A 72,089-nucleotide genomic window follows, 5' to 3' on the forward strand; every position below is an offset into this window, starting at 1 on the left:
GCATTAGATCCCATAGATGAGATGAATATTTACAATTATTATTAGAGTTATAATTATATTCGAGGGCTGATTGCCATGCTATCGTTTGCTAACGAAGCTTTCCCTCAAGTCTAAATATTTTAAGGCAGTTTGTCGTGTGCGTATCATGGCTACGCACGCTTATATCGCATTCCGTTTCTCTACCACGGGTGCGCTTTAAAACCACGGCGCTGCAGTTTTTGCTTTTCTCTTCTTTCTTCTTCTCCGCCCTTAAACTGGCTCTCTTAACTGTACTACACGCAGAGACAAAGAAACAGCGCGTGCATTAGATCCCATAGATGAGATGAATATTTACAATTATTATTAGAGTTATAATTATATTCGAGGGCTGATTGCCGTGCTATCGTTTGCTAACGAAGCTTTCCCTCAAGTCTAAATATTTTAAGGCAGTTTGTCGTGTGCGTATCATGGCTACGCACGCTTATATCGCATTCCGTTTCTCTACCACGGGTGCGCTTTAAAACCACGGCGCTGCAGTTTTTGCTTTTCTCTTCTTTCTTCTTCTCCGCCCTTAAACTGGCTCTCTTAACTGTACTACACGCAGAGACAAAGAAACAGCGCGCGCATTAGATCCCATAGATGAGATGAATATTTACAATTATTATTAGAGTTATAATTATATTCGAGGGCTGATTGCCGTGCTATCGTTTGCTAACGAAGCTTTCCCTCAAGTCTAAATATTTTAAGGCAGTTTGTCGTGTGCGTATCATGGCTACGCACGCTTATATCGCATTCCGTTTCTCTACCACGGGTGCGCTTTAAAACCACGGCGCTGCAGTTTTTGCTTTTCTCTTCTTTCTTCTTCTCCGCCCTTAAACTGGCTCTCTTAACTGTACTACACGCAGAGACAAAGAAACAGCTCCCGTTGTATAGCCCTCTGGGCCGTTTCCTTTTTTTTTTTTCGAAAGTAGTCCTATTAGGGTTATTATAATTACACGAAGGTATTTCGCCCTCATCAGCAGCAGTCCTTGGTATAGTTATTCTGGCGGCTAGCTTCCCACGCTATGCGTGCCGCCATCGCACCTGGTTAAGCTTTTCCTAGGCGCTAGAGTTATGCTTTGTCCGCGCAACCTTGAGCGATCGGAAAGCGCGTTTCCCCCTCTTGGCCGGCGGAGAAGGGAGGCTTCGTTCCGGCCGCGAAGCTCTCCACATCTCTGTAAGGTGCCTTGTGGATGTCTCGTGCTGAAGATGCCCTCTCGGTGAGCGCATATTTCACCCCTCATTTTTTAAGAGGTTCAATACATACAAGCATTTGTCTAGCAAACCAGATTTTTTTTTCAAGGGAATTTTCCACGTCTCAGTAATTTCTCTCGTCGTATTCGAGTGCTGATTGCCGTGTTATAGTTTGTTAACGAAGCTTTCCCTCAAGTCTAAATATTTTAAGGCAGTTTTCCTAGCCTCTAAAGCCGCTCGAGTTCGCTCTTCTCCTTGAGCGGCCATTTTTCCTAGAAAGTATGCCTTCCAACTACTCCGCCCTTAAACTGGCTCTCTCAACTACTACACGCAGAGACAAAGCAACAGCGCACGCATTAGATCCCATAGATGAGATGAATATTTACAATTAGTATTAGGGTTATAATTATATTCGAGTGCTGATTGCCGTGCTATCGTTTGCTAACGAAGCTTTCCCTCAAGTCTAAATATTTTAAGGCAGTTTGTCGTGTGCGTATCATGGCTACGCACGCTTATATCGCATTCCGTTTTTCTACCACGGGTGCGCTTTAAAACCACGGCGCTGCAGTTTTTGCTTTTCTCTTCTTTCTTCTTCTCCGCCCTTAAACTGGCTCTCTTAACTGTACTACACGCAGAGACAAAGAAACAGCGCGCGCATTAGATCCCATAGATGAGATGAATATTTACAATTATTATTAGAGTTATAATTATATTCGAGGGCTGATTGCCGTGCTATCGTTTGCTAACGAAGCTTTCCCTCAAGTCTAAATATTTTAAGGCAGTTTGTCGTGTGCGTATCATGGCTACGCACGCTTATATCGCATTCCGTTTCTCTACCACGGGTGCGCTTTAAAACCACGGCGCTGCAGTTTTTGCTTTTCTCTTCTTTCTTCTTCTCCGCCCTTAAACTGGCTCTCTTAACTGTACTACACGCAGAGACAAAGAAACAGCGCGCGCATTAGATCCCATTGATGAGATGAATATTTACAATTATTATTAGAGTTATAATTATATTCGAGGGCTGATTGCCGTGCTATCGTTTGCTAACGAAGCTTTCCCTCAAGTCTAAATATTTTAAGGCAGTTTGTCGTGTGCGTATCATGGCTACGCACGCTTATATCGCATTCCGTTTCTCTACCACAGGTGCGCTTTAAAACCACGGCGCTGCAGTTTTTGCTTTTCTCTTCTTTCTTCTTCTCCGCCCTTAAACTGGCTCTCTTAACTGTACTACACGCAGAGACAAAGAAACAGCTCCCGTTGTATAGCCCTCTGGGCCGTTTCCTTTTTTTTTTCGAAAGTAGTCCTATTAGGGTTATTATAATTACACGAAGGTATTTCGCCCTCATCAGCAGCAGTCCTTGGTATAGTTATTCTGGCGGCTAGCTTCCCACGCTATGCGTGCCGCCATCGCACCTGGTTAAGCTTTTCCTAGGCGCTAGAGTTATGCTTTGTCCGCGCAACCTTGAGCGATCGGAAAGCGCGTTTCCCCCTCTTGGCCGGCGGAGAAGGGAGGCTTCGTTCCGGCCGCGAAGCTCTCCACATCTCTGTAAGGTGCCTTGTGGATGTCTCGTGCTGAAGATGCCCTCTCGGTGAGCGCATATTTCACCCCTCATCTTTTAAGAGGTTCAATACATACAAGCATTTGTCTAGCAAACCAGATTTTTTTTTCAAGGGAATTTTCCACGTCTCAGTAATTTCTCTCGTCGTATTCGAGTGCTGATTGCCGTGTTATAGTTTGTTAACGAAGCTTTCCCTCAAGTCTAAATATTTTAAGGCAGTTTTCCTAGCCTCTAAAGCCGCTCGAGTTCGCTCTTCTCCTTGAGCGGCCATTTTTCCTAGAAAGTATGCCTTCCAACTACTCCGCCCTTAAACTGGCTCTTTCAACTACTACACGCAGAGACAAAGCAACAGCGCACGCATTAGATCCCATAGATGAGATGAATATTTACAATTATTATTAGAGTTATAATTATATTCGAGGGCTGATTGCCGTGCTATCGTTTGCTAACGAAGCTTTCCCTCAAGTCTAAATATTTTAAGGCAGTTTGTCGTGTGCGTATCATGGCTACGCACGCTTATATCGCATTCCGTTTCTCTACCACGGGTGCGCTTTAAAACCACGGCGCTGCAGTTTTTGCTTTTCTCTTCTTTCTTCTTCTCCGCCCTTAAACTGGCTCTCTTAACTGTACTACACGCAGAGACAAAGAAACAGCGCGCGCATTAGATCCCATAGATGAGATGAATATTTACAATTATTATTAGAGTTATAGTTATATTCGAGGGCTGATTGCCGTGCTATCGTTTGCTAACGAAGCTTTCCCTCAAGTCTAAATATTTTAAGGCAGTTTGTCGTGTGCGTATCATGGCTACGCACGCTTATATCGCATTCCGTTTCTCTACCACGGGTGCGCTTTAAAACCACGGCGCTGCAGTTTTTGCTTTTCTCTTCTTTCTTCTTCTCCGCCCTTAAACTGGCTCTCTTAACTGTACTACACGCAGAGACAAAGAAACAGCGCGCGCATTAGATCCCATAGATGAGATGAATATTTACAATTATTATTAGAGTTATAATTATATTCGAGGGCTGATTGCCGTGCTATCGTTTGCTAACGAAGCTTTCCCTCAAGTCTAAATATTTTAAGGCAGTTTGTCGTGTGCGTATCATGGCTACGCACGCTTATATCGCATTCCGTTTCTCTACCACGGGTGCGCTTTAAAACCACGGCGCTGCAGTTTTTGCTTTTCTCTTCTTTCTTCTTCTCCGCCCTTAAACTGGCTCTCTTAACTGTACTACACGCAGAGACAAAGAAACAGCTCCCGTTGTATAGCCCTCTGGGCCGTTTCCTTTTTTTTTTCGAAAGTAGTCCTATTAGGGTTATTATAATTACACGAAGGTATTTCGCCCTCATCAGCAGCAGTCCTTGGTATAGTTATTCTGGCGGCTAGCTTCCCACGCTATGCGTGCCGCCATCGCACCTGGTTAAGCTTTTCCTAGGCGCTAGAGTTATGCTTTGTCCGCGCAACCTTGAGCGATCGGAAAGCGCGTTTCCCCCTCTTGGCCGGCGGAGAAAGGAGGCTTCGTTCCGGCCGCGAAGCTCTCCACATCTCTGTAAGGTGCCTTGTGGATGTCTCGTGCTGAAGATGCCCTCTCGGTGAGCGCATATTTCACCCCTCATCTTTTAAGAGGTTCAATACATACAAGCATTTGTCTAGCAAACCAGATTTTTTTTTCAAGGGAATTTTCCACGTCTCAGTAATTTCTCTCGTCGTATTCGAGTGCTGATTGCCGTGTTATAATTTGTTAACGAAGCTTTCCCTCAAGTCTAAATATTTTAAGGCAGTTTTCCTAGCCTCTAAATCCGCTCGAGTTCGCTCTTCTCCTTGAGCGGCCATTTTTCCTAGAAAGTATGCCTTCCAACTACTCCGCCCTTAAACTGGCTCTCTCAACTACTACACGCAGAGACAAAGCAACAGCGCACGCATTAGATCCCATAGATGAGATGAATATTTACAATTAGTATTAGGGTTATAATTATATTCGAGTGCTGATTGCCGTGCTATCGTTTGCTAACGAAGCTTTCCCTCAAGTCTAAATATTTTAAGGCAGTTTGTCGTGTGCGTATCATGGCTACGCACGCTTATATCGCATTCCGTTTCTCTACCACGGGTGCGCTTTAAAACCACGGCGCTGCAGTTTTTGCTTTTCTCTTCTTTCTTCTTCTCCGCCCTTAAACTGGCTCTCTTAACTGTACTACACGCAGAGACAAAGAAACAGCGCGCGCATTAGATCCCATAGATGAGATGAATATTTACAATTATTATTAGAGTTATAATTATATTCGAGGGCTGATTGCCGTGCTATCGTTTGCTAACGAAGCTTTCCCTCAAGTCTAAATATTTTAAGGCAGTTTGTCGTGTGCGTATCATGGCTACGCACGCTTATATCGCATTCCGTTTCTCTACCACGGGTGCGCTTTAAAACCACGGCGCTGCAGTTTTTGCTTTTCTCTTCTTTCTTCTTCTCCGCCCTTAAACTGGCTCTCTTAACTGTACTACACGCAGAGACAAAGAAACAGCTCCCGTTGTATAGCCCTCTGGGCCGTTTCCTTTTTTTTTTTCGAAAGTAGTCCTATTAGGGTTATTATAATTACACGAAGGTATTTCGCCCTCATCAGCAGCAGTCCTTGGTATAGTTATTCTGGCGGCTAGCTTCCCACGCTATGCGTGCCGCCATCGCACCTGGTTAAGCTTTTCCTAGGCGCTAGAGTTATGCTTTGTCCGCGCAATCTTGAGCGATCGGAAAGCGCGTTTCCCCCTCTTGGCCGGCGGAGAAGGGAGGCTTCGTTCCGGCCGGGAAGCTCTCCACATCTCTGTAAGGTGCCTTGTGGATGTCTCGTGCTGAAGATGCCCTCTCGGTGAGCGCATATTTCACCCCTCATCTTTTAAGAGGTTCAATACATACAAGCATTTGTCTAGCAAACCAGATTTTTTTTTCAAGGGAATTTTTTTTCAAGGAAACCGACTACCGCGGACAACATGAGTATCTTTCCACGTAAGTGTGAGGCTCGGAGCAGGAGCTGTGGCGCTTGAAAGTAGCCTGGAACCAACCGACTGAGCTATCTTTCCGGGCAACATCGAAGGGTCACGAGTTCAAATCACCTGTTATGTTCCTTTTTTTTTTCTTCCGCCCCTTTATCTTTCTTTTTTTTTCTTTCTTTTAATGTATTTTCCTTTATTTTATCACTGTACGGGAACCCTCCTAAAAAAAAAAAAAAGAAAGATATATATCTTCAAATATGTATGGCCTCACACTCACATGTGCAGGTCATAAATACCAGGTTCTCTAGCCGAGTGCCATCCATGCGGTATAACCGAGCTCAGATTGGTCCACCTTGACTGACCAAGTAGGGCACCACTGTAGGTTAAATGAGGCGTACAACTCCTGCAGGACCCGCCGTGGTTGTTCAGTGGTTATGGTGTTAGACTGCTGAGCACGAGGTCGCGGGATCGGACCCCGACCACGGCGGCCGCATTTCGATGGGGGCGAAATGCGAAAACACCCGTGTACTTAGAATTAGGTGCACGTTAAAGAACCCCAGGTGGTCGAAATTTTCGGAGTCCTCCACTACGGCGTGCATAATCAGAAAGTGGTTTTGTCACGTAAAACCCCAAAAAATAATTTTTAATTTAACTCCTACGGGGACGGTAGAGTATCCGTCTCCAGTGCAAGAGGACCGTGATTCAAATCCCGGTGCCGCGCTATTCTCCACCGGAAAATGCAAAAAAAAAAAAAAAACCGTGTGTTGAGAAAATTGCACAAACAGGCATGGAGTGCGGCCTGATCCCGGTGACCAGAACCGGTAACGCACTCTCTCACCAGAGCAGGATTGGCCACCCTGGTGCAGTACTTGGCCACAACCTCCTATAAGAATACAACAATCGAACCCCGGCCCTCAGTCCCCAGCAGCCGCGAAGCAACTGACCACGGCGGCGGTCAGATCTGTGACGCTGCAGAGGGTGCTAAGAATACCTGGCTCCGGACAGGCCGCCATTGGAATCTGAACCTGGCAACGTTTAACGTTAGAACGCTATCTAGTGAGGCGAGTCTAGCAGTGTTATTGGAGGAATTAGAGGGTAGTAAATGGGATATAATAGGGCTCAGTGAGGTTAGGAGGACAAAAGAAGCATATACAGTGCTAAAAAGCGGGCATGTACTGTGTTACCGGGGCTTAACGGAGAGACGAGAACTAGGAGTCGGATTCCTGATTAATAAGGAAATAGCTGGTAACATACAGGAATTCTATAGCATTAACGAGAGGGTGGCATGTCTTGTTGTGAAACTTAATAAGAGGTACAAAATGAAGGTTGTACAGGTCTACGCTCCTACATCTAGTCATGATGACCAGGAAGTCGAAAGCTTTTATGAAGACGTAGAATCGGCGATGGGTAAAGTCAAAACAAAATACACTATACTGATGGGCGACTTCAATGCCAGGGTAGGCAAGAAGCAGGCTGGAGACAAGTCAGTGGGGGAATATGGCATAGGCTCTAGGAATAGCAGAGGAGAATTATTAGTAGAATTTGCAGAACAGAATAATATGCGTATAATGAATACCTTTTTCCGCAAGCGGGTTAGCCGAAAGTGGACGTGGAGGAGCCCGAATGGTGAGACTAGAAATGAAATCGACTTCATACTCTGCGCGAACCCTGGCATCATTCAAGATGTAGACGTGCTCGGCAAGGTACGCTGCAGTGACCACAGGATGGTAAGAACTCGAATTAGCCTAGACTTGAGGAGGGAACGAAAGAAACTGGTACACAAGAAGCCAATCAATGAGTTAGCGGTAAGAGGGAAACTAGAGGAATTCCGGATCAAACTACAGAACAGGTATTCGGCTTTAACTCAGGAAGAGGACCTTAGTGTTGAAGCAATGAACGACAATCTCATGGGCATCATTAAGGAGTGCGCAATAGAAGTCGGTGGTAACGCCGTTAGACAGGAAACCAGTAAGCTATCGCAGGAGACGAAAGATCTGATCAAGAAACGCCAATGTATGAAAGCCTCTAATCCTACAGCTAGAATAGAACTGGCAGAACTTTCTAAATTAATCAACAAGCGTAAGACAGCGGACATCAGGAACTATAATATGGATAGAATTGAACAGGCTCTCAGGAACGGAGGAAGCCTAAAAACAGTGAAGAAGAAACTAGGAATAGGCAAGAATCAGATGTGTGCGTTAAGAGACAAAGCCGGCAATATCGTTACTAATATGGACGAGATAGTTCAAGTGGCTGAGGAGTTCTATAGAGATTTATACAGTACCAGTGGCACCCACGACGATAGTGGAAGAGAGAATAGCCTAGAGGAATTCGAAATCCCACAGGTAACGCCAGAAGAAGTAAAGAAAGCCTTAGGAGCTATGCAAAGGGGGAAGGCAGCTGGGGAGGATCAGGTAACAACAGATTTGTTGAAGGATGGTGGTCAGATTGTTCTAGAGAAACTGGCCACCCTGTATACGCAATGCCTCATAACCTCGAGCGTACCGGAATCTTGGAAGAACGCTAACATAATCCTAATCCATAAGAAAGGGGACGCCAAAGACTTGAAAAATTATAGACCGATCAGCTTACTGTCCGTTGCCTACAAAGTATTTACTAAGGTAATCGCAAATAGAATCAGGAACACCTTAGACTTCTGTCAACCAAAGGACCAGGCAGGATTCCGTAAAGTTTACTCAACAATAGACCATATTCACACTATCAATCAAGTGATAGAGAAATGTGCAGAATATAACCAACTCTTATATATAGCTTTCATTGATTACGAGAAAGCGTTTGATTCAGTCGAAACCTCAGCAGTCATGGAGGCATTACGGAATCAGGGTGTAGATGAGCCATATGTAAAAATACTGGAAGATATCTATAGCGGCTCCACAGCCACCGTAGTCCTCCACAAAGAAAGCAACAAAATCCCTATAAAGAAAGGCGTCAGACAGGGAGATACGATATCTCCAATGCTATTCACAGCATGTTTACAGGAGGTATTCAGAGGCCTGGAGTGGGAAGAATTGGGGATAAAAGTTGATGGAGAATACCTTAGCAACTTGCGATTCGCTGATGATATTGCCTTGCTTAGTAACTCAGGAGACCAATTGCAATGCATGCTCACTGACCTGGAGAGGCAAAGCAGAAGGGTGGGTCTGAAAATTAATCTGCAGAAAACTAAAGTAATGTTTAACAGTCTCGGAAGGGAACAGCAGTTTACAATAGGTAGTGAGGCACTGGAAGTGGTAAGGGAACCGATGGTCACTAAGAGCTACGGACTGGATTCCAAGAGAAGGGAAGCGTAGCAGGGGGCGGCAGAAAGTTAGGTGGGCAGATGACATTAAGACGTTTGCAGGGACAACATGGCCACAATTAGTACATGACCGGGGTAGTTGGAGAAGTATGGGAGAGGCCTTTGCCCTGCAGTGGGCGTAACTAGGCTGATGATGATGATGATGAAAGCAGCGTTCGCAAGAGTCAACAGGTCCCTTGCCCAACCAGATGTAAGGAACAGACTTGTGTCATCGGCGTATATGATGAATCGGGCAGTGGTGTCAATATTCATTATGTCGTTTACGTAAATATTAAATAACAAAGGTCCAAGAATGCTTCCTTGAGGTACACCAGAATGAATGGGTAAGTTATCGGAAATACAGTCGTTTATTGAAATCCTCTGACACCTGAACTGCAGATAGCTTTTGATTAAGCCAAGGAAGGGGCCCTGTAACCGTAAATTTCAAGTTTGGTTAGCAGAGTGGTGTGGTTAATTGTGTCAAAGGCTTTTGAAAAATCGATGAAAACGCCTAGTGTTAGTAAATTTTGCTCAAATGCTTTTAGTATTACTTCCTTTTGTGTTAGTAGAGCTAACTCTGTCGAGCGACCCTTTCGGAAACCGAACTGACAGTCAGTAGTAATATTGTGTTTTTCGCAGAAAGCGGTCATTCTCAGTGTTATTAATTTTTCTAGGCATTTTGAAAATACAGGCAAAATGGATATTGGTCTGTAGTTAGACAGGTTGTTTTTATCACCGGCTTTGAAGAGCACTGTAACCTTTGCGAGCTGCATGCGCTTGGGAAATATACCGTTTACAAAGCACAGATTATACACATGGTCAAGAACTGGTCATATCAGATCTAAAACGTGTTTTACGGGGCGTATTTGCAGGTCATCAATATCGCAGCTTTTACTATTTCGCAGAGCGGAAAACGTGAGATAAGTTTCTTCGGCGCTAGTTGGAAGTAAAAAAGCACTATCACAATTTCTGGAATTGAGGTACTCTGCGGAGCGTGGATCGTGCAAACTATTTACAAGGGACACAAGATAATTATTAAAAGCGTTTGCTAAATGCACGCCTGATGAACGTTCCCCGTTAATTATCAATTCTCGTACGCCCTCTGTATGCTGACGTACAATGTTAAGCACTCTGCTAAGGTTTCTCCACGTCATATCCGTTCGCTTTATAGCTTGAGGATTAAACAACCTATGAAGGTAATCTTTCTTGGCTTGTCTAAGAGTAGCAGTTAACTTATTTCTAAATTTCTTAAATTCGGATAGATGGCATGTGTCTCTTGTGTCCAAAAAACGTTTGAATAGATCATCTTTTTGTTTGATTAGTTCCAGAAGTGCATTGGTTATCCAAGGTTTTCTAGCTTTTTTAGGCTTCAGTGTTTCAGGATGAAAAGATTCCGAGTAAGCCTTTTTGAAAAGACGCAGAAATGACTCGTACGCGGCATCTACGTCAGACTGATTATACACCTCGAGCCAATTTATTTTTGATATTTTTCTGCGGAACTCCTCAAGTGTAGACGGATTAATATCTTGAATAGTCTATGGGGGACACTGCTTCGGCTATTTAGCCGAGACATACAATTCCAAGAGAAGAATACTGGCAAATGATCGCTAATATGAGCGCTGATTACTCCGGAGTTAATAGTTAGAGGTTCAATGTTTGTAATAAAAACATCAAGCAAACTTTCACAGTCGTTGCTAATGCGAGTTGGAGCAGTAATTGTGTTAAAACATGCATTAGTTTCTAATAGTCGAGTGAAATCAGTGCGTAGCTGTGTTTCGTTTAACATGTTAATATTTAAATCACCGCCCAGGACGAGTTCATAACTGTTTTCATTTATCCAGGATAAGAGGTTTCCATATATGTAAAAAATTTTGCCACGTTCCCGCCTGGAGGGCGATATAAAACAGAAAATATGCTTTTGTTATGAATGACGGTCAAAATTTCAAAGTATAGACACCTCCAAACTTTATTGGCAAAGGACTCGGGAGACTTCTAATCAAGTTTGGGCGAGAAAGATACGGGTAGGTCGCAGTAGATTGCGAATGCAAATGTTACGGGCAGTGTTTCTAAAGGTAGTTCACTTCGAATGGCCCCCTTACACGTTGATAGCGAGGTGAGAGCTTTTACGTCAAATGAGAATGATAAAATAAGTAACAAAATTCTCTCGCAAAAATATAAACTTGCTAACTAGCAAATCAAATAAAATGTAACGCAATTGGATCTTCAGGTCACAGTTAAACAGCTTATATACGGTGTTCTGGAACCAGAGAAAGCCCACACCATCGGTGCCTTAACTGCTTCGCCCAAGTCAGACACCTGATCGATTTTGCGCGATGTGGGAGCAGGCTTTGTGATTGTTCTTTAGTGCATGACTGCGACGCTTTGCTCAACGGCTCAGTCAACTTATTTCGATGATGAATATTGTTTCTTGGCGCAAGGGCCAGAAATGGCCAAAGAGCGTCATGACATTTGGTGAAAATATATTGAAATTTGTCCTTTGTGTAATTTAAATATATTGCGCGTGTGCATGCACTTATTTCGAGTAGTTGGTGGGATGGATGGATGGGTAGAAAAATCGGTAATATGGAAGTTGATTGCACGGGGTCCTGTGTTAAGGAAAAGGGTGAATGGGAAAACGGGGCAAAATTATATCCACCCAATGATTCGTGCTTCAAGGGTGAAATCTCACAAGGACTGCAGGACAAGAGTAGCATTGGCTGCGAGACGGCAACCTGCCAGCCAACAACCTTCGAGACCGCAAGCTGCGACCACACTGCCGACAGTACCGTCATTTATCACCACCGTCACAGCTCGTCCGCAACCCGTCATTGACTTAACAGAGATTTTTGGCATGCCCGGCATTCCGACGAATGTGGTTGGTTTGGCTGGATTGCCGTACGGGGTTGGCGTATAAGCGTGAGTGGCCCGAGGGGTGCAGCCACCTGGTGGCGCACCGCTCAACCGCACAGACACAGTGCTAATAATAAAGTACCGAAGTATAACCTACTTCGCTGCTGGTGCAAACCTCATAACCATGAACACGATTGTGCCACGGCATAAATTTTACACCAGAAGCGAAGAAGAATATACTTGGCTGTCTGGTTGTCTTGTAGAGCTTAGCGCCACCAGGTGGCGCCACCAATCCCGCCGCTCACATTTATGCCATCGTTTATCCGGTGAACCACCTGCGCTTTCCGGAATACAGGACACACCAAAAGTCTCTAGTGCAAGTGAGCCAGCCACGCCCCACTACGTCCAGGTCCACTCCCCCCCCCCCCCCCCCCTCAAAGCGCTTTGACAGTCACGACGGTGCCATGGTAGAGGTGGTCAAGCGCGTTGACACCCTTGCTGCAGTCGCTGATGCCCAGTACGGAATTCAAAGGCACCTCGACGCCCAAAATGCACGCATTGCCCATCTTGCTAATGGACACACCTACACGTGCATTTGACCCAGCGCGGTGGCTTAGCGGTTGTGGGGTTGCGCTCCTAAGCACGGCTTTAGGCCAATGCTCCGAAAGAACATCCGCGTTGAAGGCCTTACTCGCGCTATTAAGGTTCTTGCTGTCTACGGGGCTTCACGACAGACTCTAAGAATGCCGCCCCCTACCGCTCTGTAGGGTACGCGCTTTGTTCGTGCTTGTCTCCCTTTCTTTCTATGTCCCCCTTCCACTCTGTTTCTCTTTTTATCCCTCTTAACCCTTCCCCCTGCGCAGGATAGCCAACCGGAACTACCTCTGGTTAACCTCCCTGCCTTTCTCTGCATTATTTTCTCTCTCTCTCTCCTAAGCACGAGGTCGCGGGATGAAATCCCGGGCGCGGCGGCCGCATTTCGATGGCGGCAAAACGCACGAACACCCGTGTTTCGTCCGTTGGGGGCACGTTAAAGATCCCCTGGTGGTCAAAATTCATCCGGAGTCCCCCACTACGGCGTGCCTCATAATGAAATCCTGGGTTTCGCACTTAAGGCCAAATAATACAATTTTAAACCTTCATATAACAAGGCCGACTTGCAGTCAATCCGCACGGCCTTCCGCACGCCTTCCGGATGTGGGCGGACGTGCGGAAAATTCCGCATGTAGCACACAAGTGTTCAAATTTTATTTGACACTGGGTCGGCACGGGGAGGGTGGTGGGTGGCACGAGGGAACCAGAATTTGCGCATATGTTTTCCTGTTTGGAGCGTATGACGGTCATTGTGACGCAGGTACTTTGTACTTTTGCAGTGGGTCTCTGAGGGAGAACCTCATAACACTCATTTAATGACAAAGCCGTCTCTTGGCTCCTAACTGACACATTGAAAATGCCTCAAAGATTTCTTTGGCCATCTGATTGTTGTACCTTTTCAACACACGTGTGTCGTCAAGGAGTGGTGAACAGCCTAACTTGGCTCAATGAACAGCCAGATTACTGCCAGTCTTAATCTTGACACAGTGCGCATGCTCACGCAAACGTTCATTAATACAACGTCCTGTTTGCCCTATGTAAGTGCAGCCGCAAGAGGTGGGAATGGCATACACTACATTGGTACTGCAATCTACAGGCTTGGCGACATGTTGCTTATTGCACAGTCCAGGTGTTCTACGGCTTTCGTTGACTTTCTTACAAATCCTTCCCAACTTGTTAGGCGTAGTAAACTCCTTCTTCTTTCACTCTCTTTATGGTCGTTGCGAATTGTATATATTTGCGCAGGCTCCAATAAAGGTGTTGTTGGCAGTCAGCGCTCGTCCTGTGTGTCCTCCCTTGCCAGTGTTTTTTGGCGCTGTTTTAACTATGAATGATCCGTACCAACTAGTTCGCGCCCAAACCCTTCTGATACATCGAAGAGGTTGGGCCAGCCAGGTCAACCAGCACAACGCGGTCTCGTGGGATGTTTCTGGCGCATCGTGTTTCCTGAACAAGCAAGAAGTGCGAGATTGTGTGCTATGTTAGGAAGCATTGAATGTACGGCAGTATGGTTTGTTCAGGGGCTAAGGCAAATCCACGCCAATTCCACGCAAGAAAGAAATAAAAGGAAAAGTAGCCAATCACAATAATTACGCAGGTCAAACAAACCAATTGGTGAAACACGGAGCTATGAAGGACACCAACACTGCAGAAACACGAGGCCCAAAAAGAAGAAAAAAGGCAAAGCGCGTTGTGAAACGTGGCGGAGTTCCAGGAAGCAACGCATGAAGAAGGTTGGCAACTGGACCTAGACTTGAAGATGAGCCGTCGCGTTCCGGAACCGGGTCTCCACTTCTCCCGACAAGGGCAAGTGATCGAGGGCCGGCCAATGCGTTGACAACTTTCTTCGCCAGGCCATGAAGTTCTACCCCGGCGCTTATTATCGACTCGTCGCTCAACCGCTGTTCTGCCTTGGTGAGCTCTTCGCCGCTTACCTCATCGCCTCGCCACGCCGGTGACACTGTTCTCGGTTCAACTGAACCGCACTCTCCGATACTCTTTGTTTCGTACCATTTTCTGTACTAACCCTCCGTTAATGTCAGTTATATACGTGTCCTGATGTTAACTGCTTTAGTACGTGTCTGTTAACAACTTCTGGTTTCTTGTGTGCATAAAATGTCTTCAGTGTCAGCGCGAATGCGCCAGGCTCCGGCAACCCAATTGCGCTTGCGACGCCACCTGTCGGCTGGCTCCTATAGGGCCACCCTTAATAGTGCAACATATCAATTTTCCTTATTTTGCCCTGCGTTATCGATCGGCTTGGACATGACTCGCACGCCACCACGCTGCCGTTATCATTCAGAATCTCACTCTGGGTGCGTCGCGCGATGAAAACAATGTAACATGAATTCGAACATTACCATATACGGGTCATGCATTGTCTGCACGAAGTAAAATCGAAGAGTTCGGTGCTGACGGCGTGCGCTGAAATGGGAAAACCAGAATGACAATGCGGCACTCCCAAAACTACAGCAAAAAGGGCCGCGAAATCATAGATCTGTATACACTCTTCCCATCCCTACTATGCAGTCGTAACAGTCGAACAAAGGAACGGCTTGAGCTGCCGGGGTCGAATGCTTCTGGCTGCTAAATGGCAATATCCGTGCTATGCACGCCTAAGATAGCATGAGGAATTCGATCTCGCCGTGCAAATGTCTAGTTGGCATTGGCTTTGGCAGCCGGGTCCACAGGAAAGCTGACTCAGCCCTTCCACCGGTCAACGACAGTAAGCGGGAGAACAACTTCGGGGACAGTGTCGGCGACAGAGATGTGTCCATTCCGACGAATATGCTTCCGTTCCGACAGAGCTCTGGAAGCTAGAGGCCGTTGGCGAGGAACTGCAGCGTTCAATTCGTTCTTCTCCTTGGAATGGGCACTGGCACGTTTGCACCGGAGTCTCCTCCACCTGATAACGTAGCCGCCAATAGGCCTGCTTAGAAAGCAGACAGTGAAGTTGCAAAATATTTTGCGTCATCTCTTCGAACGCGTATCGCACTTCCGGCAGTTGCCGACACCGGAAGAGCAACGCCAAACCGACGACAAGGGTAAGTCATAGCCTCCGAAGCAACCAATGCACGCGCGCGCGGACAGTATCGCAAGTCAACAGCCAAGCCACAGAAACAGAGCCCAAAGCGAACTACCTCTTCGCCGGTTCCGCTCTTAGCCGACGACGGGTTCGCTTTGAGAATGATTGACAGTCACGTGACGTGTTAAAAATTTGCGGTGCCGCCCCGCTGTCTCTGACAGCCGTTGACGAAAGCCCAATTCTGACCTTTCGCTTTGCGAACCATTATATGATTTCGCGCCAGTTCGCTTCGGTACCAATTGTTATAACAGATCTAAATTCTTTCCCTGCCATTCACCCTGGTTACGAGCGCGCTCTGCGTCTTCCATGCTTCGCGGACAAGCAGCGGACAAGCAAAGAATGGCAAATGCAGACTGGGGAAAATAACTAAAACAATAAAGGAAATCCTTGAGCAAGAAGGAAGCAGGCTAACGCGGCCAGTGTGTAGAGCGCGATCACAAAACGGCGTTCTCGCCGTGGGCAACGCTTTCCTTTTGCTCGAAGTGGTACAAGCGCCGAGTCGGCAAAGCAGCTGATTTGCGCACTGTGGCGGACAAGCTCCCGCTTCATCCATTTTAATGCCCGTTAGTAGATAAATGTGGCAAAACAGACCAACCAACAGACAGACAACTGGAAAGTCAGCGTTAGCGAAGGCGAAGGATGTGTTCTCTCCCCTGTACACAACACATACACGGACGCAAAAAAAAAAGAAAACAGTAACATAGACACAAACGGACGGATAAAACTGAAACGTTGTTTTCCACGTGAAAGGACACTCGCTCAGGCATTTCGATGTCTTCCTTTTTTTTTTTATGTACGTATACGTGCATCCTGCTTCTTTAATTTTGCTGTGCTGTTATAAGGCGAATTTCACTGCTGTTCTCGGTCGACAGTCGTCTCCCGAAATATCCGGCCGTTTTCCGTCGCAGAAACTGTGAAACACCGTCGCGCTTTTGCGACAAACACTGCGCAAACACGCGTAACTCGCGATGTTGAAGAAAAATGGCAAAAGCTACAGATTTTTCACAGGTTCTTGATTTTGGTTTTCCGTATTCTCATAAGTGCCTACGCGCGAAAGAAGCAAATAACAAGCCCGAGTGGCGCACGGAGTTGCTTGTCGTATATAATTTACGCCTCTTGGCAACTTACACCTGAAGTTCCCTCAAAGTGAAGTGACGCGTAGAAACTTTACAGATGTGGAAAAGAAATGTTTGTGGCGTTTTAACACGGCGATATATCGAACGCATTTCTACCGTTAGATCAATACAGAACTGCCCACAGACATGCTAGTAGTCGCTGATTTCTCTTATTTGGAGATCAAGATTACCATATGTCGGCGTTCCTTCTTTCTTTCTTTCTTTCTTTCTTTCTTTATTCCTTTCTTTCTTTCTTTCTTTCTTTCTTTCTTTCTTCTTTATTGCAGCTCACATGAAGAAGTCTTACCAAGTGAATTCGAATTAACAAGAATGAGTCAACTTTTGAGTAAGCAGAAGCACTGCATATTAGGTGACTTTAAAGGCCGCGTGAGCAAAGTCGAAATATAAAACGTCAATGAAAGGAAGGAGCTCTTTCGAAATAAGGTAAGGGATTTCTTTAACGTTTTTTGAAAGCGATATAAGCGCCAACCGAATTATTATGCGACTGCGTTCAAAGATCCTTAGATCACTGAGCTCTCGGTCCGGGAAGTGCTTTTACGGCGCAGCTTTATATCTCGTGCCAGGTATGGGTCCTTATTCGTGGCCAGTCACCAGGGAAGATCAGAGCGTGAACGCGGTCCTCAGAGCTTTGTGCAAGTTGTCGTCGCAAAGCCGACTCTCGCATAAAGCATGACAGCGATATTTCAGGGAACTCTTCCCTGCAAGGTTTGTTAGGCTGAACTCACTGGCATGGCCTAGCGGCAACGTGGTACTGCTCCTGAAGGAAAAATTGTGCTTTGAATTGCTGGGCTCAAAATTGGGTAGTAGGATGTCAAATACCACTGCACTGTTATTTTCGTGCACGCTGAAGAACACAACCCGCAGCCCACACGCAAGGAGTTTGTGACAACCATGCTGGGTGGAAAGAGCGTGGCGTAGTTGGCATTGATTGTAAAGAAAGAAATAATTTATTCGCAAATAACACTATGCCACGCATATTACACGATAATTACGGAGCTGTGTCGCCAGTATATCGACAAAGTTTCAGGGGTTGGGGCGACAGGATTCATCGAAAGAGAGAGAGAGAGAGAAAAAAAAAACAGTTACGATTACGATACTCCCTAATGCGAGATTGAAGCGCAACTGTGTGGGTGTTTTTATTCCCGATATATTGAGGCATCGCCCCGATCACTGCACCGACTGGCAGAGCCACGACGCGAGGCGCTATACAATTGCCGCTTGCCCGCAACTGCAGCTTATGCAACCGTAATCTTTACCGGGAAATGCTTGCAGCGAACGCTATGCTCGAAGGCAAGCTTTCTCTATCTTTTTTTTTTCTTTCCACCGCACGGCCGCTGCTGCTGCGGATGGATGGATGTTATGAGCGTCCGCTTTGGAACGGGACGGTGGGCTGCGCCGCCAAGCTCTTGTTATTTCATTGCCTAATGTCCTACCCATGTTTAAAAAGAAAAAAAAAACAGAAAACAATCCAGGATGAATGCCCATAACCAAAGTTTCTGAACCCCTATTGTGAATGGATGGATGGATGCTATGAGTGTCCCCTTTGCAACGGGGTGGTGGGTTTTACCACCAAGCTCTTGTTATTAGATTGCCTAATGTCCTACCTATGCTAAAAAGAAAAAAAAGGAAACGAAAAGAAAAACCCACCATGAATTCCCATAACCAAACTTTCTGAACCCCTATTGTGAACTTTGCTTTTGCACGCCTCCGTTGTTTGTCGTTTCCCTACTTTTCTTCCACCAATCTTCCATTCACCGCTTACTAATCACTACAGCGGACATGTTTACTTTCCCCCTGCTCTCACTGAACCCAAGCGCTTCAAGGAGGCCAGAGATGTCTAAACCGACCGCTGGGCAGATATCTTCACATTCCAATAAAACATGCTCCAGCGTTTCCCTAGGTTCACCGCTAAAAGCAGATGCTTTTTCTTCCTTCTTATATCTCTCTTTATAGGTGCGTGTTATAAGGCATCCTGATCTCTCTTCGAAAAGTTTTGAGCCTCCCTTTGAGTTATCATAAATTGTTTCTTTCCTGATTTCGTTTTTGCCTCTTAAGTAGCTACTCATAGCAGGTTTCTTTTCCTTTGTCGCCACCCATGAGATTATCTCAGCCTCTCTGACTATTCGCTTGACCTTCTTTGTTGCCATGTTGCTCACCATACAGGTCGCATACTTGCTGGTAAGTTTCCTAGTTCTTTTCCTCCACTTTGAGTCAACGTTTTGCTGTTCAAATACTTGAAAACTGTCCCAGGCCATTTACTTTCTTCCATATTGCTCAGTTTCGCTTAATAATCAATTTTACCGTGAGCTTACCTAACTTGAAAACTAGTCCAGCCCATATCACCCTGTATAGCTTCATTTGTAGTCTTCCCGTGAGCGCCCAATACGAGGCATCCCACTCACCTTTGGTTAATGTGTTCTGGTTGTACCCCTGATTTCGAGCAAACCGCATTTCCGAATGTAAGTCCTTGAACCATTACACCTTTCCACGTACCCCGGAGCCCCTCGTACCTATTTTATCCCCATAGTGCTCTGTGTTTCATTATGGCTACATTTCTATTCCCCTTTGCTGGTATTGTTTTTCCCTGTGTTTGCATATATCTGTCGCCTTGATTTATCCATATACCAAAGTATTTATATTCATTTACCTTAGGTCCTGGCCCTGAATTAACGCTGTCTGTTTCCTGTTTTCACTGAATACCATAATACCACATTTCTTAACGCTAAATTTCAGACTTAGATTATCGCCTTCCTGTCCACAGAATTAGCCAGACGTTGCGTATCACTTTGCTTGTTAGCTAGCAACACGATGTCATCCGCATGAAACAAACATAGAAACTGCTGCTCTACTTCTGTATCCGCCTGTTTGTATGAGAAATTGAACTCGGTATTACTTCTTTCCAGCACCCTCTCCATCTTCACCATGTACATCATAAACAGTAGTGGGGATAAAGGGCACCCCTGGCTCAGTCTCTTGTTCATATCAACTTTCTGCTCGCTCCTCATCCCTTCCCATTCAACTCAAACGGCATTTTTTAAGTAAATCTCTATCAAAAGCTGTATACAAACGTCGCCCAACCCTTGTCCTTCCAGAATATCCCACAAAATTTTGCAGGCTATGGTTTCATACGCTCGTCTAATAATAGACTGAGTAAGGACAAATAAGTTATCATCCAGACGCCTACTGTCGGATTTGGAGGACGATCTCACCGCTGCCACCAGTTGAAGGGGTAGTAGGTCGTAGGGAGGAACTTGGGAGGAACTAGGCGTACAGGGTTTATTTACAGTATTTACATTTTAAACAAGAGATACATTCGACAGTCTAGCGTGGCTCCCAAATGGAGCACGCAAGACGAGGCATACAGCATATGAGCACGAAGCTCCAAGCACACCCAGCACACTGCTGGTCGAGCACGATGACGAGCACGCAGCTCACGAGCACAGTGACGAGCACCCTGACGAGCACCCCCTAGCAGCCGACAAATAGCCGCTTATAAACACTCCGTGCTCCCTAGATCCCTACGTGAGAGAAACGGCAGTTCACCGCCAATTCGTAGCGTCCCACGTCATCGATGTTGACCCGCATTTTTGGAGGAGGGCTCACGCACACACGTACGCACTTTGGATTCGCAGAACCCGAGTTGAGCGCCTCCTCGTAGCCAGGTGGTCACGCCTGACCCCAGCTGGCGCCTCTAAATTCCAGAGCTGCCTTTCGCCTGTAGTCGCCACGAGTGTCAGCAGACTGCGACGAATCCTGGGGCCCGAGGAAAACGTACGAAAACGTACCACCGTGGATCGATCGAAGCACCTGCAGCGGGCTGAGATAGTTTTGCAGAGCAGTACCCCTGCAGGCCGGTCCTAACACTACACATACTGAATCCATTCTAAAGTTTTCCCGAAATGTCATTATTCTCTGCCCGTGCTTGGAGCTTTCACCTACTTTATTTGTATGCGCAGACGTGAGCGCCATCTGGTGGCGCTTCAAGGTGACTTCTTCCGTTTCCTCCTCATGCTTCTGCTGCACCCTCCTCTTACGCTTTCCTTCTCGGGCTCCCTTTGCTCTCGCCGTATTGCAGCCGCTGCCGCTATGCTCCGTGTTCACTCTTTCATCTTTCGCTGGGCTTGTTCGCTCGGTTACAACGCCGAGGCACACCGACGCTCAACGCAGGAACGAGCGCCTAAGAGCTGCGCTCTAACAACAAAAAAAAAGGTTGATTGAATAAATAAAAATGTCGGCCAGACGCTTCATCTTCTTGCTACCGGGGGACGTAAGTGGGAGCAGTCCCCAGTCGAGGGTCTTTCTCGCCTGATAATCCCCTATTTAGCTCGCCAGACCAGTCGGCGCTAGTTCTATAATGACGAGCTGGCCATCGCGGCTTCCCACTGCTGAGGTGTCGGTTTGAGCATGGGGGATAAGGGGGAGGGTAGTTATGCGGGGGAATTCCCAGGTTTATTGATGCAGTGACGCGTATGCGTTGCATTGGGGGCATTTATAAAGGTATTGTCGGAGGTAGACAGCGTGGTAGAGGCTAAGGTGGCGGAATGTGTTGGTTTGCAGTTGTCTCCAGGCAGCTGATTTTTCGCGGGCGAGGGAAATGCATATTGCAGCGTAAGCGCACCGTGATATTCGGTAATATTGAAATATGGCGTGGCACTGGAGAGGTGTGCGATGCATCCCGGTTATCAAAGAAGTCTGGTTAAGCAGTGCTCGGTTAATTTGCTCGCGAGCTGCGAGCTACAGAGTTGCCACGCTGGCTTCCTGGTAGACCCTCGTCTCCGGGCGCCTATACGATGGTGGTGGATGGGAGAGGATATGTAGTTAGGTGTAGAATATTCGTGGCCTGGAGAGAAATGCGACCCGTGGCGAAGTTGTGGCAGGCTGCTTGGGAGTCGCGGATTATAGGGGCAATTTCTTGATATGGGGAGGAGGACGGGGGCTAAATGATGGCAAGTGCGATGGCTGGCTCTTCGGCTTCTGTGATCGTCGTGCGACGGGTGGTGGCCGATGTGAGTTCTTCATCGTCGTGGTTGACCTCTAAAGCGACATAAGCTCGCTGATTTCCGTAGGGTGATGCATCCATGCAGCTGGTAGAAGGCTGTTTACGGTATTGTTTGTGTAGCGCCTTCACACTCACTGCCCGGCGGATTTGATGGTGCTCCGGGTGCATATTTTGTGGTATGGGAGCTACGGTTACATCTTGGCACAAGTGAAAAGGAAAGAAGTGCGGGGAGGAATTGGCAAGAATCAGATGTATGTGTTAAGAGACAAAGCCGGCAATATCACTACTAATATGGATGAGATAGTTCAAGTGGCTGAGGAGTTCTATAGAGATTTATACAGTACCAGTGGCACCCACGACGATAATGGAAGAGAGAATAGTCTAGAGGAATTCGAAATCCCACAGGTAACACCGGAAGAAGTAAAGAAAGCCTTGGGACCTATGCAAAGGGGGAAGGCAGCTGGGGAGGATCAGGTAACAGCAGATTTGTTGAAGGATGGTGGGCAGATTGTTCTAGAGGAACTGGCCACCCTGTATACGCAATGCCTCATGACTTCGAGCGTACCGGAATCTTGGAAAAACGCTAACATAATCCTAATCCATAAGAAAGGGGACGCCAAAGACTTGAAAAATTATAGACCGATCAGTTTACTGTCCGTTGCCTACAAAGTATTTACTAAGGTAATTGCAAATAGAATCAGGAACACCTTAGACTTCTGTCAACCAAAGGACCAGGCAGGATTCCGTAAAGGCTACTCAACAATAGACCATATTCACACTATCAATCAGGTGATAGAAAAATGTGCGGAATATAACCAACCTTTATATATAGCTTTCATTGATTACGAGAAAGCGTTTGATTCAGTGGAAACCTCAGCAGTCATGGAGGCATTGCGGAATCAGGGTGTAGACGAGCCGTATGTAAAAATACTGAAAGATATCTATAGCGGCTCCACAGCCACCGTAGTTCTCCATAAAGAATGCAACAAAATCCTAATAAAGAAAGGCGTCAGGCAGGGAGATACGATCTCTCCGATGCTATTCACAGCGTGTTTACAGGAAGTATTCAGAGACCTGGATTGGGAAGAATTGGGGATAAGAGTTAATGGAGAATACCTTAGTAACTTGCGATTCGCTGATGATATTGCCTTGCTTAGTAACTCAGGGGACCAATTGCAATGCATGCTCACTGAACTGGAGAGGCAATGCAGAAGGGTGGGTCTAAAAATTAATCTGCTGAAAACCAAAGTAATGTTTAACAGTCTCGGAAGAGAACAGCAACTTACGATAGGTAGCGAGGCACTGGAAGTGGTAAGGGAATACATCTACTTAGGGCAGGTAGTGACCACGGATCCGGATCATGAGACTGAAATAATCAGAAGAATAAGAATGGGCTGGGGTGTGTTTGGCAGGCATTCTCAGATTGCAGGCATTCTCAGTTTGGCAGGCATTCTCAGGCCCAAGTGTTTATCACTGGGTTAGTCCCGACGGTTCATTCAACGACGGCTTGGTAGGCTGCCGGATCCTCGGTACGCAGTTACTGCTTGCGCTCGGCTGCACGAGCCTGTTCTTGTGCCCGGGCTGCAGCTCGTTCCCGGTTCTGCTCGCGGCGTTGGTGATCGAAAGCTGCTTGCTCCTAAGGACTACGATGAGGCCTGGCCTACCAATTTCGGAGCCGGAGAGAAACTGCTGCGCGCGAGCTCGACTGCGACAGAGAGCAGCGACGTAACTACTGGCGCAGCTAATCCAACACAACCTAGATTGCGCAAGGCCTTTTCGCTCCGATCCATGATGTCATGTTACCTGGCCAGACTGCCATATAATCTAATGGGGATGCTCACGAGTAGGCAACAGTGATTTTGACGTCACCGCTTTCATCACGCCAGCCTTGCCAATGGAAATTTTGGGCCAGGTAGCGTGACGTCATGGATCAGAGCAAACAGGCCTTGTGCTATCGAGGTGATGTTGACTAATCGCGCGCCTCTCTTTCTTTCTCTCTTTGTTTTTCGCGCATGCGCATGGGATTGCGCCGGAAGAGTTTTCCGCGTACAGGTGACCGACAGATGCACGGATGAACTGACAAATTGGCTAGGCATATGCAGCTTCGCTGGAAAAATAAATTTTTTGAGTGAGCCTCTGTGAGCTTGTATTATTTTACTGACATATAGACAGTTTCGAAGGAAAAGCAATCGCTAAAACTGTAGCGAACGCGGCAATCTTGAAAGTTAATCCACGCGACGTGCACCATACTTGGAACGACTACATCAACAAAACAAAAAGAAAAGAAAAAGAGAACACCCAGCGTGGGACCGCGCCGCGCGGCTCCCACGTTATCGGCATCACTACGCTCACACCTACGTTGCACTAGCCCATTACATAACACACACATTCGGTCTTTACGTACGTACGCGCCTTTAGCGTCAGCCAAGAGCCTTTGCAGCACCGCGGCGAGCACGAAGCATTGGGTGCTAGGCTAACGAATCTTGTTTTCGACTTCACCTGTTTTAGGAGGGTCTGGCAATCCTTTCTCTATGCTCTGGCCACGGAGCCGACGACGTCGCGAGAAGCGAGTGCGGTCGACGCTCAGTACCGTGTTTGGTCGATTCAGTTAGCGTTCCTTCCAGCGTGCGGTCGACCTTTTCTTTTTTTTTTTTTTTTTTTTTGCTGTAAGGCGCGCGTGCTGCTTAAACTGAGCGCCCTCGATGTTGCTTTGTGCGGATATAGCGCTGGCGTTCACAGCGGCTCGGAGCGAATGGCGAATGACGATGTCACGGCTGCGCACTGACCGTGTTGCGTTCAGATCTACGCTTGTGCGCAATGCGTATCATAGTTGTATCATTCCTGTCGCACCTGTGAAGCAACCGCGAACCTTTGAAACATTGAGTGTCCTCCAGAACGCTGAAGTGAGCCGGACTGTCAGCAGTGCTAGTGTATCGTAGTTAGGTTAGGAATCGTGTTACGTTATGTTTTTATACTGAATTCATGCGCATACTATTTCCCTTAGGATGAAATCTTGGCGAGCATGTCTTATAGCGTCAGGGAAAGCTTATGCAATCGAGGGAACAGCTAGTATTCTAGTAGTGCTACTTTCATTACTTTACACATCTTTTAAGTTAAGTTTTATTTTTTCCACTACGGTACTTTCAGCTGTGTATTTGATTAGTCGCTGATTGCTCTTATTTGGACATCAACATTACCATATGTCGGCTTTCTCTCTCTCTCTCTCTTTCTCTCTCTCACTCTCTTTCTTTTTCTCTCTCTTTCTCTCTCTTCCTCTTTCTTGCTTTCTTTCTTTCTCTTTCTTTCTCTCTCTTCCTTTCTCTCTCTTTCTCTCTTACTTTCTTCCTTTCTTTCTTTCTTGCTTTCTTCCTTTATTGAAGCTCGCGCGAAGGAGCCTAACCAAGTGAATTGGAATTCAGAAGAATGCGTCAATCAGTGCGTCAGGTATGCTGCATGCTCATTATATGCTCATTTTGCATAACTGATTTCTCAACATTGTAATGTTGGTGATTCACTGTATGTTAAATGCTATGTCATTTATTCTTCCGAGATTTGTCCTCTGTCAGACCTCTGCATATGCTTTCTACCAGAGTGATAATATGCTATTTTTTATTTTTCTGTACATTTAGAATTTTTTTTGATGTTCGCAGAATTTTGGCGCTATATTAGAGCACACAATTTATTAAATTATGGGTTTTTTCGTGCCAGAACCACAGCTATGGTTATGAGGCACGCCGTAGTGAGGGACTCCGGAAATTTGGACCACTTGGTGTTCTTTAACGCGCACCTAAATCTAACTTGAAAAAGAAACAGCGCTACAAAGACGCGGACTAAAAGAAGAACATGTAAGACTGACAGGCGCTAACTTCCAACTAAATGTTTATTTGAAGAACAGGGTTTATATAGATAGACACACGAATAGTACCACCGTGACACCATGACACACATATTCGTGCGTCTATTTATATAAACCCTGTTTCTTCAAATAAACATTTAGTTGGAAGTTAGCGCCTGTCCGTCTTACATGTTCTTCTTTTAGTCCGCGTCTTTGTAGCGCTTTTTCTTCAAGTACGTTAAACTAACTCACCCACCATCAAGCTTCTTCTACCTAAATCTAAGTACACGGATGGTTTCGCATTTCACCCCCATCGAAATGCGACCGCCGTGACCGGGATTCGATCCCGTGACCTCGTGCTCAGCAGCCCAACACCATAGCCGCTAAGAAACCACGGTGGGTTGAGTATACCATTTATGGAGAACCTTACTTTTCGGTTGTGACCGTCCAGATGTTTCCTTTAGCAATATCTAAATCAGCGCGCTTATACGTCACAGAAGTCTATATTATACACTTTCCCCGTACTCGGGGGGAAGACGACGAAGTGTCTTCTTGGCAGAACACTTGTTTCTGTGCTCTGTGAATTTTTGGTGAAATCTTCGCCTTTCGTCGTGCCTCGCCTCCCCGTCTTGCGGCCATGGACGCGGAGCATGCCAGAGGCCCGCCTGGCCAGAAGTCATCACGGCCGGCAACCGCAAGGAAGCGAGTTGGCTCCCCCAGTGACACCGAGGACACCGAGCTGTACTCTCTGTCGGAGAGAGAGAGAGAGAAAACTATTTGGTCCATTAAGGGTTTAGCGTTCGGTCTTCGTCTTCATCGCTGCAGACGCTTGACCTTCTTAGCAGGGTTGGGCCCCTAGTTCAGGGCTCCACTGAGCCGCGCTGCATCGCTTGCGTGCTGCACCATTGCGGCGGCGAGCTCGCAGCTGGTGAGCCGGCTCTCCCACTGCTCCGCACTCGGGGTTTTGTGTTGGTGGAATGTGTAGTTACGTTTACACTCCCAGGTTATATGGTAAAGCGTGGGGGTTGCCCCGCACCACGGGCAAGTGTTCCTAAATTGTGTAGGATACATCTTGCTTAGTATATGTAAGTTAGACAAGGTTCCCGTTTGCAGCCTCCGCCAACCAGCTGCTTCTTGCTGTGTTAAGGCTTTGTGTGGCAGGGAGTATCTAATTCTATTGCCTCTGTGGTAATTCAGTAACTCTGAATAGCCGATATCCACGGTGAAGTGCTGTCCCAGGGCGTGTGGCCGCTCGACTCGGTACGTGATCTTGCGAGCCAAGCTGTCTGCCCTTTCATTTCCTTCTATCCCCGTGTGTGCCGGAATCCAGATTAGTTTGTGGGTTGCGGTGTGTCTGAGATGTTCTGCCTTGCGGAGGATAGCTAAGGCAGCCCTGCAGATTCTACCCTTTGTGTAGTTCCAGCATGTCTCTTTTGAATCCGTTAAAATGACCATTGATTTGTCTTTTCGATAGCCCTCAGCCGCTGCCAGCGCAACAACGACTTCCTCCGCTTCCACTATCCTGTCGCTACGTGTAGTTGCGCAGGTGATTAGCTTGCCTGTGTTGTCAACCCCTGCCGAAGCTGCCTTAATGTAATTTGTGTGTCTATTCCATGGATACAGTGTTGCATCCGTGAAAACCGTGTTTTCTAGCTTGGCTAAATGCCTTTCCACATAGTCTGCCCGCGCCTGCCTTCTGGCCGCGTGGAGATTTGGATCCATGTTTTTCGGAATGGTATTGACCTGCAGGGTCTTACGGATCTCGTCGGGTATATCGGCGGATCGATCGAGATGCCTCCTTGGGTCGCGACCTAACCTTGTCAGGAGCGCTCTTCCCGTAGCCGTGTCTCTGAGTCGGTGAAACTGCGTTCCAAGTTGTGCTTCTGCCAGTTCGGCGAAGGTGTTGCTAATCCCTAGCTGTAGCAGCTTGTCGTTCGGTGTGTTTCTTGGTAGGTGTAGTGCCGTCTTGTAGGCCTTCCGCAGGATTGTCTTTGCTTGTTCTGTTTCGCTCTTGATCATGGGGTGGTATGGCAGCGAGTAGATTACCCTGCTGACTATGAGGCTTCTATGAGCTTTAGCGTGTCGTCTTCTTTCATCCCATGCCTTCGGTGGGAGACTCTGGTTATCATTCTCCCTACCTGTTCAGCCGACTTGCTGAGCAGGCTGAGTGTGTGGCTGCATTTCCTGCTTGCTTGTAGCCACATTCCCAGGACTCTTATCATGTTCCTCTCCGGGATGTATTGCCCCTCCAGTTTCACCTCGAGTGGTGCATCAGTGGGGTGTCTTCCTACCCTCAGTAGCTCAGACTTCTCTGTAGAGCAGGCTAGTCCTCTTTCCTTCACGTATCTTTCTACGCACTTTGCTACTTGTTGTAGCTTCTCCTGTTTCTCTCCCAGGGATCCATGGTTCACGCAGACCGTGATGTCGTCTGCGTACATCGCGTGCTGGATGCCCTGGATTCTGCTGAGTCTTTCTGCTAGGCCGATCATCGCCACATTAAAGAGTATGGGCGAGATCACCGAGCCTTGGGGTGTGTCTTTGCTTGTGGTGGTGAAGACATCACTCCTCAACTCCCCTAGTCCCACAGTGGCCGTTCTGTTAGTCAGGAAGTCTTTGACATAGTCATGGATTCTTCTCCCGCAGTTGGTGTTATTTAGCCCCTCCATTATAGCGGCGTGGCTGACGTTGTCAAAAGCACCTTTTATATCAAGTGCCATGACTACGTTTTCCCCATTCTTGGGCATTGTCTCCAGGACCTCTTCTTTAAGTTGCAGAAGCACGTCCTGCGTCGAGAGGTTCGCCCTGAAGCCGAACATGGTGTCTGGGTAGAGCCTCTTGTTTTCTAGGTGTTGCTGGATGCGTTTCGTGACGATCCTCTCGTATAGTTTTCCCAGGCAAGAAGTGAGGGAGATTGGTCTGAGATTCTCGATCTGCAGCTTCTTGCCTGGTTTTTGAATCATGACTACTACGGCATGTTTCCACTCGCCTGGTATCTTTCCTTCTTTCCAAAGCTTGTTGAGGTAGGCCGTCAGCTGATCTACTGCCTCATCGCTTAGGTTCCTTATGAGAGTGTGTAATTCGATCTGCTCCTGCCGCTGTGTTTTTTGTGATGGCTCTCATTGCCGCGGTGACTTCCTCTCTGGTGATAGGCTTGTCCATATCTGAGTTTTCTTCTCCGAGATAATCTCCTTCATATCCCTTGGGTTCGTCAGTGCCGTAGCATTTGGTTCTGACTTCATCGAGGAGCTGCTCGTCTGTTCCCTGATATTGGTGCACTAGCCTTTGAATTGCTTTGCCGCTTTCTGCTTTAGTATTGGTAGGGTCCGTTAGAGCCTTAAGAATACGCCATGTTTTAGCCGTGCTGAGTGTCCCATTCAGCGAGGTGCTGAACTGTTGCCACCCTTGCCTGGCTAGGTGTGTTGCGTACTCTTCTGCTTGGAGTGTTACCGCAGCTATTTTCTTCTGTAACTTCTTATTAAATTTCTGCCTTTTCCACCTTCTGGTGAGACCGCGTCTTGCCTCCCATAGCTTGAGTAGCCGCTTGTCCACCTCTGGTGTTTCTTCGGTTCGATCTACCTCCTTGGTATACATTTCCTGTATTTGTTTAAGTTGTTGGCACCACTCCCCTATCGAGGTGATGTTGCCCTCCAGCTGCCGGCAGTGGTGTCTCAAGGCGTCCCAATCCGTGAGGCGAGCTGTGCCGATCTTCCTCTTGATATTTTCTGCTGCGGTGCTTATTCTTATAATGTGATGGTCACTGCCAAGGTTTTCTAGCAGGACGGCTTCATACCCGTCCGGAGTAAGAGAGCGAGGAGAAAAATCGTCAACACAGCGGCGTCTACTCCTGCGAGCACAACGACTATGAAGTCAAGGCCTGCGCGCTGGCCACACGTCATCTTTATGCCGGAAGAACCGTCAAGCAACCTACGATTGCTGAACAGGCATGCCCTATCCATTTTTCTGGAATGTGCGGTGCCGGATCAAATTAAAGACATAATAAGTCCACGCAAGAATAAACTCTCCATAGACGTGTACAACGCGAGTGCGCTAGGAAAACTTCAAGAAATAACGGAGCTAGGCGGAATCAAAATGCACCCCTTCATCCCGATTGACGACACATCCATAGCCGGTGTGATTTACGACATTGACATTGCCATTCCCAATGATGAATTACCTAGCCTCATAAAGCCGGCATACGAGGGCACGGTCATTACGCAAGTGCGCCGCCTTGGGAATACGCGCTGCGTAAAAGTAATATTCAAGGGGGATTGTATCCCATCTCACGTTAAAGTCGGACATTTCCGACATCCGGTTCGACCATTCATCCAGAAGCCGCTTCAATGCCATCAGTGTTTAAGGCTAGGACACGTCAAGGGCGTGTGTCCCAACTCGCTGCTGTGTCCTCGTTGCGCGGAACCTCATGCAGAACAGACCTGCGGTGCCACGGTCCTGAAGAGTGCCAACTGTAGTGGCCCTCACGCGGCCTCGTCGAAAGACTGTCCCCGCATCAAGAGGGAGCGCGCGGTTCTCAAGGAAATGACCAGCGACAATTCGGCCCACAGGGAGGCAGCCGAAGTAGTCCGGCGTCGGCGTCGACGTCGGTACCTTCGTACGTCTTCGAAGAAGGCGCATGCGCGAAGTGACAGTACCCACTACACTGCGGTGCCAGTTAGTCGCGCCGTGAAAAGGCCCACCAATTCCACGAAAGAAGCAGAAAATACTCTTTCTTTAGAGGAATGGCCTACGCTACCGAGCCGCTCCCTTGCTAAGGAACCTCAGAAAGTCGGGGCCCCACCGGATCCTTCTCCGGCCATGGATGATTCACCTAAAACAGACCGTCAAGTCATCGCGGTGCTACGTTCTCTCATGGAGGCCATTCGAGTGCTTTGAGTGGACATGGGGACACCGTCTGCTCGAAGCGCACTTAGAGTGCTGGACGCCTTAAGCCCACTGCTTGCATCCCTCAACTAGAAAGATGACTACCCATGCCCCATCCTTCCGAAAAGAAGTCAAGGCAGCGTACGTCATCCAGTGCAACGCCAGAGGGCTAAAATCATGACCTTCAGATTTTCGTCAGTTTGTGTACACCAATGTGTTTCCACTCATCGTCATTTGTGAGGCCAACTTGTCGAAACCAATAAGACTGTCAGGGTACGAATTTATCATGTCATCAACGAATGGTGCATGCAGCAAAATCGTCGTTCTTGTTCGTCGTGAACTCGCCTATGTTTTGCAACCAATTGCGCCCCACAACGAGAATCAATATATATGCGTCAAAAAGAACAAACTCTTGTTTACTCTAATAGGCGTGTATATATCGCCTTCCAGCAATTTCGATACCAAAAGAATTGCGGATACCTTGAGTGTTTGTCCCGCCCTATGGGTCAACATAGGAGATTTCAATGCATACCATCCAACATGGCGAAGTACGAGGACAAATGCAAGACCACGAAGATTAGCAAGCATCCCCTACAACTATGGCCTTACTCTCCTGAACGATGGCAGCCCCATCTTTCTTTGAGGTGTGACATACGGCAGCTGCCTCGACCTTGCTTTCGTCTCCAATTCTCTCGCCAGATGTGTGAGGTGGTTTCCAGACATTGAGACACATGGGAGTGATCACATTCCCACCTATCTGAACATCAGAGGCTTGTCGTCTAGATCAGGCCCACGGAATACCATTCAGACGATTCAATGGGCCAGCTTCAAATCTGAGATGGAAGATGCCTGCCGCCAGGGCCTACCCTGTGGGTTAGAGCAAAGGATTAAAATTACGATACAAAACGCCACTCGCATGATGACGATCTCTTCCATGCGAAATGAGTTCGACATAGAATTAGAGGGACTTCGAGCACTTCGTCGCCGGGCGGAACGTCGTTATCGGCGTACAAAATCAATCCATGACCTTATGGCAGCCAGGAGGAAGCAAAAGGAGATTCAGCGTCGTATAGACAGATTAGCGTCGGAACGTTGGGCAACGTTTTGCCAGACACTCGACCCCCGCAAGCCACTGTCTCACATTTGGAAAACGGTGCAAGGTCTGCGTTGCCTTCCGGAACGGCGTTTTCCATTCAAGGCGCTAGCGCTTTTCCAAGGGCGGCAAGACATCGATGTCACAGAAGACTTTTGTGCGGGGACCGCAGATCAAGCGACTCGTCGAGATCCTCCAGCCCGAGCTGACGTCCCCCATTCCCGTGACTGCCGCATGGACCTTCCTTTTACAATAAAGGAGCTCGACGTGGCACTAGGTCTCTGCAGGCGTTCATCATATCCGGGTCCAGATGGTATATCATACCGGGCCTTGTGCTGTCTCGGAGAATCCGCACGGATAGAATTGTTGAGCCTTTGCAACTCCTCATGGCCGGAGGGAAATGTTCCTGACGAATGGAAAGTAAGCCGCCTGGTGCCACTCTTAAAGCAGGGCAAATCCCCACTAGAGCTCACCTCTCACCGCCCAATAGCGTTGGCCAGCTGTGTGGGAAAGATAATGGAACGGATGATCCTTGGCCGCCTGGAACGGTACCTTGAGCACTACAAGATTTATCCGAATTCCATGGCTGGTTTCCGACGTGACCGCTCTTCTATCGACAATGTAGTTGATCTCGTTTCATATGTCCAGCACGAAAGGTCCCGTAAGCGTTTATCTGCAGCTTTATTCTTCGATGTGAAAGGGGCATACGATAACGTATTATATGAGGCCATTCTCGACGCTCTTGGGACGGTTGGCCTAGGTGGTCGAATCTTTTTGTGGATTGCAAGTTACTTATCTGCAAGGTCTTCTATGTGTTAACTGACGATGGCCCAACTACACGACGCTATACCAGCAGGGGCGTTCCTCAAGGCGGTGCTCTCAGCCCGACGCTATTCAACCTCGCTCTTGTTGGACTTGCTGAATAGTTGCCGACTACCATCAAAATTTCAATATACGCTGACGACATCTGTGTCTGGACTTCGGCAGCCACACGTCCTCAGATACGTGCGCGGCTTCAAAGAGCAGCCACTTTGACAGCGAACTACTTGTGTAAACAGGGTCTCAGCATATCACCAGGAATATGCGCACTAGTGGCATTTACTCGCAAACCGATGACGCCTTATGTCATCTCAATCAATGGGCGGACCATTTCCTATGTCCGAACCCACAGATTTCTTGGCGTAATAATTGACCGAGACCTCTGTTGGAGCTCTCACGAGGCCTACATGAAACGGCGCCTGACAGCAATTTCCCAGTTGTTTAAATACTTGACAGGAAAGACGCGGGGGATGTCAGTAGACGCAATGCTTAAACTCTACAGAGCTCTCTTTCTCGGTTTTTCAAGATATAGTCTACCTGTACTGAACAACACCTTCAAGACAAATATTCGTGTTCTGCAGGCAGCGCAAGCTCAAGCACTCAGAGTTTGTCTTGGTTTGCCCAGATGCACGTCAACAGAGGCAACTCTTGCGATTGCTCGGGACCATCCAATGCGAACTCACATTACGGTGGAAGCCCTGAGAACGCACATCAGACATTTTGCACGTGCCCCTATCACCACCTTGCAACACTACCTTCAGACAGGCACCAAGCATCATTCTCTAAAACTATCGTCAAGTGCAACGACAAACTTCTCTCGGGCTTCACCGCTGCATCCAAACAATCGATACCCCCTTGGTGTCTAATCAGCCCCACAGTCCATCTCAGTGTACGAGGAATCGGGAAAAAGCCTGAACTGCCGTCGCCTGTGCTGAAACAACTGTCTCTGCTTCTTCTGCACGAGAGGTACGCGGACAGTGAACACATTTATGCTGATGGTTCCACAAACATCCAGTGTTCGTCCGGTGCTGTGGTTGTCCCAGCAAGAGCTATTACCATCAGCTTTAGGACTGACCACCCAACAACATCTACCTCTGCTGAAATAGCTGCTCTTCGCGCTGCACTTTGTTTCGTCAATCGGGAGTCACTTCGACAATGGTCAATCTTCAGCGACTCAAAGGCAGCCCTACAATCTTTGCTATCAGCTCTGCGTCGCGGGCCATTCGAACAGCTCGTATTCGATATTAGATACCTACTCCATACATCACAGGAGAAAGGACACCACGTGACGTTTCAGTGGCTGCCAAGTCACTGCGGCGTCATAGAAAACGAAGACGCTGATAATGCCGCTCGGGCAGCTCTTGAAGACGCACAAGAAGAGGCGATACCACTTTCACGGTCCCACGCAGCTAGCAGACTTCGAGTGCTTGCACAGGAGGTCACGCTCTCTCTATGGTGCACACCAAACAGCCAGACCAACCGGAGCAACCGTCAATACCACCTGCCCTCTTTGATGCATCTCTATATGCCAACTGGACTCTGCTGAAGAGAGGCCACCTTGCTTTGTCGCTTATGGCTAGGAGTGGCCTTCACGAAATCTTACTCATTTCGCATTGGAATGGCCGACAACGCTCTCTGCAATGCCTGCCTTTGTGAGGAGACGCTGGAACACATTCTGTGCGACTGTCCTGAATATAATGTTCAGCGACAGTCCCTGGCATCCGTTCTAGCGCACCTTGACACTAGACCATTGTCCCTCGACACGATTTTAACATGCCGACGACAGAAGACATCGCAGCTGAAGGCGATGAAGGGACCACTTTGGTTTTTGAAATAGACGGGATTGGACAAGCGGCTGTGACAGTGATATCACGTAACACGCCAGAGTGATGGACTCTAACGGACGATGTGTGTGCGCTGTGCTATGTGCTCTCTCTCTCTTTCCCTTCCCCATCTTTCATCCCCCCTATCCCGCTCCCATGTGTAGGGCAGCAAACCGGTTAAGCTAAACCGGTTAACCTCCCTGCCTTTCCTTCACCACTTTTTCCTTCCTTCCTTCCTTCCTTCCTTCCCCGTACTCAGTACGGATGGCGATAAAAGCAAACACGGGAAAGAGGGAGCGTGGAGACGTACTCGTCGAGGCGCCGTACGCTCTAGATCTACATAGTAAGACCAGCGCAGGACACAGGACAATGTACACAGGACAAGCGCGGAACTAACAACTCTAGATCTAGTGACTCCACATGCCTGCAAAGGGGGATGACTTTATGTGTAAGCCTGCTGTGACTGTATACCATGAAATTACATTAGAGACATTCACTAAAAGCATGAATTACCTTCTGGCACATGCCAGGAAGTTCATTTCTGCCTCCTCCTGACATGACTTGCGCGTGCACGATGCGAACAAGTTGATAGCTCTCTGTAACGTGTCTCCACGAGGCTAGATAATGTGGACTATGCCGAACCGGTTCGTGAACCATTGTTTTTTGTCGGAACCGGAACTCAACCAGAAAGAAGTAGGAGTGCGGTGAACCCGAACTGAATCGGTATTTCTTTTTTCTATTATATAGCCTGGTTTGATTATCAGTAAACGCTGGTGAGTGTGAATTAACGTCATTATGAGCGGGAACGAGCTAGTACGTGTGAGAGTGAGTGAAGTGTGTGCAAGTGAGTGCGTATCTGAGCATATTTGTAGACCTGAGTGTAAACGTGACTTTGCAACAAGCTCTGTACCGTGATCGTAATAACCAGCTGGTACTTCACGTGAGCTGTAAGCCAGTGAGTTCGGGTCAAATGAGTAAGTGGTGTATTCCATGATATTCAAGACAATCTCATACCATGATTCCATTAATATGATTGTGTCCGTAATTGCGTGAATCTGAAAGAACCCGCGTTAGTGTAAGTTCGCGGGTCCTTGGCGAGTCTGAGTACGAGTAAACCTGGCTAAGTCGTTTCTTGGTGAGTCTGAGGCCGAGTGAGTTTGGTTAAGTAGAATATTGGTGATTCTGAGTCCGAGTGAGCCCGGCTGTGTAGAATTCTCGTGAGTCTGAGTCTGAATGATTCCTAAACAAAAAAAAAGATATATTTTCTGAGGGAGCTTGAGTTAGTTTCATTTATTTTGCCGACCTGTGGTGCGAGGTGTTCCCTTTGACTGACTTGTTGGGCTTGGATAATTTCGTGCACGGTGTTCTGCATTCCTAGAGATTCCAGCCGGAGGGTGGCGGTAGCGAGAGGGAGGCCAAGGGCGTGGTTATGAGTTTTCTTGAGCATAATGTTGAGACAGTTGGTGTCTTTCGATCGAAGCGGTAAGGACTGGCCTAGGCTACGCCATGGACCTGCTGGGCGGGCCACCGGTCAACCAGTCGCGGGCCGAGGTTAACGGCCGGGACCGAGACAAGTTTTATTTCTACTTCTGGCGCTCTCACCACATAATATCCTGCGTATAAAATGGTTCTGGTAGCTGCTGAAAGACAAAAATAACGAAGAAAAAGAAATGCGATAAAAATGTGAACATTTCTTGTTTTGGTGGGTATTCTGCGCATCTAATAAATTATATGTTTGAGCGAAGTAAAGTTTTAGTTCAGGTAAAAAAAAATCGTATTTTGTGCGCTAGTTAAATATGTCTCGATTCTGGATTACGCACCAACTAGCCCGAGCTTCTTCTCTAATTGTGACACTAGCATTGTGTGCTCTGTGCTTTTCGTTCTCAATCTCCGTATTTTAGCGCTATTCAAATATATCTCGATTATGCTTCTATAGCAGTGTCACGTATAAAGTGCATAAAAACGCTGGATAATCGAAATTTAACCGCTAGCGAAATGCTATTTCAACCCCTAATACAACAATGCCTTCCACATCATAGTTTTGTTGCGGTAAGCATGTTAGCTTGTAATGTTAGCTTGTATGCCCGATTAGCCTGGTCATCCCAACTCGTGTTATGTGAAGGAATTCCTTTTAGCTTATAGTTAGCCACTTCAAGAGATCTTTGTCACCCCTGAACACTATTCGATATAAGTCAGATATCTTGTACATAGCGAAACTTCAATGTCTAGGCACAGGCGTACTTTTAGCTAATCACGATCAATGTTATTTTCATGTAACAACTCGTTGCAACGGCGATTAAGTCTCTGTCAATCGGGAAATGAAGTGCACTCAATGTCAATCCTTTGTAAAGTGCTTAAGAAAACGCGTTACACTAGGGGACTTCAAGTATACTATGTATTTACGTACTCGACACGGTGGTTCAGTGGCTACGGCGTTTCGCTTTTGACCAAGAGTTCGCCGATACGATTCCCGCCTTTGCCAGCGATATATCAATGGGGGCGGTGTGCAAAAATACTTCAGCATACCAAGCATCATGTGCGTAATAGATCGTCCAAGATAATCAAAATGCATCCTAACCGCCCCACTTATGCGCACTAACGTCCGGAACGGTTTTGCACGGAGTAGGAAGAACAACCGTTCAATGAGCGCGGAATTCAATGCACCGATAAGGGTCCCTTTTCGATATATTTCAATATGCTTTCTGACCGCTACGTGCACGGCAAGTAAATCGGGCCTTCAGCAGAGTGGTCTGTTTTGCCACCGCAGAAATACTTCGCGGACAGCGAAGCCCCTCAGCGAATATGTGATAAGCTTCCACGCCGGAACATCAGACGGCACCAGCTGCTTCCTTTCTATTTATGTGGAAGTGAACACTACGGGCAACTTCACGTGGCCTCGAGCTCGTGATGTCACCTAGAACGTAAACCTGAATGAATGAGATGACATTAAGCGCGAAGCTCGGCGGCTGTCTGAAGTTAGCATTTTGAAAAAGTGTGAACCTAATCTTTATGGGCGAATTTAAAGTTTCGTGGTCTGTTTCACATAACAGATCTAGTACGGGACACTTCGTGAGCTGTGTGTTGCGTGAGCTATGTAATTTGAGAGGCATAGTGCTTCACATTTCGCAACCTCTGTTTCATCTACCCTCCGCAATGCGCGCGGCCGCCTTCTATTCCGTTAGTGGAAATGGATGGATGGATGGATGCAAAACTTTAATGAAGGTCCTGAGGTACGAAAATATAAGATACTGTATGATCAGCTCTGTACGTGTCCATCCATGAGTGCCTTCATTTCATTCTTTATATTACAGGAGCGCTAATTCAAGGCGAATACTTTTTGCGGCACTTTACTGCTGAAGTTGTTGTTCGCACATGTATGATTTCGGAGGTGGCTTCTTTCAGACCTGCACATAATTTGACTAAATGCACAAGATTATATACACTTTCTACATACCAACTTTCTAATGCTAAGCCTGAGATATAGTTTAGAATGTTTTTATTCCATGTGTATAAGTTCTTAAATTAAAGATGGGTCGATCTAGCAAGGGCGATCAAATGCAGGCGCGTCTTCTTTTAAGTGTGCCGTCTGTCTGAAAGTCCATAATCACGCAGGCAACGCACTGCTGTCTAGTTAAAGAACTTGTTTCTTCATGCCTGATCGGCACTCGACACATGCAGCCGTATGAATTCTTGCAGCTAAATATTTTGTTCAAACGCTTCTTTATATAGACGCCCAGCGAGCCCTTAGAGCTAGCGAAATTTTGAAGCAGAAATGAAAACAGAATTTGCAGAAAAATCACTGCATCAGTTTGAATATAAAAGTGGCTGCAGATAATACAGGTGTACGAGGCTTTCCTTTCCCTAAACGACTTGTTTCAAAAGTTTCCAGGAGTGCGTGTGGTTCTGTTCATGAATCACTGTTTTTACGTAGTAGTTGGAAATTTCAGTGGAACTACACATATCAACCTTGTGCGCCGGAGGGAGAATTTCCAAGCTGTGCTTTAGCCGCCGGTTTAATCTAGCACCGATCATTTTGACATAGGCATATTGATGTTCAATAGAAAATACGTTTGAAATATGTTCTTTAGGGGGAAGGGGGAGGAAGATTGTTGGTGTCCTGGAAACTTTCTAGAGCTTCTGTACCAGTGTCTTATTGCGTTCTATCAATGTCTTAAATCAGTGTACCAGTGCCTTATATTTGGACCACACATATCTAGAGCACCAAATTGGCTGTTCTTAATTACGTCACGCAGGGCCTGCAGCTTAAAGGGGCCCTGAAACACTTCTTAAACATAGTAAAAAAACATTGCCGATCTGTTAACGAGGATCCTGTTAATATGCGAGCCAAATATTATTGAACTGCATGCAGCAGGGATTTTTCAATAGCGTGTCAAAAGAAGTGAACAGTCGCTTGTTGTCGCATCCGCAAAGTGGTCCTCTAAAGCAGCTGGTCCATCAACGCCATGAGCTCATTCCGTGGTCGCGAGAACGTTGTCAGAAATACGCAATTTCTAATTTTTGAGTTAAACAAATGTATAGTACATGTCTACAATCTCAAAAATAGAGAAAAATAATTGTATCTTCGCGCAGCTGCGTCTGCTGTGTGTTGCTTCCGAGATGGCAGCGGCGTGCCACGAAGTGCAGTATACTGCGGCCGCCACGGGGTGCTGCGACAAGCCCTTTCTCCGGGGCCGCCGCGACACTACACTTTTGGCCACAGTTTTGCTCGCTTGCCTTCTCTGCTGTGTAGCTTGCAGCACGCTAGCGGAGACGAAAAGAGGTAGAAAGCCGGGTATCGGTGCGATAACTTCACTTATCGTTCAAGGACTCGAAAAAATTTTGTGGAATGATCGAGAATCGTGGGGCGCGACGTATCTAAACTGCTTAAACTATGAGGGCATTCTGCGATTCATTTAGGCACTATTTCACGGCCCCTGAAGTAAGGAGGTGACTAGATTTCCAGTCTGATAGCTTCGAGCAACTTGAATTTGAGAATACGCTGGACTGACAAAGACGACTCGGTTTCCCGGTGAGTTAGCAGCCGTGCCTGTGTAAATAACGCAGTGTCCTAGATGGACGGTTTTGTGATTGATGATGTAAACGTAGCTCCAAGACGGAACATGATCCCACATGGTAGCCTATTGTCATTGCACTGACAATGAAGAGCTGACGCATACGGCACATGCTCTTCATTAAGTTACCTCGCCTTTTTACGCTGATTAACAAAGTGCGTGATATGAATAACCTGGGCGGAGCCCTAGAGTGAGAGAACTGGACGCAGACAAGGCATCACGCTGATCCCCCTCATGTAATTTCTGTTTCCAACTTCGTGTCTCGCCCTTTGCCGGCATGACGATTGGCAGAACCGCATTAGGTACACTCTTAAGCAAATGTACACCCTTTGGGGTGTATATCTGCCACAACGATAATCGTCATCTGCCTTGCTTGCATTCCCTTCATTGAAAACGCTGCGCTCGCTACATTCCCGTCGAGAACGCTCTGTCATGATGATAACTGGCATGCCGTTCGTGACTTGGAAGTACCGGGCTCGCCACGTTAAAGAAAGGAAATGCGGACAAGACAGATGGCGATTATTGTTGTGTGGCAAAAGGGTGTAATTTTGCTTAAGAGTATTCACTCTAAAAACGTTTACACCCTTTGGGGTGTATATCTACCACGCAACAATAATCGTCACTGCCTTGCTTGCGTTTCCTTTCTTGAAAACGCCACGCCCGCTACTTTCCTGTCGGCATTAATGCTATGTCATGCTGATAACGCGCATGCCGTTGGTTACTAGGAAGTACCGGGCTCGCCGCGTTAAAGAAAGGAAATGCGGACAAGACAGATGACGACTACACTCTAAGAAAAGTTTACACCCTTTGAGTCGTACACTCTTAAGCAAAATTACACCCTTTTGCCACAACAATAATCGTCATCTGTTTTGTCCGCATTTCCTTTCCTTAGCGCGGCGAGCCCGGTACTTCCAAATGGCATGCGCGTTGTCAGCATGACATAGCATTACCGACAGGAAAGTAGCGGGCGCGGCGTTTTTAAGAAAGGAAACGCAAGCAAAACAGATGACGATGATTGTTGTGTGGCAGATATACGCCCAAAGGGTGTAAACATTTGTTACACTCTTAAAACGGTTGCACCCTTTGGGGTCTATATTTGTCCCACAACAATAATCGCCATCTGCCTTGCTTGCGTTTCCTTTCTTGAAAACTCGGCGCTCGCTACTTTCCTGCCGAGAATGCTGCGTCACACTGATAACGCCCATGCCATTCGTGACTAGGAAGTACTGGGCTCCGAGCGTTAAAAATAGGAAACGCGGGCAAGAGAGATGACGATTGTTGTTGGGGAACAAGATAAGCCCCAAAGGGTGTAAAATATTTCTATGAGTGAAGAGCGCACTGCAAAACAAAATTACACCCTTTGAGTTGAATCTTGCCACGCAACAATGAACGTCATCTGTCTTGTCCACATTTCCTTGCTCTAACGCTACGAGCCCAGTACTTCCCAGTAAGAAATCGCATGCGCGTTATCAGCATGACATAGCATCGCCGATTGGAAAGTAGCGGGCGCGCTGTTTTCAAGAAAGGAAATGCAAGCAAGGCAGATGACGATTATTGTTGTGTGGCAGCTATACACCCCAAAGGGTGTACCTGTTGTCTGAGACTGTGCATTGTGTGGCAAAAGGGTGTTGTTTGGCTTAAGTGTGTACACTCTAAAAAATGCTTACACCCTTTGGGGTGTATATCTGCCACACAACAATAATCGTCATCTGCCTTGCGTTTCCTTTCTTGAAAACGCCGCGCCCACTACTTTCCTGTCGGGAACACTCTAAATACAGTTGCACCTTTTGAGGTGTATATTTGCCAAACAATAAACGTCATCTTTCATGTCCACATTTCCTTGCTCTAACGCTACGAGCCCAGTACTTCCCAGTAACGAACAGCATGCGCGTTATCAGCATGACATAGCATCGCCGACAGGAAAGTAGCGGGCGCGCCGTTTTCAAGAAAGGAAACGCAAGCAAGGCAGATGACGATTATCGTTGTGTGGCAGATATACACCCAAAAGGGTGTACCTATTGTCTGAGAGTGCATTGTGCGGAAAAAGGGTGTTATTTTGCTTAAGTGAGTACACTCTAAAAATGCTTACAGCCTTTGGGGTGTATATCTGCCATGCAACAATAATCGTCATGTGCCTTGCGCGTTTCCTATCTTGAAAACGGCGTCCTCGCTACTTTCCTGTCGGGAACACTCTAAAAACAGTTGCACCCTTTGGGGTGTATATTTGCCACACAACAATAATCGTCATCTGTCTTGTCCGCATTTCCTTTCTTTAACGCGGCGAGCCCGGTACTTTTCAGTAACGAGCGGCATGCGCGTTATCAGCATGGCATGGCATTCCCGACAGGAAAGTAATGAGCGCAGCGTTTTCAAGAAAGGAAATGCGGGCAAGACAGACGACGATTATTGTTGTGTGGCAGATCTGCACTCCAAAGGGTGTAAACTTTTCTTAGAGTGAATGCCGTGTAATGCTGATAACGCGCATGCCGTTCGTTACTGGGAAGTACTGGGCTAGCAGCGTTAAAGAAAAGAAATGCGGACAAGACAGATGACGTTTATTGTTGTGTGGCAATATACGATTCAAAAGGTGTAAACTTAGAGCGTAGGTAGCGCGTGGTTGAAGGAGCAAGCGCGTATGTTGGCGAGCCGATGAACAAGGTGCGATAAACCATTCCTTGGCACAATTTTGTATTCTAAGTGCCAAGCTTCCGTCGACACTTTGAGAAAATCTTTAAACCATTTGGTGCCTGCGCCTGAGCGATGGATTGTCCCAGGACGCTCAATTCTTTAGTTTCTGGTTTAGATGACGGGCAACTTGAGTCAATTCCCATGGATGTTCTAGATTGTGTCGTATACATAACCGCAGCACCCCCACTCTGCTGGCCTGCAAAGCTTAAACTTACCTATAAAACGCAGAGACAGCACAGACGCACAAGCACCATGATGTCATGCTAATAATTTAACAGAGCCCCCTCGCAGATGGCGTCATCCTACCACAACCAGTCGTACGGCCTGTCGGCTTCGCCGCCACTGTCGTAGGTCACGTATTGATGTAATATTTCTGAATATAGTAGAGGTGTAAAAAAAAACATGGAAAGAAAACGTGTTTTTCTTGTAATTTCGGAATGACTGAAAAAATATCCTGACCTTTCTAGTATCCTAAAGTATCCAAGTATCCTAAAATATGCCTGGTAACAATAGCGTTCGAGAAAAGTGCATGCAAAGACATGTTTTCAAAATGTACGGCAAGATCTTGACACTATTTATAACAATTAGCACCATTTTTTCTTCGTTAGGAGATTCTTGGTAGCCTTAATAATTCTCATCTACTGACCATGAAATCTGTGCTATTTTACTTTATTAGAGAGGGGAGGCTATTGCACTGTCTGTACACTTCTGACAATTTTTTTTTCGGATTGTGGATCCTACGTGGTCAATTGCATGTTGCGGTTTCACTATGAAAAAAAACGGGGTCAGACGTGTGGGCACCTTTAGACGCACGGAATTGTGGGATATTATTAGATTATTATTATTATTATTATTATTATTATTATTATTATTATTATTATTGGTGTTGTTGTAGTTGTTGTTATTGTTATTACCGTCGTCGTCGTCGTCGTCGTCGTTGTTGTTGTTGAAGGACACAGACAGCGAATACATCTTTTGACTGTGGAGTGCTTTATTCTTATTCTTTTATGAATAATACACACTGGTGGTAACAGTGCGTATAGGACACAGGTGGCTGTTAAACCGACCCTCGACGCGAGCGACGATATGCATTGACCGGGGCGCAGTCAAACGAGCGCACGAAACAAAATACGTTTGTCTGTGATTTGCGATTGAGCATACTTCTTAGTTATTTAGCTTAATAAAACTTGAAAGGACTAGAGTTTTATTCCAGCGGACAAACCTGGGGCTGTCCGTTTCCCTCCCGTAGAAGCCCATGTACTGACAGCAGACGGGAATCCCACAATAGTTACAACTTCACTGTGAACTACGTAACTGTAAAAAAAAGTAGATGAAACTCGGCGTAATGTTAGTCGTCTTAGTGTTTAATTGTCATTTAATTAGTTTAGGGGTAGTCTCGATAAAAAAAGAGTTATGGCCGTTTTCTAGGAACCATACTCCCTCCGTAGACGGCCATGCAAAAAAGAAAATTATGGGGTTTTACGTGCCAAAACCACTTTCTGATTATGAGGCACGCCGTAGTGGAGGACTCCTGAAATTTCGACAACCTGGTTATCTTTAACGTGCACCTAAATCTAAGTACACGGGTGTTTTCGCATTTCGTCCCCATCGAAATGCGGCCGCCGTGGCCGGGATTCGATCCCGCGACCTCGTGCTCAGCAGCCCAACACCATAGCCACTGTGCAACCGCGGCGGGTGGCCATGTAGTGACAGCAGGCGGGAATTCTGTAATGTTTACAACTTCCCTGTGAACTAATTATGACAAGTAAATTGAGAGCTACAGGCAACACTTAACAGCCGAAATGCAAACAAACGCTCGTGTGCTTACTTTTAGATGCGCGCGACAGAACTCCAGGTGGTCAAAATTAACCGGTAGTCCCCCTACTGCGGCGTGTCTCATAATGAGATCGTGGTTCTGGCAAGCAACTGAACGCCTAGAATTTCAATCTTAGTCCCAAGAGAAACGGTGCGGCAGGAGCAGGCGACGGCGTGTGCAGAGAACTCGAAACAAGTTGCAACGCTCGCTCGTGAGTTGCAAGTCACGCTCGCGTCGGAGCCCAACGCGAATGCGAAGGCGGCCACGGAACCGTGAAGGTTACGTCGGCGTATTATACGTATATCAATAAAACTATGGCGACAGCACTAACGTCATTGCTGTCCAAGAACACAGTAGAAGCATGTGCAAGCTTCTAGAACATTCCGAGTTCGGCAACTGTATGGAGACTGGGACTTTGTTTTTTGTTTTACCATCACCACTCGCGTCGATCGCGGTGATAACAGTGGCGTGGTGGCTAGCGAGCCCGTGACGTAGTTCAAAATTAGACCAATGCGAGAAAAGAAAAGAAATGCCCGGGCGCGTCAACGCAGGCACCAAGGAGCTTAGCGTCGCGGTCGTCGTGGGTATATATCGAGCACCCGGGGGCTTGGGCTGCCATTTTGCATTTTCTGTCTGCGTCGGTGTGTCTCGCGTCGGCTGGCATCTGTGTCGCACCATACCCCGCAGTACTGCTGGTCTTAATCATGCGCTAACGGTGGCAGCGCTTGTCGACGTTGCGCCCTACGCGTGTTCCCGCCTCAGGTCGACTATGGAAGAACGGGCTTCATGTCCCGGGCCTGCAAAATGGGAGGCACGCTTCGAGAGACTTGGTGCCCGGCCCACCTACCGTCTCCGTCTCGGCAATTTCTCGCCCTCCCGGATTGTGACTGCCAGCCGGCACTTCACCCCTTGGGCCGTATGTTACGTTGCTACACGTCAACGACACTCCGGACGAGCCGCCGCAGCGTATACATAAGTGGCAAATCGTGCCTGCCGAGTGCTATTTTTTGTGTGTGTGCGCGTCCCCACTCATCGGCCGCGGATAGACTATGAGCTGTGGATGAGGAACTCTGACCGTGGCTGTTAACCGAGGGTCTGTGCAGCAACCCCTCATCACAAGGAGCGTTGTCACAAATAGCTGGCGAGGGTGGAGACCCAAGGTGGCGAGGGTGGCTCATGCCTTAATGTTAACTTAAAGCTGACACAAGGCTTAGCTGACAGAAGGCAGGCTAGCTGACAGCCGTCCTCTTTCGATTGCGTCACGGACATGGACCCTTCCGAATCGCCTTGTGACCCGACCCCACTATTTCGTGACAAGGTAGCCAGGGCGCGTCAGTGCTATCGAGCGAAATGTGCATTCGCGGAAGCAAACGGCATTCGGAAAGTGCCTCGTCAGCTTTTAGGCACTAATCATGTTAATGCAGCACCTCGACGCCGGACGCCGCCTGCGGTCTTCATCGGAGCTCGGCCGGGCAGCAGCGGCAGTAAGCGGGCCGTTTCGTGACCATTGCCATTATTGCAATTATTGCAGTTAGTTTTTCGGAGTGTACTTACTGTCCTCGCTATCTTCCAGAGCCCCACTCGTACCGTGACCGACCGTGCTCCCTTGCCCGTGTGGTCTTGCCGGCAGACAAGATGGCTCGTCGCTTTGCCCTGCTGCCGGTAAGTACCACGCACAGACGACTCTCATTTCGGCTGTGTCTTCAAGTGGTTAACAAATAAGCTTTGTTGTCATTTTAGGATCCCAAGGTCCACTTTCGAGACTGCGGACCTCGAGAAGGAAGAATATCCAGCGTGCTGCTCCACGTTTCCCATTTACCCAACGACCCACGTGAGATGGCCCTGAGAACCACTCGTACCGTGGCTGACCACGTTGACGCCAATGCATTTCCACACCTATGGCGTGCTGCTGGCACAGGATACTTCATTTGGAGCCATGCTATTACTGGTAAATATCACTTAAACACGATTCGTACTATTGCTGTGCCCTATTACTTCCAATACGGCCGCTCTCAACTGACAGCACAGCAGGTGGGACTACTGCAGGCACTATCGCTCTTAGTAGGAGCTACAACGCGTGACCGCTTTGCCACGTGCTCTCATGTTGTAGCTAATATTGAGCGCGATAGTGCATAGAAATTTTTTGGGTCACACGCGCTATGAGAATCCATTTAAGGGAAGCGTTCTTTGCTGTTTGCGTTGATTCAGGAAATTGGTGGTAATTTTTCACGTCGTATTTTAATTTCTTGAGCGTTCAGTGCGATACGAGATTGGCGAGTTCGTGCCTTGCGTACACCACTTGTGTTTGCCTTCGTAATACGCAGGACACACAGCGATGCATGTTTTCTTGTGCGTCAGTTTTTATAGCCGGCGAGAAAGGTCAGCACTATCATTACCTCACACTGCAAGTAGCCCCCAGAAGTGGTAAATTTCAAATAAATTATGGGGATTTACTTGTCAAACCTACAAAATATATCAGGCACATACCCACAGCTGGGGATCGGCCAAGAAGCGGGAGATAATACTGCGCATACCGCAACTAGTTCTCGAATGATCGCCGCGTGTTGATGATGATAGATGTTAAAATTGATCTAGACCGGTGACCGTTTCGAACATGAACGGTAAATTGAATTATTAAAAGTTGCACGCACTCGCGGCAAGGAGCCGTTCTCTTGGTTCTCGAGTGTCCTGATATTTTACAGGCTGTCTTCCTCCAATCTTGCACTGAGTTTTTGGCGGGCCCTTGAAGAGGGTAATGTTTTTCACACATCTTCCAAGAAATTCTGCGTTGCTTGTCCCAAGTAGACAAGCCCTTGTCATTTCGTCGTGTCCAGAGTAACTTTTTCCATTCGGCATATTTTCCGAAATGTTTTTAGACCCCGGTCCTCAATCAAAACCGCATCGCCTTTGGACAATGGTTTCGCTTGTCACGCTTTGGCATTGACGACAGCTCCTATTTTCTTTAGATATTCGCCACGCCATCTATTCCAAAAAGCTTTCGCGAGTTTTGCATCTACTTCGCCATGCTTTAACGTCTCCGTCGTATGGCCTGGTTTGTCCGTTTTGAAGCTGTTGCCTTCCGCCTATGTCTACAGGCGTCTGTGGCAGGGGCTAATAAAGTTCGCCGTACATGTAAGTTAACGGTCGATTGTTAAGCGCTCCTTCAACTTCTGCTACAATTGTGAGCAGCTTCTCCACTGAAGCTGTTTTTCTTGAGATTATTTTTCGCATCGCCTTCAGTTTTCGTATGAAGCACTCGTAAAATCCTCCCCACCACGGGACGCACACGGCTATTGCTTCCCATTGTATTTGGCGTATACTGCCGTAACCCTTCGCCCGTTCGTGCCCAACAGCTTGAAGCATTCCGTTGGTTTTATTCTCGGCCTTTTTAAAGGCCCTGGCATTGTCCGAGGTATACCCCGTCGTGCGGCGAATCGCCGGAAAGCTTGTAAAAAACTGAGATGACGAATGACATGTCGACATCCAAAGTGTGCTCGTCTCGTTACCCCGCAGGTAAAAATGACTACGTATTGTTTTACAATCTCGCATTTGTTGCTCGAATAAAGTGTTGCAGTAAAGTCAACATCCGTGACTTGAAATCACCCCAATTCGTTGACTCTGTCGGCCGGGAGGGGTGGCATAATTTAAGTGGCCGGTCTTGCATTATGCCTCTTGCAGACTACTCATTTCTTTAAACCTTTTTTACAGCTTGCGACCTTGCAATATACTGAACTTAGCCCGCATTTGCGCAAGCGTTGCTTGAGATCCGTTGTGCAACTTTTGATAAACAGGACGTACAAGTAATTCCATGAAATACCCGTTCTTTGTAATAAAGGTTATAAACAGGGATAAGGTGCTTCGCTTCGCCAACACCCTCCCATGCCCCTCTTTTTCTTTTATTGTTCTTTTTTTTGCTCTTGGTGGCCCGTTTTTTTTCTCCTTTTCTGTCTTTTCTGTTCTACCCGCCTTCCCACTCTCCCGTTCTTGTCCCCTCGTCTTGGGAACCACGCTCACAGACGTCAGGCGACAGCACTCATTCTCCTTGAAGTCTCTTCCTTTACAGCCAGCCGCCACCGACAACAAGCGCACCTGACGTCACTATACTAACCCTTTAAAACTAACATGCCGAGGATGACGAGGCCGCCTTTGACGAAGATAAGTCCTCCTATCGAAACTAAAAGGCCAGCCTTTCTGAGGCACCTTATCCCTGTTTATAACCTTTGTACCACAGTGTGCTATTCCATCTGTCAGCCCCTTTTTTGATTTTGGATTTCCGTTCTTTGGAAGTACGATGACGTGCCGGCTTGATCCTTGGCTGTAATGCGAACGTATTTTCTGTCTTACGAGTCCATTGTTGTCATGGTAGACAGGTCCATTTATTTTAAAGGATTTAGCGCTTGAATCAGCATCGCCACTTGTTTGCCTGAGTACTTGTGCTTGTCGTATCCAATATCTCTGCAGTTAACGGTTTTCCTGTTAACGGCCCATTATGTTCTTTCGTTGCGTTGTCTACGAATCTGAATACCAATGCTGCTACTCTTAGAAGCCACCCGCATGATTTAAAAAAAAAATTGTGGGTTTTTACGTGCCAAAACCACTTTCTGATTTGAGGCACGCCGTAGTGGAGGACTCCGGAAATTTCGACCACCTGGGGTTCTTTAACGTGCACCTAAATCTAAGTACACGGGTGTTTTCGCATTTCGCCCCCATCGAAATGCGGCCGCCGTGGCCGGGATTCGTTCCCGCGACCTCGTGCTCAGCAGCCTAACACCATAGCCACTGAGCAACCACGGCGGGTGTATGATTTTTCGCTTGCAAGATTGGTTTATTCACTCTTCCTGTGCAGGTGTAACATTGCGCTTCGTGTTGATCATCCATCTGTGCATTTGTGTAAATGACGCTTGCTCTTTCCGGCGCCACGGAGGTAACTCATTTGCCTCCATGCCACCATATTTACGAGTTGATCGCCTTTCCGCTTATACCACGTGTGAGTAGATCGGCCGAACTGTTCACCGAAAATGAATGACCAGCTCGTTTGTAGTATTTTCTTATTTCTGCGATTGTGTTGGTAACAAATGTATCCCTTTTGTTTGTCACTTTGCTCCATGAGGTTCAATCATTGAGTCGGTTCAGCAAACTGCTTCTTGAATTTCTTCGCGGAAGTTACTTTCGTTGCAGTCGCTTAGTCTTGGTGCTATCACGTCTGCCATTAGCTCAAGTCTTGCTAAACTTGGCTCTTTATTTCGAGCTACGCGGCTTTTCGCTGTCAGTAGCCTAGAATCTTTTGTTCCATTGTTGTGCACTACTACCGAGTCTGCTGCCGCTCCGTATGTTGTTGGACTCGCGTCGGCAAACACGAGCACCTTCTATGCATGTAATATTTGATCCTTGATTGTATAGTGTCGAATAACTTCTAGAACTCGCAGCTCCTCCGTTTGACATCAGGTTCCTCCACCTGTCTCATTCTTCTTTAGGGAGTGGATCATCCCACGTGATGTCCATTTTTTCAGTGTTTGAAAGCCTATCTTTGCGCGTATCGTGACAGGTGTCAGCAACCAAGCGGATGGAATGTCTTTGCTGCTGCTTGCGCAACACTTTCCTTTTGATTAAGTACGTTGTTGCTGGTAAGGACGCCCACTTGCCTTCAGGGAAGGATTGCACGTCCTTTGAGTGCTTCCATGTCATGACAAGAAGCATGGTGCATCCTTTCGATAGAATCTCCATGTGATTGTGATCATTTTCGTTTTCATCTATTTTGTTTAATCTCTTCGTTGGATGTCAACTTTCTTCAGTTCATTGCCGCCTCTTTGAACACTTGTTTTGCCTCTTTGCACAGCTTGACAGCACCGTTAAACGTTCCTGCCCCTAGGTTAACATCATACACATAGATCCCTTTCTGCAATGTTTCCGTTGTATCTGGAAATCACTGTCACTCGTTTCAAATGGTGCTTGATTGCAGCTGCCAGAAGAAACGTGCTCGGTGTTGTACCTAAAGTTGCTCTAGTGACGTGCCATGTTTGTACTTCATTCAGCAGCTTTCCGTCATATTGTCATGCTTCAACCGCTGAAATCTCATTGAAATCTGTCCTTTTCGTCGATTGAAATTTGTAGGAATCCCTTTTCAACGTATCCTACTTGGGCCACCTTTTCCTTTCGAAAGTCGATTAGGTCCTGCTTCCAGATTGTCGTTTAATGACATGCCTTTCCGCGTGTGTGAAGAGGCGTCGAATACTACATGAACCTTTGTCGTGGCTCGGTCTTCTCGAATAACCGCGTGATGTGTCATGTAATAAAGTGTAGTTAGTGGTTCTGAGGATTTCTGAACCTATTCAGCGACTCTCAAGGTCATGTATTCTCAGATCGCGATATCGTAGCGACGCAGCATATTGACAAGTCTACTCGTTTCTTTCTCGGGTGACCAAGTTTCACCATCTAACAAATGTTACCGCTCAGCGCGGGACGCACCTGCATGTACTGGAGGTTTGTAGAATGTTGTCGATGTTTCTATCTGCTGTTTGTTGTCACCGAGCCTTGTGTAATCTGGTTGCATGTATGTGCGACGCGAATTGTGTGGCGCTTTCTGGAAGGCACGTGGGCACCAGCGATTACTCTGGAACTTTCGATGACTCCGTGTATAAAAGCCGACGCGCTTGACTCGCTGATCAGGTTTTTGACACCCACTGTGGGTGCTCAGTGGCTATGGTGTTGGGCTGCTGAGCACGAGGTCGCGTGATCGAATCCCGGCCATGGCGGCCGCATTTCGATGGAGGCAAAAATACCCGTGCCGACACCAGACCAGAATCGACCCATTACCGAGGTACATGAATCCCGAGTTCAACAAGGGAAGAAGAGCGGCGAGGGCCAAGGCTCTCATCGACCAGCACGCCAACGACGAGCACGCGCGGTACGTGGACGCGGCCGAATACGAACGGAACGCCTTCGCAGCGGTCGTCATAGAGGTGTTAACCGGCGACACGAGGATGGCAGCGAGCGTGAGATGCGCCGGAGCGGAACAAGTGGAGGAGGTAGCCATCGCCCTGGCCATCGCTGACGCAGACTGCCGCACGGTGCTGAGTGACTCGAGACAGGCGATGCGAAACTTCGTCAAAGGCCAAATCTGCAGGGAGGCCGAGCGCGTACTGCGAGCGGCCAAACTACAAGACCGAAAAGTGAGACTCAAGTGGTTCCCGGCGCACGCGGGCGACGCGTTGGAACGCAATGAGAACCACAATGAGACGGCACACGCAGCGGCGCGAGCGCTAACCAACCGCGCCCCGGTGACATACCGTCCGACGTGGTTCGGAAACAAGGACCGCATGACGGACTACAACAAAATCACGAAGGCCTACCGCCTGGCTCGCAGAACTCTCCCACCCCAGCACCCAAAGCTGAGTCGAGCGGAGGCGGTACTACTGAGACAGCTCCAGACCGGATCGCTTCTGAGCCCGGGACTGATGCATCACATGTACCCAGAGACATATCCGACCGATAAGTGCAGAGTCTGCCGGAGGGAGACGGCAGATTACACGCACATCTTGTGGGACTGCGTTAAAAATAAAGAAGAAGCAAAATCAAGAACGATCCCACCGCGACTCGAGGCAGCCGCGAAGAGCTACGACCAAGACGAACAGCTCTGGGCCGTCCAGCAGGTCCTTGGGGCGCTCGAAACGCAGGTACCCAGCGAGCCGGCAACGGTGAGCGGAAACCCGCGCCGAGTTACGGCGACTTCGTAGATGACGTAGGCCCTCGTCGGGGCGCGCGAGCGCCCAACTGCAGGCACAAATAAAATTGGCTCCAATCCAATCCAATCCAATATCTAAAGAATGTATTTTTTTCTTCTCAGGCTTAAACACGTTTTCAAATAGTAACACGTGTGATTACAATTTAGAACTATTAGTTTCTCTGCGTCATCCCTAGGTTGTGTCGCGCACCGCGAGGAAAAAAACAAGAAAAATAGAAACGACGGGAACAGTGGCGCACTTTTCAAGAAGCAACAACAACATTCCAGTGGCTCGCTGGCAACCGATGATGGGGTCGAATTCGCCGCACAACCAACGCACTATTTGTTTCGAGAAACGAAAGCGACGCCGGAATTTGCTTTCTGACATTTCAAACGCGTTTCGCACTTCCACTGCTCTCGTTACTCCTCAAGCAACGCCAATGCAACAATCGAAGTACTTATCGCAATTAAACGATGGATTGGATCCAAACGTGCCATTCCGCGGCCGAAGCCGCCGTTTGAATCCAATCCAATCCACCAGACGTGGCATGCGAAGCCGGTCTCGTAACGGGCGTAATGTCGCTCCAAGCTTTCTACTCTCGTCGGGTTCGGCGCCTAGCAGACGACGTGCTCGGCTGCAAGATGATTGACAGGAGCATGTTGCGATTTTGACTTCGCCAAAAATGTGACCGCGCCCCGTGGCTGGCGACGTCGGCGCGGAGTAGGCTAATCGCGCGCGTCGGTAACCGAACGAACACGCCGAATAACACATATGCTCTTGTCGATTACGTAAATCATTTTTGCTTGACGTTTCAGTGCGTAGATAATAACGGCAGATCTCAACGGTACCACGCCAGTGACATTCCCTTCACGAATGGTCAGAAGGCTACAGTAATTTTTCTCTGGGGGCGGCGCACGGCAACAAGGGGAAGGCAGCCAAACTATTCCGGATGTGGCATTGTGGAGGAGGCCCTAGTCCGTCAACAATGCTTAGAATGTACGAAGTCCTTCGCGAGATTGGTACCTTCACAAGAAAGCTGCACATAACAGCGACCGTAGTTGAAGAAGCGGAAACCGATGTTTTCGCATTCTTTGCTGCTAACACTCCCGGTAGTGTGCGCGTCGCCAATGTGGAGGCCGGATCCTCAAGGTCATCAGTGTGGAAGACTAAAGAAAAGGTGATATGCACCCGTACCATCTACATCTTCATCAGAAACTTGAAGACCGAGGTTTTGAAAACAGACTTGGCTTCGCCAATTGGATTTTCACGAAACGTGAAGAACCGGACTCTCACTCGCGTCCTTTGGAAAAAATGAGGCAAGTTTCTCCAGAAACGCATAAGTTAATCTTCACAACGTGCACTACTGGAGTGATAGGGATGCCCACTGGTTGGGACAAACACACCGATACCAGTGGTTGTTTAATGCGTGGTGCAGTATTTTTTATGGCAACGTCATCGGACCCATCTTTTTTGACAACACACTAACGACGCAACGCTACGTCAACGACATCCTCGAGGGCCCCGTGAACGTCTGTTGCAACGTTCCACTTGTGCACCTTCGGAACATCTGGTTCCAACACGATGGTGCTCCTGCGCTTACTAGCAGTAAGTCTTGAGCGTGGCTTGACAAGCTTTTGCCTGGACAGTGGATTGGCCGGCACGTAACCTGTACTCTGGCCTGCAACGTCACCGGGCATGACACCACTGGACTTCTTGTGGGGCTACGTGAAAGATCGCGTGTATAGCAGCGAAACCACCATACCGGACACCAAAAAGGCAAAAATAAGCAGTCTGCCATGAAATTCCAGCGTCGTTGGTCAAAGCTGCAAGAGAACGTGTTGGAAAGAAGCAAGTATGTATTGCTTCAGACGGTGGCCTGTTTGAGCACGTGCTATAAGTGGCAGTAGAAAATACCCGCTCAAAAATGGTCTAAAACGTGACTGTTTAATGCACCCAAGCATGCCACTCTATCCTTACATAAAAAAGCTTGCGACAAAGAGAGGAATAGGTAAACACTGTTTTGTTTTGCCTCTTCTCCGGAGTTCTAGAGACAGAAAGGGTAAATGGCTAAACCACTTCCACCTTTGGATGTTTCTTTCTGGGCGGCTGAGACGCCTTACGTGCTTTTGGTTTATTTTTTATTGAAATAAACTCCTGAGTAGCTCTTTTCTATTCTTCCAAGAGCTGCCTTTTTTTCTTTTTTCGTGCTCTTTTCCGCACTGTTTTTTAAACATTTCTTTAATTTCTGTTGTACCTTTGTTTCATGATGCGCGAAGGTTAAATCTATTCCGAGTGCCTCCTGATCGAGCACAGCGTTCTTGCGTCCGCAGATGCTGACGCTTATCGCACCACACTAATTAGGACGCGAAACCTCTCGAGCCATCCTACATGACGAAGACTTGTACGATGCGGCGATAAACGAATGCAGTGGCATCTTTCAAAGGTTGTATGGAGGCGCTTGAGCAGCGGCGCGCGAGCGCGCATCGGTTTCACATTTCACGTGCTTTTGTTTGCTTGGAAAAAACAACCAGGCACACTTCAGAACGGAATAAATCCTTGATTCGAAGGTTATTTAAGGCGCTCTACAACTTCGCAAATGACATGTTTGTGATTCAAGCAATAATTAAAAAGATCACTAATTAAAAGCAATTAACTTCATGATGAAACAAAAATCTTGGCTGTAAGTACACACGACTGCTACTACTATGCAGTCGGTACAATTTCTCTAGAGCTGGGGTTTTCTTTTTTTTTAGAATCTTCGTCCTAGTTAACTGGGACACTCGGTATGTTGGAAGTTTCCGCAACGCTGCTTGCAGGATCCTTTGTTAAAGAGTAAAGTTGCTTCACTTAAGGGCGATGACTACCAGCGTCATACGTATTCTGCCCTTGTGTGTTCGATAAAAGCCTATTTATATATATATATATATGTGTGTGAAACTGGATACTGAGTGATATCTATTTTTCATTTTCTCAGGCGAGTACGACGTTTGAAATGCGCTTACGTGGAATGGAAAATAACTGTTGATTTACGGATTGCTTGCTTAGATAATAAAATGTTTAATAGCGTGAACAGCTAACAATAGCGCTTGATGTGTGTTGTTTAAAAGGAACATTTTATCAAGGCACTACCTGGTTTTGAAACTATTTTGAAACTACCGGTCACAGTGGAGCGTGTGTAGGACTTAGTCATCCTTGCTTGGCGTTTGAGCTAAAAGAAATTAAAACCCGCTCGACCAGCAGTTCGGCAGGAATTTATTGTAACAGATACTCTGGAGATGTGGAAGTGAATTTCTTTCTCCCTGCTTATTATTTTCTGTATAAATGTGTTCGTGGTAAAGGAACGGGAAATTTCGCCCAGAAATGCGGCAAGAATACACGTGACAATTTGGTAGCACTGGTTCCAGCATATACCTAGACAAGTATTTTCCTGCTAACGTCCCAAATAAGATCATAATGATCAGCAATCGTCCCATGCCTGTTCCCGTGAGCACTTCGGCCGGCAACTGTGAACATCTAAGTCTGAGCTTGGCAACTAAACCGCGGACCTGCGCAGGAACCCCTCTTCGCAGCGAGCTTAAATGCTTATCAGGTAAGATTCGAGGTAGTCTCCAAGCTGGCGAGGGTGGCGCGCGCTTTTGGAAAGCTAGCCGTCAATTCAGTGTAGCTGTATTCGAAAATTGCGCAAGTTTAGGTGATTAATTGTAAGCCCGAAGTTTGCGGACATAGCTGTTACCACATCGGGTCTCCTCTGTGACGGAACCGAAGAGGACGGACCACACGCGCGGTGGCGGAGTGTGTGTCTTCAGGCGGAGCTGACACAAGGCTTAGCTCACACTAGGCAGGCTAACTGACAGCCGCCCTCTTTCGACTGCGTCAGGTATTGGATCCTTCTGAATTGCTTTGCGATCCGACCCCATTATTTCGTGACCAAGGTAGCCCGGGCGAGTCAGTGCTATCGAGCGAAATGTGGAATCAAGGCAGCGAACGGCGTTCGGAAAGTGCCTCGCCAGCTTTTAGCTATATCGGCTACCTTAAGTCGCCTTCGGTCTGGAGCGGAGCTCCGCCGTGCAGCAACTACAGTAAGTGCATTTTCTTTGCTATTGCAGCTGTACGTTTTTTTTTGTGTGTTTACTCTCCTTCTTGTTTTCCAGAGGATGACCTTGAGCACCACTCAGGCCGTCACCGACCGTGTTAACTCCTTCGCATTCCCTCGCCGGGGAAGTCTTGCTGGTGGACTGGAATTTGTTCATTACCTGGCCCTACTACTGGCAAGTACCATCTACACTCGTATCGTATTAGGGCTGTGTTGTCGAGCGTTTATTAAGTCCTACGTGATTTCAGGTTCCGGCCGTCTGCTTTCGATTGCGGCTATTCACACGCATAATAAGCGCACGCTTCTGCTGATCTCGTCTTCGCCCTACGGTACAGAGATGAACTTGAGCTCTACTCGTCCTATGGCCGGCTGTGTTACGTCGGAATTAGCTCGCCGGTGGCTTCTAGCTTGGAGGCGTAGTGTCGTTCGTCTCCCTGCACTACTTCTGGCAAGTACCTGTGTACTCCAGTTGTACTACGGATGCGTTCTCGTGTGGTGTATAGGCCCTGTGCCATCTAAAGTTCCGAACGTCTGCTTCTGAATGAAGTCTTGTTAGAAGACGGAGCTTTTCCAGTGAATGGTCTTGCTCGTGTTCTCTCAGCGCTCTTTTCCTCAATTGTGTTGCTACATCTTCCCGGTGCCGCCAGTAAACCAATTTTGTGGGCTTCTGAAGAAGTTTGCTACCGGATGTATTTACTTTGCACATCCTCGAGGCTTGCTTTATGCTTCGGAAAACCTACTTCACCACGCAGATTTTCCAAAAGGCTCTTGAATGTCTCTCCAAGTAACATGTCTCATTTCTTCAGTACCTGGCGACATTTCTTTGCTGATTTCATTTACACACCCCTAATTTCCTTCGTCTACTCGGAGTGCCATATTTTCACCATGTTTTTGCAACTCCGCGTAGTTTGCACTTTTCTCGAAGTTGCCGTCCTACTGAATGTCTCCTTCCAGTTGTTTCCACCCGTCGAGTCCGGAGGAGTTAAAGTAGTAGGTCGTCCAGGTCCATCATAAACTTGTTAACGATTGGTTGTTGATGATACCACCTGCTCCGTATATTAAGGTATAAGTTCTCCATCATGCAGTACACATCTGGCGTAGGCTTTTCGCAGTTGACTTGAAAACTACGGATGAGCTTTCATATAAACCGCCCCAACACAGCGCGTTTTCCGGAAGAAATTTCAACTTGGTGATTGGTGATGAAATCTTGAGTTGTTTGGCGACGTAATGTTGTCGTGACCGCATTCAATTTCTTCTTAGTTTTTCTGAGTCTTTCTCTGGCTCTGAGCACATTCTCAAGTTGAGAAGCGCCGAAAAGGCTGTAGAAAACCGAGGGGAAGCGTCTCCAAGTTTCCAATGTATAACTCTTGTTACGGCACATGTAAAAGTTACTACATAAAGTTTGGCAATGTTTCCTTTTCTTGTAGTTGCTCCCAGATCTCCGTTGAAACATATGCCAGCTATTTCAAATGGTGCGGTCTTCTTTACTCTTACAATGGTCTGGAATGGTATCGTCGCCACACAACGCTCTGTCGTATTACTTCTCTCGCTTATTTTCGTCCTTTGATTACCCGAAATCTGGTTATTATACGAGTCTGTGTGCCGCGTACTCAGCCATGAAAAGTTTGTTCATGTATGTTTCAAACTAATAGGGTCAAAAGATTTCTTCTATGTAATGTGATCGGGTGCTGCTCGTCTTGTCATATGGACCCTGCTCAAGGCGCCCTTGAAGTCGTATTGGGCCTTTGTCTTAAAACATGAGGCTTTAGCGTATTGTCTGCACATTCGCTTGCTTGCGGAGTTTAAATTCTTCAATATCCGCATTTTGTTCAAGCCAAATAAGGCAGGTTACGGCGGTATTTATTTTTTCTGCTTCTAGTGGACCGTTGAACTTCTAATATTCACGGAACGAAACATTTACGCAGTTACTCTCCAAGTATTCAAATAATGGCCGAACCTGTCAACTTCAATACCTCTTCTTGAGGTCCTTTTCGACGTATATCTAACATGTGATTTATCTCCTTCTGCGCTTTCATTATTATCTGGCAATTTGTAATGGCTCTTTGGTCTGTCGCAAATCGGATACCTTCCACAAAATTTTTCACGACGAAATATGTTCAACGGCGACTCCTGGTTAGATCTGCCATTTTCGTTACCGATGACGTATCGCCATTGTTTTCCTACTGAGTGATCATTTTTGTGCAGCCTATGTTCAACGGGTGCTTCTTGCATTTTTTTTATCCAATAGAGCACGATTGTACGAGTGGTCCAATGCTTTACTGTTGCTCGCAAGTTCTAGTTTTGCGAGACTGACGACGGTCTTCATTAGAGCCAGTTCTTTTTGCCAGAATCGGCACTGTATCCGCTCTCATATAACGGTATCATGAATGTTGCATGTTCTGTTTCGTGTTGTCGATGGACTCTGGGCATTTAGTCCGATTTTTTAACTTCCTGGCTACATTCCTCCATAGATCATTTATCTTCGTCTGGAAGAGGGTTGTCCTAAGATATTCCCGTTTTCCCCTGTCACTGAATACCGATATTGGCTGTTACAGTGAAGGACGTTGTTGTAAATTCCAGCTGACTAAATATTTTTCGCCCTGGCTTGAAGTACTCTGCGCTTCGTGAGCATTTCACTCAAGTCTTGATATTGATGAGATGGCAGAATACCGTCGGCCGTGTCCATTTCATTCCTAGAATACTGGTCTCGCTTGATCACGTAGGAACGGCACCTTGATGCGCATTAAAATTCTAATTTCTTCACTGTTTGAGGTTCTTTTCCGAAGGTTCATTGCAGCTCGGGGAAAATTTTTTTGCCTCTCTATAGACGCATTTTGCCTGGTTTTCTTGTGATGTTCCAAGCATAACCTCATCAACGCAAATGTAATTACGTGCGCTGTGATTGCAAGAGTTTCTTCGAAAATTCATTATTAGTGTTGGCACATCTGCATTCAAATTTATTCCTGCCTTAAGGTTGTCATTCGGAACATTCGTGATGTTGACCACGAGGCTTCATATACTATGCTTACTTTTCTTGCTAGTCGGTCTTCTCGAATGGCTTGTCGCGACATATAGTATTTAACGTTCCGATTCTTCCGAGCGCACTCGTTTTGCCATTCCAGGCGTGAAACATTTCACATTTCACATTGCACAATTGTACTTTTTTCTCAGTACTGAATTTGTCTGGAGTCTTCGCGATAGTCTTCCCATTACTACTTCATTAATTTACACGTTAACTTACTCTCACCATCTTTTTGAACAGTCTTTGTGAGTGATGTGACTACGTATACGTGGTCCAATACATACATCGTTTATTTCTGAGACGTTATGCCAATATTTCAGAATTTTAACTTTTTGATGGCTTAAGTTCTGTTCCTGGATGAAGTCGAGAGTATGACTGAAGCCTGTCTGGTCGGGATGTTGCATACTTAAAACGAAGAGGCCCTGACACCGACCAAAATGGTCTAAAATAGTTATTTACGTTTTGTGAACAAGGCTCCCGTGGGGGAGCCGAAACGTAAATGACTATTTTAAGCCATTTTGGCCGGTGTCCGGACCTCTTCCTTTTAAGTAAGTTCAGTTCCTGCGGCGTCAAGGACCCTGGCGGGCTTAGTACTTCTGATTCTACGCCACATGTGTCAGGCACAATCCAGCTGAGAATGCTTTCCACTCTCCATTGTATGTTCGTTTCGTCTTTTTACCCGTTTTGGTATCGGTTCCTATTAAAAATCGGATACAAGCGTCTCTTGCATTCCTTTTCACCGTTATCCGCAATCTATATTCCCATACTCTTCGTATATAACAGTTCCTTCGGTCGAGGAAGTCGTGCGCTTGATATTACGTCTGTTTGAATATTCTTTATTATAAGTTCACCATATGGATTTTCTTTTAATAAAGCTTCTAATACATTGCTCTCGCTTTCTCTTCGTCCGAATGCTCACGCCGTGAGCCTCGCTGTACGGTCGAATGTATAACCTGAATTACAACCGTCATGCCAAACAGGCACACGTGTGATTGTTGGCTTTATCATAAAATTCTTATATCATCTGCTTTAACATTCTGTGTCCATGCTATGGCCGCGTATCGAACTTAAGTCTTCTTGTGGGTTATAATATGCTTGTAGGTATATAATATGCTATCAGGCCGCATCATCTTTTCCTTCTTTTATGTCGTTTGACTTGTGCAGGACGCAAATCAACGAGATCATTTCATTTTGCTTTGCAACGCTTCCAAAAGACGGTTACCTTGCAAAATTTTGCTGTTTTAGTCTCACGTGCTGGAACCATGTTTTGTCTCGAAGCTTCTGCTTGTCTTCATGTTATTCATCGGCGGTAGACTTCAGTGAAGTGGTTATTGATTGAAGTAGCAGCATAATTTTGTGACTTAGCTTTGATAGTCTTGATTGCGAAGTTCGATCTGTCAACCCATTTTCTATGAGCTTGCTTCACTGTCATCGAAATAATTCAGTGACTCACTGAGCCTTGCTTCCTGCAAAAATCGAGTACATGTACTCAAATACACGTGAAAAGAAAACACCGTTGCGAAACGACTCCTGGACCAATTCGAATGAAATTTATTGTTTTAGAGGGACATTTACATTCCAATGACTGCAGAAGCTGATTATAGATTGAGGTATGAATTTTCATATAACTTACCGGAAATTTGCATGTTTAGAAAACACAAGTATCAGTTTACAAATACGTAACAACGCAAAAAAGGGTTATCGCAGTTCTGTAAACTGCAATTGTTACGTCGAAAGCGGACAAACTTGATATATTAGCAGCTTTCGTGAATTCGTTATATCTTTGCGAGGGTTTCGCAAACTCAATACTCGCATATTATGGGTATATTTCATAGCGGTGTGTATTACACCAATTTTGTGCTCTTTAGATGCGTTGGGTGCATTTCGCAGAATTCTGAAAATATCTTTCATATAAAAAGGTTACAAAACAGTAAAGAACGAAGGAAGGGAGCAACAGATGTAGTGATAGTCATGGGAAGCCTGAAGTGATGGTGTCGATTATGGCCCTGCGAAATTGTGCGTAGTCATCAATGGCAATCATTACGCTGGGGAGGTGATCCCATTACTGACAGGTCTTGTGAACAAGTATCATGACAAGCTGTAGTGCGACACTGCAAAGCTACAAGTTTGTGGCAATCATCAATGCGAGGAGATATGCAGGTTGTAGATGAAATAAGATTATCACGCAGATTTGAATTGTGGAAGTATATTATGAAACAGAGCTAGGCGAACGCACTTGCGACCAGCAGAAAGCGGTGGAAGTTGCAGGATGTTTTAATAGAAGGTATGCTTGCCGTACGGTTGTAATTGCTTAGGGTGAAGCGCGAGGCATTAGTTAGAACACGTTCGAGAGACTGAGTTAGTGTTTCAGCAGACGGGTCCCAAATTGATGAAGCGTATTCCAATTTACTTCTAATTAACATGTTGTACAAAATTAACTGTAATGATGGCGGTGTGGAAGAGAAGTTTCGACGGATATAACTTAATATGTGATTACTTTTATTGATGGCGCTGTGGATGTGTAAAGACTAGGAAAGTGTAGAGATTAAATGAACACCTAGGTATCTCTAGGATGTAACGGCTTCCATAATAGTAAATGTTAAAGAAATGGGTCAGAAGAGGAAGTTCACGGCGGGTTACATGCATGGTTTTGCACTTAGATGGGCTTAGTTACGTTAACCACAAGAAACACCAGTTACACAGCGTTTGTCATTTTGCAAGATGTTATTATCAGCAGTGTCAAATTTCACGATGAATGCCGCAATCAACAAAGAGATAAACGTTACAAATTTCATTGCGTAAGTCGTTATTGTAAATTAGAGAGGGCTAAAACTGATCCTTGAGAGACGCTTGAATCAATAGTCCTAAATGGAGAGAAGTGTGTACTAGATGCAACGAACTGTGACCGATTAAGAAAGTGTTCTAGCCATGCAAACAAATTAGGCTCAAGATTGTTTGCTAAGTTTAAAAATTAGTAAACAAAATGTTTTCGGTTACTGAGAAAGCGAGTTCTCAGTTCTCATAGATTAGATTTAGGAGGAAGCTTTAGCTTGGTGGCTCCTATCTGAACATAAGTCGTAAAGTTGTTGCTAATGTTTTTTTTTTTTTCATATTAGATCATTTTCTCATTCTCAAACGTTTCTATTTCATGTCTCGCAAAAAAGGAACATGGAGCTGTTCTGAGGAAGGCTCTTCATCTTCTGTGTTCCTCTTGCTGCTACAGCGCCATCAAGGATATACAGCGCGCTTTCGTGCACCCACCCTGGTATACGCTCCAGATGAGATTAATTCGCAACACTCGTCCTGTGACCGACCATGTTTGCATTTCTGCATTGGCTCGCCGACGGCGTCATGCTGGCAGAGTGGACTTTCCCCCTGGCTCTGCACTGCTACTCGCAAGTGTCGTGTACACACGACTCGTATTACGGCTGTGTCCTCCAGTGGTTAACAAATAAGCACTGTGTCGTTTCAGGTTCTGCACTCCTCCTTTCGATTGCGGTCCACATGAGTACCCAGTGCGCTTCTATGCACATCAGCTCTCCGGTCTACGCTCCAAAAGAGATCACTTCGGGCACGCGCATCACCCGTTCCATGAGCGACTGCTATCACTTCTGCATTTTCACGCCGACAGCGTCCTGCTGGCAGACTGGCCTTAGCCTGGCGCCCTTGCACTTAATTCTGGTAAATATCCCATACCCAGGATTGTACTGCGACTGCGTCTTTTCGAATGACCAACAAACAGGCCTTGTGGACTTTTGGGTTCCCAGTGTCTGTTATCGCTTGTGGCATGCTCATTTACAAGAACACTCCTGGCCTTACCTCAAGAGCAGCTATTTTCAGCCCCATCGTCCCCCCGCAGGCTCTATACAGCACGCTTCCTCATACCTGTGGAAGCGTCGCATGCCTCCGTCTTGGCGGTGTCCTGCACTATGTTGGCGCCGCGTTCATGTTATGAAGGACTGCGTGTCGTCGCCTTACCACGACCGTCCATCGAAGGTGCTCCGGCAGTTCTTCACTGTTCCCTTTTTACGCAAGCATATTTAATAAGTTTAGTATAGCAAGCTTTTACGCTTTGAAAGTGGTACATTGGTCAGCGAATTGATGATGCTTCTAGGAATTACGTCAATACGAAGCAGAATAGCAAAAAAATGTCTGCTTACATGGACACCCATCAGTCTTCAGTAAGGATGTTCGATGTCTTCATGAGCTGAGCTGTAAATTTTTGGTGGCGAGAGTAACGGAGATTAATTCACATTGTGCACTTTCGTAGTAGTACGTTGATGTTCTGTGTGCGTGAGTGTGCGAATGTGCTTGCGTGTGTTTTACCCGTTTGCACGCGTTTTGGTTTGGCCATTTCGGGTGTGTCGCCTACTGTGTGCTCTTCTTGTTCGGTCGAGAACGTATGACATTAGCTCAGCTGCTACCTGGCGCACTTCGAGTTTCTTATATTTCGGTAAAATTAACGGCGCGACAGTTAATGCTTCATTTTTCACGGTTCATTGCTGTTGATAGGTGTCTGGTTTGATGGTTTACTATCGTCTATGGACATCCGCTTTTGGATTGTTGGACCACTAGTTTCTTTGGCTTTGGTCCTTCGGTTGATTTCAGTGCTCGTTTCAGAATTCAGCGGATTGGTTCAGGCGTCTTTCTCGTATTAGGACCGAGGGCTCCATACTCTTTCTGTTCTTCCTCGTCGCTCATCGGTGACTCAAAAAGATGAACATGCCACTACAAAAGCACGTAATGTCAATAAATGGAAAAGGGGAGTGTGGTTGCTCTCGCACAACAAAAATTTCCCGATTTGCTCATGTTGGTAATGACGTCCATTTCTAAGACTGGATGGGGTTAATTATCCCCGTGCTCGCTATCTCTAATTTTTTGGTGTGCCTGAATCATAAGATGCTTTTATGGATCTACATCGTCCAACTTCTGTGTTGCCTGTCGGTCGTTCAACCGTCAGTGCTACCCGCTGTAACCGCTTGCTCACCACATATACTGTGTCGCATTGGCATCGTGGTTTGATTGGGATTTATGTGTCCGTAATTATCACGTGCTGCGCAAGCGCCCTTCACGCGTCTGACGTCGTTGCCTGCTGACTGTGATTGAAATTACGCATGTTGTTTCGTAATTTCGTGCTTTAAGTACACCGTGTGGGCCATTGTCAATTGGCTGCTTCAAAGGGGCTAAATTCATTCCCCATATGTCAAGTCATGTATACACCCGTCTAGAAAAGGGACGAGGACGCGCCAAGAAAACTACGTAAGAAAATGCCCGCTTTGTATTTTTTTTTTGTTGTTGTTGAAGCGACTAGGATACTAGTTTCTTTTGTACTTTTTTGCTGCACGGCTCTTTTATGAATTTTGAATGTGTTTGCTTTGAATAGTGTTTGACTTTATTTTTGCTTCCGCTGTTGTCCTAATCTCGATATAAGGACGCACACTTCAGTTATGACCAATTACTTTCAATGTTTTCAACCTGTAAAAACCTTGTCTCGACGTTGCTTGATATCTAAATAAAAGGGGAACACTGTCCTTGGTAAATGGTTACCTGTACCGCATTACTCTGCCTTTGTTTTTCGCTGCTTTCATCCGCTGTGATGGAAACGTCAAGCAACCAGGCATGCACGATTCTGCTCAGTCAACGCATTTTTCTTGACCTCGAACATGCACACGGCGCTATTGAGGTTTTCTGTAGGAAGTATTTCAATTTTCATCGTGAGTTACGAGGACAGTGCTGCAATTACGCCACACAATGCTTGCAAGCAGTTTACAATATGACCAGTGTGTATATCTGGACTTGTTGGCAAGTGTCATCTTGAAGGCTTTTCTGTGCGACGCAGCTGGTACATGGACGCAGAGAAAGAACAGAACACATCCATGGAGCACTGAATAGTCCACAATATGACAGCGATGCACGAAATAACTGCACATTGAGGCACCTATGATATTGGAGAATGTGACCGGGTATATAGGGTCGTCGTGTTGAAATACGTGTTTTTGTCCCTTCTGTGTCTTTAGAACCTAACTGGGCAACGTCGAATATTTACATGCTTTCTCGTTTACTGAAAACAGAAGTCGAGGAAACATTTTTTACATCTCCCAACGAAGGTACTGACAACGCTTACTCATTTCGGATAATTCAAATGGCTTGAAGCTGTAGAACCTTTGATGCATACGAATAACACCGTAAGAATCCTGCTATTTCTCCTTGGCTTATACAGTTATTTTCCCTTTAATTTCTTGTACGAAAACCATGTCTGCTTAGCATTTTTAGTATGTCGAAGTTTCTTGAAGCTGAGATATTCTGTGTGCTATGTAAATCGCGTTATGTATTCGAGCATATAGATTTATGCCCCTGTACACATTCTATGCATATTATATGCCCCGTATGCTGCTCTTCGCAGCATCCGGGAAGAAGTACAGCCGGGTAGCACTGAGTCGCTTTTAATTTCGTTTAATTTACAGTCGTATTTGGCGCTTATTACAATCAGCATGTATTACATTAGACTGCACCTTACAAATCTGCTGTCAAAATAAAACTTCTCTTATTCCTGTTTTCCGTCTCACTAACTCCATGTAGTGCAGATTGTGTCGTGGTAGCCAGGTCCAAGGACATATCCACTGCTTGCAACTGGTTGGGCGACACCGACTTAATGGGAGCATCACGGACGGGTTAGTAGCGCACAATCCGCAAGCCCTTCTTTCTCTGGAACAAGCCGCCGGCTCATGTTGGATGGCACGAGCAGTATAAGGCGCTAGGCTTCGGTGTACTACAGAGTTAGTTTGCAGTCATTTTAAATACAATGTCTCGGTGAATTACGCCCACTTCTTCGTATCGCGGATGTGTTTGTATCCTTCTTCACTGGTCGATCCCGGATATGGTACTCTCATGTTAGCCAATCCCAAAGGACATGCGTTCTGTCTGCTCAGCAAAAAAAAAAAAAAAAAAAAAATTAAGCACTCCGACGCTCCTCTTGATCTCCCGAAGAGCGACGCAATAGTGCCGTGCGCAGTCACTTCGCCTCATTATCACCTCTAACTCGTTCGGGACGACATTTTTAATCGGTGTCCACTAGCGGTTGAACTTTTCCATGAATAGTATTATAAGGTGAGTCATTTGTAAAATTCCATGTGAAACCAGAAAACCTCTTTAGCGATGCAGGGCGAGAATGACAAGTTCAAGCCCATTGTGTGCGCCGTTGATAACTGCCATCCAGAGCATAGTGACGAACGACTCCTTGTCCGTAAGGACAATAGGCGTGTGGGCGGAAAACATACGAGCCCGTGCGCTTTCGCCATTCCCCATACGACATACAGAAAGGACGCGTTAAAACTAGTACGGAAATGCATAATTCTATATATAAGAGATAGCAAGCAGTATGGGCCGCCCTGGTAAACACCAGTCACCTTCAATTCTCCCTAGTCGGAAGGGGATTGAGAACGTGAGTATGCGTTAAAACGAGGCTAAGCTATGTCTAGCAATGTAAATATGTGCATCTGTCTGCTTGTCTTAGCCTGGATTGTTGGGTTTCCTGTATGTTGGGCATGTTGGTGATTCATTGGAAAACGGACACAGCCCAAAAATGAAAGACAAGGAAACGAGAGAGCGACACGCACACAGCTCTGACTTGCAACAGTTTATTCATGAAGCCATGAAGGAATAAATATGTAGGGTGCTACCATGCGAAATATGTGAACGACTGACAGAAATAACCTGGAAAATCATTTGCAATGTTGATAATGATTGACACGTACCTACGGAGCACACGGAATGCTTGCCATTGAAACCCTGCCAAGATACGCTATTTCCCGAGATGAAAGTGCAATCGAAGGAGAACTGACGCACGAGCTATCAAACTTCCTAATAGAATCTGCTTCATTGATTTCACGTGTCAGCGGTGAACTATGTTTAGCCAGCACTTCGCTTTTTTCCAAGTAGGGCTTACACCCGTGGTCGCAGCAGTGAATACCCAGATGGCCCTGTAACGTGTTGTACACATTGTTGTGGTGCTCCCTGAGGCGATCATTTAAGCACCTTCCTGTCTGTCCCACGTACTTTTTTTCCACAAAAGAGAGGTATCACATACACCGCGCCAGTGATGCAGGGCAGTAAACTCTTCCTGTGTTTCACAGTACAATGGCCATGCCTGGCTTGTGGAGCAAATTTGCAAAGCTTTGCCAGTTTTTCCGTGGCGGAAAAAAACACCGCGACACCAGCACCTTGCCCTATTCTCGTCAGTTTGTGGGACACATCATGTACATGCGGAAGTACTGCAAGTTTTGTTTTCCACTGACGGATGTGCTCGATTTGCTTAAAAAGCTGTTCCACAACAGCTGATACTAAAGCCTTCGTGTATCCGGTGGACAAGCGGTCAACCTGAGCATCAAAGTTTTTTTGCATAGGATGCGGATATGACCTTATGAGGGCACTGACGAGGCACACATTAACGATTCTTCTTTAGTCTAATTTTGAATGTGCTGACTGGAAAGAGAGAAGTGGTTTCCCGCTCCTTGTTTCGAACGACCAGCACAAATGTCTGCTGGACATGCACAGCCTGACGTCCAAAAACCTTAAACAGTTATTTTCGGGTAGCTCATGGGTCAGCTCTAACGGATGCAGGTTTTTTTCTGAATACATCTAACACTTTTCCTGCAGCCTGCTCAAACACCTCCTGCGGATATTCAATGAGAACTAAAGAACCGTTATCTGCACTTTTGTAACCAAAATCATATCAAGAACAGTTGGAATAATGCGGTCTTTATGTGCGAGGTAAATATCACTTAGGAGAGGCGCAGGACATGAACCTATTCAAATTCCCATTTTCTGAATGTACTGACTTTCCTCCCAAGAGGCAAAGGTAGATTTAAGATAACATGACACTTTTAAAACCCCACTAACCGCAATTTCTGTCTCGTTCTGGAATCCTATCGAACCAAATTTGTCTATGCATCCTTCTACACCTCCTATCATCTCATCATGTGGGAGGCAATAATAAAGGTCTTTCACATCGATAGAAAAAAACCCACAGACCCTTATCGTTTCCTGTTAAAAGCCAGATGACAGCGTCTGAGTCTACTACAAGATAGGGGTCGTCATGGTTAGTAAATTAGGCTTATTCTGCAGAAATATGGCGATAGATTTCTGCGAAGCCCCTTTTTCGGTTACAATTAGTCGTAGTGGGCAGTAATTTTTGTAAATCTTAGCGCTAAAAAGGAAGTCTAAACTTAGCTTTGCTGATTTTTCGACTGACTTTGCCGGTTTGTCAAGGCCAAAGGCAGTGGAAAGCCTCTTGGCTTCGGATTTCACTTAAGTGAGAGAAATATCCTCTCGTCGAAAAACGTATTCAATAGCTTGAGTGGCCTTGGTATTGAAGGTACCGGAAGGCAACACAGCAAAGCCACCTTCTTTTTCCGAAGGTAAAAGCACCAGGGATCGCGCTTTCAAGAAGGAAGCTACATGTTTAGTGGGTAAATCATTAGATGTTGGTTTGTGTCGTAACAAAATCTCTGTACCTTCAGATACACACCTATATAATTCGCCCTCCGGAATGCGTTGAGCCATTTGTCTGACAAGCGTGAGTAGTTGATGTGGCGTTTTCGGAGGCTCCACAGGGAATTTCGGTCTAAGACTTAGAAGCTGTCTCACTTTTTCTGGCAGTTCCACGTGATCCACAATGTGCACACGGTTACTTGGCTGCGGTGACTTCTTCGGAGTGACGTCTCGTAAGACGGTGAGCATCCGCTGCCAGAGGTACTCAGTCGTTCTGTCGGATAGTACGCATAACTCACGCCCTTTATTTTTCGCCCTGGACAGTCTCTCGAGGCATTGAAGCTAAATGTAAAGGCTGTCACTGTATGGACGAGCTTGACGCTTCCATTTTGAACTTAGGACCTTACATAACCTCACCCCATGCCATATGGAGGGTGTGAAGCCAGCATACAGGAATTTCACCTCAGGTGATGATATGTTAACACGGATGCGGTATGCGAAAGACCGAGCTCGGCATATTGCGACGGAAATGTCACTAAGACATTGGGGGCTGCACACAACATGAAAAAGGGCCCGTTGTACTAGAAATTAACCGACTTAGCGTGGAAGCTTGGGCTTGTTGGTGATTCATTAAAAAACGGACACAGCGCAAAAAACAAAATACAAGGACAAGATGGTGTGTCCCACAAACTGAAGAGGGTAGGGCAACGTGCTGGTGTTGCGGTGGCTTTTTCTGCTCCGGAAAAACAAGCAAAGCTTTGGAAGCTTGCTTCACATGCCAGGCGTGGCCATTGTACTGTGAAACACAGGAATTGCCCAGTATCACTGGCGTGGTATATGTGATTCCTCCCTCTTGTGGAAAAAAGTACATGGGACAGACAGGAAGGTGCTTACAGCGAGCGCAATAACAATGCGTACAACACGGTACAGGGCCATCTGGGTATTCATTGCCGCGACCACGGGTGTAAGCCCTACTTCGAAAAAAGCGAAGTGCTGGCTAAACCTAGTTCACAGCTGACACGTGGAATCAATGAAGCAGATTTCATTAGGAAGTTTGATAGCTGGTGCGTCAGTTCTTTATCGATTGCCCTTTAATCTCGGGAAATAGCGTATCTTGACAGGGTTTGAATGGCAAGCATGTCGTGTGCTCTGTAGGTACGTGGAAATCATTATCAGCATTGCAAATGATGTTCCAGGTTTTTTTGCCGGTCATTTCCATATTGCGCATGGTAGCACCCTATATATTTATTCCTTCATGACTTCATGAATAAACCGTTCTAAGTCAGCGCTGTGTGCATGTCGCTCTCTAGTGTCATTGTCTTTTTTGTCCGTTTTCCAGTGCCTTCTCGTACTCACGCTTGTATAAATAATGCATACTACATCAGCATAACCCCTGCGCACATTAGAACGCATAACGCATTCCGGACCACGCCGACCGCGATATAATGCCACGCATATCTTAGACAGTTACCTTTCAGGGAGCTTGCGCTTCTTTGTTATCTTGGGTCGATAGATGTTTCAACAATGTACAGGGTTCAGCAACTGAAACGTGATACTTGGAGCTTGTGGCTTCCATCACCTTTTATGTCACCGGTGGGCGTTGGAGACGCCGAATGCCTGCCTTTCTTAATCGAATGGAAGCCAGAGCCCTTGTGATGCATTGACTGGATTTTGCCCCCCCCCCCCCCCCAGCGGTCCAAATATAGCGTTTCATTTGCTGAACAGTGTACGTGTGACTAGTGGTTAGAGTATTTTTAGGATGTCCATAAACAGACTGCTTATTGCCACATGCCAGGTTACCGCAGAGGTGGACGGCAGGAACGCTGGTAACTTCTCCTTGCTCGCATTGTTCAAACTGAGAGTACCAAAACCTATAAATGCGGTAACCACAATCTACTTCTTATGCCGGTGCAAAACGTCGCATTGATATACGGCTGTCCTCATTTTTTCTTTCGACGACAGCATTCGAACGACACAAATTTTCAAACACGTCGTAGTTGGACAAGGTGTCACAAGATGTTGCTACTGCTGGCCACTGGCCACTTCCAGCGTACACCTTGTTTACATGTGTGCAATCATAAGCAGTGTGAATGGGAACGCCCGGAGGAGCGCATGCCAGACAGCCTCGATAATGACGACTTATTGTCATCCCCATATGAAACGGGGTGGGGACAAATAGTTCCCTTGCCTCAAAGCCAACTCCCCGTGACACGCGGCAGCCATCGCCGAAAACAAAGTAAAAAGGGGAGCGGGTTGCGCTAACCGGCGACACATACACTCCACCCGCACCTAAAGAATGCAAGGAGCCTCTCATCTACAGTTGGCTGTGATAACGCGCCTCGATATGAGATAACATTCAAATTCTGGGTTATTACGTGCCATATCCACGACGGTGATTGACGCCCGCCGTAGTGGTGGACTGTGGAAAAATTTTAACCAGCTGTGTTTCTTCAACGTGCACATTGCACGAGCATTTTTTGCACCCCGCCCTCTTCAGAATGCGACCGCCGTGGCCGGGACGGAATCCGCGACATCGAGCTCAACTGCGCAACGCCATACCGTCTCGGCTACCACGGTCAGTCGATATCGGAAAGGCTGGTAATAACGATGAACCTAAATGGAAACGAGGGCAGGTTGATCGTGCATGTCAACGTCACTTGCATGAACTCGTGTGTGCAAGCCGCTAACATTCGCTAAGTTCTGTAGCAAACTGCAAGATTTATGACGCGTGTTCCCAGAGCCGCCCCCGGGGACCCAACAGTGTGTCCTGAATCCAGTAACCAGGTTGGGATATTGCGGTTTTCAACCCACGGTGCGCAGGCAGAACATGCTAGACAGCATGCAATTTGTAGGTATGTATAGTACAGTGCTCAGCGATTGAAACGCGATAATAGGAGTGCATGGCAGCCGGCGCTTATTGCGCCACAGCTGAGAGCTGGGAGCACCAAGCTTATTGTGTAACAAAACACGTTGCGAGGCTAGCTAGTGATGCATTTTTAATTATTGTTATGGTATTATTTGTTAACTGTGGTATAAGAGTGAAGGCGACAGACTTTGTAGCACGTTGTAACGGCGTTTGGTCCCTCGGCGATCACTAAGCTCCCTACAATAGAGCAAGAAGCGCCGGCCGAAATGCTGTCTGAGTGTCGCCTTTCGATCGCTGAGCACTGAATGCAGACGGAATCACATTTGCCTATTGGCCGAGTGGCCAGCTTGCGGACAGCGCCAGAGTCCGTGACTGCTACTTCGTGGTAGCTGCTATAGATTCCGCATAGGTTTCTCCTATAGCCCATGAACTCAGCATGCGGAATGATCACGCCTGGTTACATTGCGGCGTCAGCCTGTGCTTTCTTCTTTTTTTTCTGCCTAAGATGCCGGCCAATTTCGCCCACATTAGACAAGTGCGATACCGTCCGTGCAAGCTCTCCTTGTTCCGTGATGTGTAGTTGCAACGTTATGCGTTACATACATTGTTCAGTTAATCCTGCGTCGTCGCGTATATACTCCGGACGTAAGTCTCCTATAAAAGTCATTAGGGCTAACTCGGGCGCTAGTGTCTACGCGATACTGCAGGTGTAGCGGCTGAGCCGTATATCAATTAATAATAGTAAATCCATTTGCCTTTTAGCTTCGAACAGCTTCGTGACTGAACAGAGTGATCATTTTCAACACAATATTGCGTAACAAAATGCAACATTTCTGCGATTGAGCACTTGGAAATTTGAGAGTAGAGCATGTCATAAATGACGCCACAAGAACGTTCGAATCTTCAGGCAAGAATATTATAAAAATTCGTGTACTAGCCATCATTACCATAGTAGCTTAGCAATGGCAGCGCCCCGGAGTTTACCCTCGTGATTTTTGTAGCAAAGTAAGCCCGAAACGCCGTGTGCACTCGGTATCAAGATTTGTGGGCCGCGTGATCAGAAATCTTAATTCAGCAGCTTGGTATGCAAACTTACCAGCCTGTATACCTGTATGCACGAAGAACAAAACGTTGCACGGATTACTGGATGCACTATAAACC

The sequence above is a fragment of the Dermacentor andersoni genome, chromosome 1 (assembly GCF_023375885.2).
Source record: "Dermacentor andersoni chromosome 1, qqDerAnde1_hic_scaffold, whole genome shotgun sequence".
In the NCBI taxonomy this organism is placed as follows: Eukaryota; Metazoa; Arthropoda; class Arachnida; order Ixodida; family Ixodidae; genus Dermacentor; species Dermacentor andersoni.